The 72,089-nt window shown below is 34.7% G+C and overlaps 3 protein-coding genes, 1 long non-coding RNA gene and 1 pseudogene across 4 annotated transcripts in view; 1 reads left to right on the top strand and 4 right to left on the bottom strand.

Annotated features, from left to right (window-relative positions):
* The window catches only part of LOC111406924, a 1,678-nt gene extending 658 nt beyond the window's left edge, over positions 1 to 1,020 (bottom strand). The window contains exon 1 of the mRNA XM_023036284.1: positions 934 to 1,020. Coding sequence (XP_022892052.1) covers positions 934 to 1,020 — 87 coding nt within the window. The remainder of the gene's footprint in view (positions 1 to 933) is intronic.
* A 136-nt stretch (positions 1,021 to 1,156) lies between these two features.
* LOC111400051 (high-affinity nitrate transporter 2.1-like) lies at positions 1,157 to 3,849 on the top strand. The gene is made up of 3 exons (XM_023027512.1): positions 1,157 to 2,039; positions 2,229 to 2,344; positions 3,037 to 3,849. The coding sequence occupies exons 1-3, from the start codon at positions 1,230 to 1,232 to the stop codon at positions 3,701 to 3,703; spliced, it is 1,593 nt and encodes a 530-aa protein (XP_022883280.1). The 5' UTR covers positions 1,157 to 1,229; the 3' UTR covers positions 3,704 to 3,849.
* Positions 3,850 to 38,184: 34,335 nt separating this feature from the next.
* On the bottom strand, positions 38,185 to 41,325 carry LOC111400043. The gene is made up of 7 exons (XR_002703826.1): positions 40,561 to 41,325; positions 40,338 to 40,486; positions 40,127 to 40,249; positions 39,147 to 40,032; positions 38,980 to 39,070; positions 38,425 to 38,888; positions 38,185 to 38,338 (listed from the first exon to the last, which is right to left on the bottom strand). It is a non-coding gene; the product is annotated as an uncharacterized LOC111400043 (long non-coding RNA).
* A 486-nt stretch (positions 41,326 to 41,811) lies between these two features.
* Positions 41,812 to 49,003, bottom strand: LOC111400032 (annotated as a pseudogene).
* Positions 49,004 to 55,899: 6,896 nt separating this feature from the next.
* Positions 55,900 to 62,793, bottom strand: LOC111406913 (zinc finger MYM-type protein 1-like). The gene is made up of 4 exons (XM_023036276.1): positions 60,772 to 62,793; positions 56,795 to 56,884; positions 56,272 to 56,465; positions 55,900 to 56,188 (listed from the first exon to the last, which is right to left on the bottom strand). Exons 1-4 carry the CDS (start codon positions 62,791 to 62,793, stop codon positions 55,900 to 55,902), a joined length of 2,595 nt encoding a protein of 864 aa, XP_022892044.1.
* Positions 62,794 to 72,089: the final 9,296 nt, after the last annotated feature.

Genomic DNA, 72,089 nt, shown 5'->3' with positions numbered 1-72,089 from the left:
TAGATCGATCACGATAGCTAGTATTCCAACAGTGCATGTTTTTTGGTCCTCTCATACGTACGTGCCTGACAAGGTTAGCTCCCAAGAGATTTCTGAATCGACAAGAGAGAATGAATATTGGAAGTTCACCACATTGCTGTCGTGCCCAAAATATTGAATATCAACCAAATTATCTTACAATATCCTGGTATTAGCCTTAGTACGACTTAAAAAGATGAACAACCCAATTCTTGAAACATAAAGCCCTAGATGGTCATGAGTTGACATCAATGAGCCAAACCTACTTCTCCTGGGATATAAGCTCTCGGGATACCAAATTTAAGCCCTCATAGGAAATGGCAAAGGGGCGAAGCGTTCATGAGTTGACAGCAACATGACAAACCTAATTCTCTTGGGATATAAACTCTTGGAATACCATATCTACGTCCTCATAGGGATGGGAACAGGGTGAGGCGGGGGAATTTCCCATCCCATTACCCGTTTAAGGTAGGTCAAGGATGTTGCCCTGTTTAAGTACCCATTTATTTTAGTTTTTTATAATTCATTTTATTGTCCCCATTAATTAAAATGAGACGAAAATATAGTTATTAAAATTTTTTAATTAATTAATTAATTTTTAAAAGTTAAATTATTCTAATATATTTGGTAAATTAATGCTTTTATTGTTTAACATATTTTTTAGATAATTTTAGTTGCCATATTCTATTAGAATTAATGAATTTTCGTGAAATTTTTTATTTAAAATATTAAATTCTTAAATAATAATAATAATAAATAAACGGGACGGAGCGGGGTCCATATTTCCCATACCCAATTATGCGGAAAATCTCCACCACATTTTGGAGTGGGGTCCGCGAATACTGGATTTGACATAATATTTGGCCATCCTGTGCGCTCAAGGGCGGTAGGTAAATCCAGCAATTAACAAGATACTGGATCCCTTTGAATGGCAATGAATCCTCTGGGATATACGATAAGGCTACCACTATTCATAGTCAGATGCGGCGAAATGGATTCCATTGATTAAAAAATGTGCAAAATGCAATAATGCAACCGTTGGGAAACTCAAGTAGCTCATCAAAAGCTAAGTAGAAAATGAAAATGTCAACTCCATAACACTATATAAACAACACCTGTCTAAACCTTCTCCAGACAAGGAAAAAATATATACTTACATCATAATTCCTCTTCAAATTCTCTATTATTCCAAGAATATTCAAGGGTAGAAAATGGCTGATATTGAGGGCTCCCCAGGAAGCTCCATGCACGGAGTCACGGGCCGAGAACCTGTTCTCGCCTTCTCCGTGGCTTCGCCAATAGTCCCAACTGATACCTCGGCGAAATTTGACCTACCTGTGGATTCAGAACATAAAGCCAAGAAATTTAAGCTCTTTTCCTTTGCCAATCCTCACATGAGAACATTCCATCTTTCCTGGATTTCGTTTTTCACTTGTTTTGTGTCCACTTTTGCGGCTGCCCCGCTTGTTCCGATTATCCGGGACAATCTGAATCTCAAGAAAATTGATATCGGAAATGCCGGGGTGGCTTCTGTTTCAGGAAGTATATTTTCCAGGCTTGTAATGGGGGCTGTTTGTGATATGCTCGGGCCACGATACGGCTGCGCGTTTGTCATCATGCTCTCGGCTCCGACGGTTTTCTGCATGTCTTTTGTGTCTGATGCCGCCGGATATATCGCTGTCAGGTTTATGATTGGATTTTCCCTGGCGACGTTTGTCTCGTGCCAGTACTGGATGAGCACAATGTTTAATACTAAGATTATTGGGCTTGTCAATGGAACAGCAGCTGGATGGGGGAACATGGGTGGCGGGGCCACCCAGCTTCTCATGCCGCTGCTATACGAGATAATTCGTAAGGCTGGAGCAACTCCGTTCACGGCCTGGAGGATTGCGTTCTTCATTCCTGGATGGCTTCATGTAATTATGGGTATTTTGGTTTTGACTCTTGGCCAAGATTTGCCTGATGGAAATCTTGGTGCTCTACAGAAAAAGGGCGATGTTGCGAAAGATAAATTCAGTAAGGTCAGTGATAATAGTCCTCCCTCTTTCCCTGTATCACTTCTTTTTAACCTGAGATAATAGTTTGGTACACAATACTAATACGAACAAATTAAAGATCTCTTTCTCTTATTACAATTTATTTAATAATTTATATTACTATCGCATCACTGGATTTGACTAATTGGAAATATGTCTATCTTGAATATTCAGATACTATGGTATGCTGTCACAAATTACAGAACATGGATCTTCGTCCTTCTCTATGGATATTCTATGGGAGTTGAATTATCAACCGATAATGTGATTGCGGAATATTTTTATGACAGGTAAATTCATTTCCCTTTTTACCATACAACAAACCTTTTAAGGTGACATTATATGATGTGTAATATGCAAAAAAAAAAAAAAAGAAAAGAAAAAAAAAGCACAATTAGTCAAACTAAACTGGTAGCTGGATGCCTCATCCCAATAAAATAATTAACAAAAATATCAATCATTTGTTAATTTTTTTAGTGAAGTGGTTAATTGAAGAACACTGGCTAGTAATTAATTGCCTTAAAAATTAAGGATTTTGTTGCATGTGCATTTTTTTTATGTACAAGTAGAAAAATCCATAAATTAAATCCCAAGTCAAGTGCCAACATCTTCTTAAAACTATTGTTTCTCTAAATTCATTTTCAATTGTACATTTTTCCGCAATTAAAAAATTTCAGAACGTGGACATATAATTTTTTTCTTATTTTTTAACCACACGACTAATTAAAATCACTTTTCACATAATCTATTTTCAGAAAATCTACCTCAAACATGCTCCAAATATACAATTTGAACTTTTTCTGTTGAATGTTTCTTCACATTTTGGTGAACTTTTCCAATTTTACGGAATAATAAAAAAAACTCTGTAACAAAGCGTTTTAATAGTTCTGAAAGAACTTGTCCTCTAGCCTTTTTGATGTTTTGGTGCATCGTAGCAACCAGTAGAACATAATATTAACACTGATTTCCGCATGGTGTACAGATTTGATCTAAAGCTTCATACTGCTGGAATCATAGCAGCCACTTTTGGTATGGCTAATCTCTTAGCTCGACCATTTGGTGGATTTGCTTCAGATTTTTCTGCAAAAAAATTCGGGATGAGAGGAAGACTATGGACACTTTGGATCCTACAAACCCTAGGAGGAGTTTTCTGCATTCTTCTAGGCCGCGCTAATTCGCTTCCCCTTGCCGTCACCAACATGATTATCTTTTCTGTCGGAGCACAAGCCGCCTGCGGTGCAACTTTTGGCATTATTCCTTTCGTTTCTCGACGATCACTCGGCATAATCTCTGGCCTTACAGGTGCCGGAGGGAACTTCGGCTCCGGTTTAACTCAACTGATTTTCTTCACCAGTTCGACATACTCCACTGCAACTGGGTTAACTTACATGGGAATCATGATTTGTGCCTGTACTCTTCCTGTGACCTTGGTGCATTTCCCGCAGTGGGGGAGTATGTTTCTACCACCGACGAAAGATGTTGTCAAGGGGACCGAAGAACATTACTACGCAGCCGAGTGGAACGAAGACGAAAAGAAAAAGGGAATGCACCAGAACAGCCTCAAATTTGCAGAAAACAGCAAGTCGGAAAGAGGCCGGCGTGTCGCCTCTGCCCCAACTCCGCCTAATACAACGCCAAACTATGTTTAAATCAGTTTCTAAGTTGAACATCCCATTCAACTTTTTATTGTGTTCTTTAATTTTAATCAAATGATCCTGATATCAATGTACCAAGTATAAGCAATACTGTAACACTTAAAGGAAATATTAGTTTTCTGAAGAACTCTCTGTTGTTAGATTGTTGAATATGCAAAAAAAAAATAATAATAATAAAAAAAAAATTGAGACTTCTACTTCTTCAATTAGGTTAAATATTGCTAGATAGTGTTGTGACCAATTTTCAAACTTAGTACTCGTTTGATTTAGATTAAAAAAAAAAATCAAGTTGATGGAATATGTGGTTAATTAAAAAGATGTGGATCCACGAAATATGTGGTTAAAATTTAATTATTAACCTAGCTTAGCTTAAATTTTAATCAATTTTTCGCTTAACCAAACGCGAACTTAATTTGATTTCTACGCCATTTTAAGTTTGAAAGTTGTAAAAGATTCTATAATGTCTCTCTCATATTTTCTTAGTTGTCTGTTTAATTGATATTTATTATTACTTAATTGACTTTCTTATTTCTATGGTTAAGCTTGACGCGTACTTTTGAACCTTTTCGTAAACCTCATAATATGAGATTTTTGAATTTTTCATAGTTGTTCTATAGTTTAGAATTCTGAATGTGATGAAATTTAAAGGAAAGGATATTATAGAACCCCAAATTATAATGTCCTAAGAATATTTGTGTTTCAATTGATGTGTAAGAAATTCAAATTAATTGGACTTTCAATATTGACTCATTAAACCCATGTTTGGTTCTCATTATTTTCAAAAAATATTTTTCTCTATCTTATTTTTAATCACACATTCTTCAATAAAATAATATTACATGTAAATTTAAAATTTTTTCTTATTTTTTGATCCCATTTTTTATCAAAATACTATTCCAAAATACATTTTAGGCAAAAAAAAGTGAGGCTCAAAAGAATATTTTAATATCTTATTGATTTATTTCTTCTCTTTTAAAAGTACCTTCTCTATTTTATTAGATCATGTTTACTGTTTTTGGTCTTAAAAGTAACCAAATAACATATAATACTTAAAAATAAAGAAAGAACACCAAAATTTTTCGTCCTGACGGTCAGATGTTCAGTCAAATGGTTTATTCACCATGTTGAGCACTAAATTTACTAGTACAATCAAAATGTTCAAGATTACATACCAATACATAAAGCATCTGTTGACACACTAAAAATGTAGCCCAAATCGAGTAGCCCAAGGAATGAAACCCAATTGGAGAATTTCCAAATCAAATAACCCAAAAAATGAAGCTCAACTGGACAATTCAGGATAAAAGTCCAGATAGGGTTATTAATGAATGCAGTGGAAGCCCACGAATACGGTAACATTATCGCCCAAACTTGCAAGACGCCCAAGATCTGAGCGAATGAAGTGCCTTACAGTCGCCCAGAGCTTTGACCCTGTTCTTACCCAAACCTTCGAATCACCCAGGATATTAGCAAACATAAGATGTTATGGTTATCCAGAAGTGCAGTTATTGAGTAACCTTATCACGTTCCACGATTCAAGGAGTTCAGTTGAAGACGGTTGAACGACAAAGAGTAGTGGTAGCAGTTAGAGACGGTAGTTCCACGACAAGTTAGCCACCATAAAGAAAGTGGATAGTTATAAAACAATCAAATAGTTTCTAAGCGGTTGATCACGAAGAAATCATCAAGGGAATATAAAAGGAAGAGAAAACATAGAGCAAAGGACCCCGAATCAAACACTCTCAAACAGAGAATATGTAATTTCAATTTCTTAGTTTTAAACTTAAACATTTCTTTTCAGTACTCGTGTGCTTGCGCCGCTTAGAGGCATTCTGTTTAATTTCAATTGTAAAGTTATCGCCAATAAAACACCCATTTTTAGGACTTTGTCTCAAGAGGTTTGTTCCTTACACAATCGTCTGATTTTCTTTTTAATTGTTAGCGACTACCCGCGCGAAACAATTTGGCACGCCCAGTGGGACCTTGGTGTTTGGTGTTGAAGATACAAAAGGTGAAATAATATGCCTCAGAAATCTGATAAGGAAGCAAGTCAGGGAAGAGTCCAGTCTGTGATCGAGTGATATGAGGAGTAGCATAGCTCTCCACGAACAGAGGGACAGAGTCAGAGTAGTCATAGTCATTACGAACCAATGACAAAGTTGAGTCCTCAAACCATGTGTGCATTACTTGGAGAACTCACACAGGATGTCGTTGAACAGGTAAATCTGCGAAATATTCATAATATGGAAAGATTTACCTAGAATGGGAATGCACATTATGACAACATGACCAAACAACTGAACACTCTGAATGAAATAATGAATAAGTTAGTAGGCCAAACTTGTCAGCCAGTTGTGCCTCTTGCAAATCATTTTCAAGTTAGGACAATTGTGGGACATAATCCCCCAGTCTAAGTCCAAATCAAGGGATAAAATCACCTTTCGTCCCTCTACTTCAAACCAGGGGATGGTGTAATGCCAAATCAGAATAGTGGCAATAGTACATCTAACTTGGGGGGTAACCTAAACGTAAGAGACAATGTTCTAAATAATGGACAGAATGCCCCACGTGTTAATGATGGAATAAATATTCAGGCTAGTGGTAACAATGGCCCAAATCATGGCAACTTTGTTGCCAACCAAGGACCAAATATCACGCCTCAAGCAAATCAACCGGTCAACCAACCTGTAGGAATTCCATATGACCCCAATGTCATGTTGAGGAATCAAATTATGGAAATAGTACAGGATCAGATGGCTTTTGGGGTACGTCCTATCATTAGGCCGACTTATACAAAGCAATAGCCCGATTGGGTAGACCAAGCATATCCATGGCCTAGAGGGTATAAAGTGTCAGAATTCTCACTATTTACCGGTTTAGGAGAGGTGTCTACTGTAGAACACATAGGGCGATTCACACTGCAAAGTGGTGACGTGACTGATTACCATAAAATGAGGTTGTTCCCTAGTTCATTAACAGGAGTAGCTTTTTCCTGGTTCATCAATTTGTCAGCGAACTCTGTTCAAACATGGCAACAATTGGAGCAATTGTTCAACGCTCAGTTTTATAAGACTGAGTCCGAAATTACGTTGGCCGATTTGGCGAATTTACGTCAAATGCCAAACGAATGGGCAGAAGGTTTCTTTCAAAGGTTTAAAACAGCAAGAAGTAAACGTTTTGTACCTTTGCTCCAAAAGGAGTTTGTCAAAATCGCTCAAGGTTGTCTAAGCTTTGATTTGAAAAAAAAGTTCCAAAACAAGGAATTTTCTGATCTTTTCCAATTGAGCGCGAACGTGATTAGGTATGAACGATTAATAAGAGAAGAAGAGCAAATGAAAAATTCTAGCAAGGGAACTTATTATAGATATCCGAATTTTGATGTTCATACCATTAATGACGAGTATTACGATCAAACCAAAATGTGTTTGGCTGAATTAATCAAAGGAGACGCGTATACTTGTCCTATAATAGCTAAGCCTAGACCATCGGGTAAGGATGAGCCTATAAAAAATGAAAACGAAAAGGGTAAAACATTCTCGTTCGATGTAACCAAAGCTGACCTTATATTGATAAACTATATAAGGATAAGCAAATAAAGTTGAGCGATAAACATAAATTGCCAAGCCCTGAATAGGTTAAGGATAAAAAATATTGTAAGTAGCATAATACATGGTCACATTTGACTAATAACTGTTTGGTTTTTCGCCATGTGTTACAGGATGACATTGAATCAGGACGAATTACGTTTGAGGATAAGAGGAAGATGGCAGTAGATGAAAACCCTTTTCCACAACCACTTGGGGTGAACATGGTGACGACTGGTTTCAAAAACAAGTTGTTAAAATTCAAGTTAGTTATATATGACGGGGAAGAGGACCCTGGACCACATCCCAGTGTCTTTGAACATATCAAAGGGAAAGAGCCTGAAAAGGATGAAGATGTCCTATGTGCAAGATATAAAAGAGAAGTGAGTGGGAATATAGAGAAACCAGGGATATAGCAGCATCACCATTGCCCTAGTTTTTTCCCAAACGCTCAGCCTAGTAGAGGGCGAGGTACATCGTTCTATAGGGGACCGCCTTTTGAGAGGCAGTTCAGGCCAGTGAATAATAGGAGAACATTCAGACCGCAGCCTCGCCAACCAAATGTGTGCCATTCGTTCCAGTATAATGCAGGAAGGGCGATACCCTTCAACGAGATGACTATAACCCAACAAAGGCGTTTTCAATGGAACTATGGACGAATGATGGGGCAACAACAGGGAATGCCACGTCCTAAGGTGCCTAAGCTACTCGAGGTGGCCAATCAAAATATTCTCGAAGACAGTGAGGAGACTGGTACAGGTGAATCAATGAAAGAATTGCCAGAAAGTTCTTCTGGGAGATCGAAGTTTGAGCGAGATAGAAGAGATGGAGAAGATCCAAATCAGTCTCTTACTATTAAGTTCGGTACGTTACCTCATGTCATGGCTAATAACTATTTGCTAGCCAATGAGTTCAAGAACAAAGAGAAAGAAGAAGAAGAGAGGGAGGATAACGAAGAAGAAGCATGTGTGCTGGAATATGAAGAAAGCCAAACTTCTAGAGGGGCCTACGATGATGAAGGAGATGATGGTATAACGGATATCGAAGGGGAAATTGATTTGGAAGCAGAAAAAAGAAAAAGAGGAGTATCATACAATACTCTGTTGAAGCAACTACATCGAGAGGGAGTTTGTGAAGTGGATTTGTTGGGGGAACCATTTGGGCATTCTTTTGATTATTACGTGTTGTACGGGACGCCCAAAAGGAAAAAGAGAGTTCCTCGCTCTGAAAAGTATGGATCACCTCCAAGGATAATGCCTCCTCCCACAGGTTGGGTAACTGAAGAAAAAGCATTAGAAAACAATAAAAAAGAAATTCAGGAAATGGAAGCTCAGTGCGACATGCTGCACGTTGTTTTATCACAAAAGGATAACTCAACAGAGGACAAGCAGGAAGTGGAAATAGATGCTATCGAAAAGGTTGTTTTTAAGTGACCAGCCATGAAGTTAACTAAACACTTGAGGCCATTATACGTTAAAACTCTAGTTAACGGCATACCTGTGGCAAAAGTGCTTGTCGATAATGGAGCAGCTATAAACACCATTCCATCTAGGATGATGAGGAAATTTGTAAAGATAGAAAGTGATATGATCCCAACAAAAGTCGTCCTTACGAGTTTCAATGGAGGAGCAACTTCAGCTAAAACAGTTATGCCATTAGACATAACTATAAGGACAACTACTAGGACCATAGTCTTCTTTGTAATAGATGGTCCTACTAGTTACAATGTGTTATTAGGAAGGGATTGGATATACGGAAGTCGCTGTATACCCTCATCGCTCCATCAATGCCTGATTTTTTGGAATGACAAAGGCAAAGTAAAAGTGGTACAGGCCGATCATAGACCTTTTGTTGCAGAAGCAAATTCAATAGAAATGTTCATGTATAAAGGAAATTATGGACCTATCAGAGTAGTCCAAAATGGAGAAGAAACTCAAACTGTCGCGCAAAGTGAAGAGTCATTTTCGGTGGATGCACTCACTGAAACGTTTAGTCAGATGAGGCCAAACATAGTGGCCCTAGAAGAGCCAATAATTGGCAAAAGAGTAATCAAGGAGTTTTAAAAGAGTTGTAAGCAACCAAGACAAATGGCTGATATTCAGGCCTTCAAAACCAACTTAATGGTTTTCAATAAAGAATGCAAGGACAAGACGAAAGAAGAAGTAGCCTTGAAAGCATTGAGAGACAAATTGTCAGTGTTCGAGAAGTTAACAAGGTAGATTGTTTAGAAGAAGAAGTGCCTATAAGGAAATTGGACGATGAAGTAATGGGGATCACCAAGCCTGGATACGCTCAAGCACAAGACCCTCTGATTAAAGTGAATATTGGCAATGAAGAAGAAGATCGCCCAACCTTCGTTAGCCAGATGCTCGATCAAAAGGTTAGTGATAAATTAATCGCTTTATTAAAAGAATATAAAGATTGTTTTGTTTGGGAATATGAACATATGCCTGGTTTAGATAGAGGTTTGGTAGAACATAGATTACCAACCAAGCCAAACTTTAAACCTCATAAACAACCTCCTAGACGTTTTGCTCCTAATGTACTCCTTGAAATTAAGAAAGAAATAGAGCGATTATTAAAAGCATGCTTTATTAGAACAACCAGACATGTCGAATGGTTGTCCAATATCGTGCTAGTGCTAAAAAAGAATGATAAATTAAGGGTGTGCATAGACTTTAGGAATTTAACATAGCCACACCCAAAGATGAATATCCAATGCCTACGGTAGATTCTTTTGTAGACTCGACTGCCGGACACGTAATATATTCCTTCATGGATGGGTATTCAGGATAAAATCAAATTTATATAGCTGAGGAAGATATACACAAAACTACCTTTAGGTGCCCTGGATCTCTAGGATGTTTTGAATGGGTAGTTATGCTCTTCGACCTAAAAAATGCAGGAGCAACTTATCAAAGGGTAATGAACTTGATTTTTCATGATATGATAGACAAGTTTGTTGAGGTGTATGTAGATGATATAGTGGTCAAATCCATTAAAGAAGAGGACCATTTTGAACAATTGAGATGTTCATTTGAGCGAATGAGGCAATATAAACTAAAATTAAATCCCTTGAAATGTGCATTTGGCGTTAACGCAGGAAACTTCCTTGGTTTCTTAGTACACAAAAGAAGGATTGAACTTGATAAAAATAAAGCGAAGGCTATTTTAGAAGCTAAATCACCTAACAATAAAAAAGAATTGCAAAGGTTTCTAGGCCAAGTAAACTTTTTAAGACGCTTTATTTCTAACTGTGTAGGGCGAAATAAAGCTTTTTGGCCGCTTTTAAAGTTGAAAAATCAAGACGAATTCGTCTGAAAAGAAGAGTATCAAAAGGCTTTTGAAAGCCTAAAGACATATTTATCAAATCCGCTAGTGTTGGTGTCACCAATCTAAGGACGACCAATGAAAGTGTATGTATCGGCTGAACAAGAATCAATAGCTGGAATGGTCGCGCAAGAAGACCAATTTGGTGAAGAAAGGGCAATTTATTACTTGAGTAGATGGTTAACAAAATGTGAATATAATTACTCTACTATTGAAAAATTATGTCTTGCATTGTATTTCACGTGTACGAAATTAAGGGCTTATTTTTTTTTCCCGTAACCGTTTATTTGATTTCTAGAGTAAATTTGGTTAAGTATATGTTCTCTCACCCTATTTTACACCAAAAGGGAGGCCTTTGGACGTTAGTATTATCAGAATTCGAAATACAATACATACCCCAAAAGGCAATCAAAAATCAGGCTTTGGCAAACTTTCTGGCCGATCATCCATGCCTTAACATGCCTGAAGAAATTGAATTAGAAATCAATTCATTCGAATTAAAACCTTGAATTTTGCATTTCGATGGGTCAAAACCTCTAAAGGTGCAGGAGTAGGAGTAACATTAATAAATCCTTTAGGATTTTGTTACAAGTTCGCATTCACTTTGAATAGGATGTGCACCAACAATCAAGCCGAATATGAAGCCTTAATCGTGGGCATAGAATTAATGATAGATATGGAAGTAAAGAATGTGATCGTTAGAGACAATTCTCAATTGGTAATTCACCAATTGAATGGTGATTTTAAGTGTCAAAGTGATTCCATTATAAGTCAATATGAAATCGCCCAAGAGTTGTTGGAAGAATTCAACCAAGTAGAGTTTCATTGTGTTAATAGGATATATAATGATGTAGCAAATGAGTTGGCCTAGATGGTCTCAGGGTATTCAAAGGCTTTAAATTGGAAAGCTACTTATGAATATGGAGTAATATTGCCCGTAGTCCAAAAAAAGGCGAAAACTATTGAAATTCATTGTATACAATATGGAGATACAATAGATTGGAGGGCAAAGATTAAAAGGTTCCTTAAATAACCAAATAAAGGAGATAATAGAAAAATGAAGTTGCGTTTACTAAACTATACACTGATAGATGAGGAGTTGTTTAAGAAACGCTCTGATAGTATATTGCTAAAATGTGTAAGTTTGCAAGAAACCAGAACAATCATGGCTGAGGTGCACGAAGGGATATGTGGAGCTCATCAAGTTGGCCAAATGATGAGATGGTTAATTATTAGGAATGGATATTTTTGGCTCAAGATGGGAGAACCATGCGTTCAGTATGCAAATAGTTGTCTAGAATACCAAAAGCATGGTCCAATACAAAGGGCGCCAGCACGAGAGATGGCACCTATTATCAAACCTTGACCGTTTAAGGGTTGGGTGATAGACCTAATATGGAAGATTTATCCCCCATCGTCCAAGCAACATACCTTTGTTATAGTTGCAACTGATTTTTTCACTAAATGGGTAGAAGCGATACCTTTAAAGGAGATCACCCAAAAGAGTGTCATAGAATTTATCCGCGATCATATTATTTATAGATTTGGAATTCCACAAACTTTGATGGTATATCACGAAACTTCTTTAAATGGAGATCAAGTAAATAAATTCTTAAGCGAGTTTGGAGTTAAATTAGTAAACTCCACACCATATTACGCTCAATCCAACGGATAAGCAGAATCTTCTAATAAGATTCTAAAAAAATTATAAGGAAAATGATATATGAAAATGCCAGAAATTGGCACGAATGTCCAAACAAGGCCTTATGGGCTTATAGGACGTCGCCTTGGTCAAATACCAAAATTACTCCTTTCTAACTTACTTATGGACAAGAGGCCATTTTGCCTATGAAAATTAACGTGCAATCGATCAGAGTGTGTTTGCAACATAAGTTAAGTGATGATGAGTATACCGAATCACTAGTTCAGAACTTATTGGAGTTGGACGAATTAGAGTTGAACGTCCTAGATAGATTGCAAGTTCAAAAACAAATGATGGCTAAGTTTTATAATAAAAAAGTTATAGCCAAGTCATTTAGCCTGGGCGAATTGGTTTGAAAAACAATACTCCCTTTGGATAGCAAAGATCCAAAATATGGCAAGTGGTCACCCAATTGGGAAGGGTCATATAAAGTAAATAGTGTGTTTCCTAATGGAGGCTATCATTTGGAAGATTTAGATGGCACCAAGCACATGAGGTTCATTAATGGCAAATATTTAAAAAAAATATGTTCATTCCTTATGGAAAAGTGAACAAATAAAAGTATAATCAAATCGAGTTGAATGATTGTATACAAAAAGGGCCAGAACGAAATACGTTCAAATAAATTCCTTTATTATCAAATATTCATTACAAATTGCGAGATACAAAATACTAAATGCTCTATAAGCTACAATTGAGAGCAAACTAATCTCTCGGTCGATCACCAAATAAGAGGGTGATCTGGCCTTGATTGCCATCCTGATCGCACTACTACAAAGGCAAGCAGAGAGGCCGAGAAGCACTCTCAGCAAGCAGAAGGGAAGAGAAGCACCCTCACATCGCCTACCTAAATGTATCGCTACAATAACGAGCAAGGAGACTGAGAAACACTCTCAGCAAGCAAGGTGGCTTGACATGCATCTTCAAAAACTGCCTTCCATCATTGAACTCCTTGTAAAGAACGTGGAGATGATGGGAAGAACTTCGCTGGCCAAAAAATATTTCCTATATCTCCCATACCAAAGGTGACATCAAAACAAGTAACAAAATGGGCGGATCAAATGATCCATCTCTGTGGAAGGTGAAAATTTTGGATCAATCCTTGAAATGCCAAACGATGGCAGCAAATTAGTTTTTTGAAGAAAAGAATGGAAATGAAAATGAAAAGTGTGAAATATACGTGCATTTATAGGGGCGTGAAGGTGAAGAGACAGAATGTGAACAGCCACATTCGTGCCTAGTAATTGGAATCAAGTGGCCCAAAGTTTTGGGAAAAAAGATAGAAATACCAAGAGAAGATGTACATGAATCTTAGTATAAAGCAGTTAAATGCTTGGGGGATTGACGATTAAGGACAAACGTCAATAAATACACAAGAAGACAAATTAGTCGTTCATTAATGACAATGGCTGCTGTTACTTTCAAAATTAGCAATGGCTATCAGTACGAGATTACAAGAGGAAAGTTAATACGAAATTACAAAAAGAAAAGTTAAGGCATTAGATGTCTTAATTACAATTCACCCCAGACCAACGAATTCTTTCCCTAAGTCTCCCCCAATCCTCACTCTGCTGAGAAGAAGTGACATTCAATTTAGCTACAAAATCATCATCAACCTTCAGCTTCTTATACTGCTCGACCAGACTTGGTTCGCTTAATTCCTTGGGAAGCATTACGCTTTTTAGCAACCATTCTCGCCTTGCAGTCATCCATCCTTGCTTAAAGCTCCTTCATCTGTGCAACCAAACTGGTCATCAAAGAGTCTTCAGTCATAACTTCGGAAGAGATTTCTTTCAATTCGTCCTCAGCTTTGTTGATCTCCAAAAGTAAAGACTCTCTTTCAGATGCAGCGCGAAGATATTGAGTACTCTTGACTTTCACTTCAACATTTTTGGCCAGCAAAGAGAGGATGTCAGAGTGGACAACTTTCAACATCGCTTTAAAATCAACAGAAATATTGAGCGACAGAAGTGTCAGTGCTTGTGCCAACTTCGCACTCAAATGCTCAAGCTTATCCTTATGTTTGGCAGCACTAGCCTGACCGATGTCCATGTCCATAAAAGATACATACTCAAATATCGACTGCTTGAGGAACTTCATATCCTCCTCTGAAGAAGCAGAAGGACGACCGATCGAAGTAGGGCGAGACGTCTTGACTTGCCCCCAGGAATTGAACAAGTCTTAGATGGAATGCACAATCTCATCAGCATCCTGCAAAGAAAAATGTCAACATTGAAGGTTTTTACTACAATGAACAAAGTGAAAATAAAAATGAAGCAAAAGGTTACCTCATCAGCAATTTTGGGAGGTGGTATATCACCAGTTGGTTCCACCACCTGTGGCCCCACCACCTGTGGAGACTTTCCCTTGTCTGGGCGAGAAGACTCTGCCACAACGGGCAGACCCATAAGAGCCTCTGCATGATTAAAGAAGCAACAAATCAGAAACCAATGGCACAAGTAAAAGTAAAACATCAAAAAATGTATTACCTTCTGGTTCGACGTTAGGGAGGTCGGCGCCCTGGGAAGAAGGTGGCTCATCCATTGGTTGTGATGAAGGTTCCAAGACTGAAGGTTTCTCTTTAAGCGTAGTCCCTTCATCAGCTGGTTTGGACGAAACAGCTCCAACAGAGGATGATGGAGTAAGAGTTGCCAATACCAAAGTCTTCAAAGGAGAGGCTGAACTTTTCTGAGAAATTCAAGAAGACCATTAGCACATAGAAAGGTATGCTTGTGAGTAAACAGAATTCAATTACCTTTCTCCTGATGATGAGAGGAGTGTCATCATCATCATCCTCCAAAATGGGAGATGATGAAACTGGCCGTTTGCTGCTTGGGGCACTCTTAGCTGCAGTAAGTTTGGTAGGTAGAGAAGTAGAGGGACGAACAGATTGTTTAGTACGAGGAGGGGAGGAAGGATTCCTAATGGACACGGGGGTGACCAAAATAGGAGAAGTGGAAAGAATGTTTGGCTGATCCAGTGAATGGAAAGCACGATTGGCATCAGTGGCAAACAATCTGCGCTTTACTAATGGCTAGAGTTGTTCAAAAAGGGGGTGAAGGCACGGCTAGGACTGAAGGGGGCTAATGAAAAGTTACTCGTCAAAAGAATATTGCGAGTATCTATAGCTTGTGCCTCTGCCTTATTAATGGTGTGAAAGCGGTCTATCAAATTTTTTGAATAACAAGGGGAAACAGGCCAAGTTTGGTCAAAACAAAATTGGCGAGCAAAAAATTGGGGAGCATATATTTCAACCCCAGCTTTGGCATTGGTTCCGGTTAAAATATCATCGAACAACTCCATCCCAGTCAAAAACTGAACCCAAACGAGCAGAGAGGCGCTTGAACTGTCCAGGGTGGATGGAGGTTGCACATAATCTGGAGTTAAATGAGCAGGAAAATGAAAGAAGGAAGGAATTGAATTTAAAGTATAAAAGAATGAAAAAATGTCCCTTCTGGATATATTTACAGGGCTCAATGGGTCAATGGTTAGCCCATAGCAGCTAGCAGAATGAAGGGACATGGATAGAGCACCAAGTGATGTAAAATAGGCTCTCGACCACAGTTGAGTGAACCAAAGAGGCCCACTGCCAGTGGGAGATGAACCATTCTTCAATTGAAATTGAAGAGAAGCCATGCCTCTATAGAGAGCAACCAAAATTGAAATTGAAGAGAAGCCATGCCTCTATAAAGGGCAGCCAAAAAGAAGGAACACAAATTCAAAGGCCTACCACGCGCTATGGGTAAGTAGCTCATGGAAGGTTTCATACTTGGCACGCAAAGAATATATTTACAAAGCCAAATCTGAAGGAAGGCCACACGCTCAGCATGGGAAGGTTCAGCGCTTGAGTGATTATAAGAGGTTTACAGGCTTGAGTAGGACTCAGTGAGTTTCTTGTCAAATTTCGGGGCGACACCAAAAATCAAAATACCAGGGAAAATGGTATCGCCCAAAGGTGGAAGATTTACTAGGGCCCTAACATCCATTAAAGTAATAGACATGGGACCAAGAGTGAAAGCAAAGGTATTATATTCAGAAGACCAAAAACTTAAAGCAATAGGAAAAAGCACTGGGTCAAAAATCGGGGGTTGAAGAGAGATTTCTAATAAATCAGAAATCCTAGCACGATCAAAAATTGCCTTGGTAGGACCATGGCTCACAAGGCGAGCATGCCATCTACGGAAAACAACATCAAATTTAGGCCAAGTGCGAATACCTTTTTCGCAAATTGGCATCATCGGCAAAGAGTTCAGGAATGGAGCGACTACCCGCGCGAAACAACATCAAACCATTAAACCCTCAAAATTACAAGTATCTCTTTGAAACCCTCATCTTACCAAATTACACCAAGTAACCAAAGTAGGTACTCACTGAGAACAATATCTAAACCCTCAAACTCTCCATTTACGATAGTCCCACAAAAATAAAAATCATAGATCAGAGAAATTGCGAAGAAAAAGACGAACGGAAAGAAACAACACAAAAAACGCTAGAAGATATCTCTCAAAATCATATTTATCTGAAATAGGTCAATAACCTTGCATCAACTGCAACCATTCTGCCTCTTGTCAACATCTCAGAATTTCAAAACGTTATAACTAAAGTGACAAGTGTAATTTCTACACTTATTCGAGGCCCTAAGAGATGATATTTTACTGTTTATTTGGATAAAATACTACTTAACTTGTGTTATATTATATTTTGTACGTAAAACTCCATGTTTGATTAAGAATTTGAGAAAAGAATGTAAAAATAGTGAAAAATGACGAAATTCAGAATTTGGAAACTAATATGAAAACAATCTATGAATAAGACATGCGAAAATTGAACATCAAAGATACTAAGGATTTAATTAGATAGAATTGGAAGATAAGGGAATGAGATTAAAAGAGAAAATGGGTGAAATAAAGTAAATCCAAAGTTTGGGAACTAAAGTGCAAATACTTAAACGAGGAATGGGTGAAATAAAGTAAATTCAAAGTTTGGGAACTAAAGTGCAAATACTTAAAAGTTGTGTCGAACCTCACGATGAAGATTTCAGAGTGTTAAGGGTCAATTGGATGAGGAAAAACATAAAAGAGATAAAATGTAATCAAAATATTATTACATATCAACATTCAAGCGAAAAAAGTTATTCTTTGAATTTACAGTCTCAATTTGATAGCCATTTTTGGCATAGCAAACTTTCGAACTGAAAAAATAATATTTGAATATGTTGTATTCTTAGGTTAATTTTTTATTTTTCATGTGAAGTTTAGCCCCCATTTTGTAGAGTTGAAAATGGGTGGAATAATATTTTTTTTGAAAAATGAGTAGTTGAAAAAGAATGAAATTTTTTTGATTTACATGTAATATTATTTTATGAAAGATTATGTAATTAAAAATAGGAGAGAGAAAAATATAATGTAATATAATAGAAATTAATGAGGGCCAAATGGGAGCTTAATATATGTTGAGCACGTGAATTAAGTAAGCATTGTATATGAATAAGTTGATTTCATAATTGGGTAGGTTGAAATAGTAGACCATAGATGCTAAATCCAAAATCACTATATTTTACATTTTTAAACCAAATTTATAATAATTTCAAGGGATTTCACTATTGCAAGAAGATGTTGAGATAAATAGGGATTTCACTGTTGTAAGAAGATGTTGAGATAAATAAGGATCACATGTATAAAACTAAAATCTTGTGTAGATTGTCTAATGTCAACAGAATGAAAAAGGGCGAAAGTCTTAAGCTAAAGGTGGGTTTACTTCGATATGTGTTTAATGAGGGACCCTCAAGGCATATTAAAAAATATATATATTTGGAAATTTCTCTTCGTGACCTTTATGACTTGAGTTATTAAGCTCGTAAGGGTGCTAAAATCTGTTGTCCTAAAGTTAACTGACTTGGAAGTTATCGGCCTAAAGTTTGCTAAAGTGATCAAGTAGAAAGCTTAAGGAAAGAATGCTACAAGTAAAGAAAAATAAAAGTGTTGAAATAAAAATTAAGAAAAAAAATAGAGAAAGCAAAAAAACATGTGGATAAGTTCCAAACACTTGTTTAATGAATTTTGACTTTTGATAAGGGATTATTAGTCTAATTGAGTTGTGGACATTAAAGTAATGAAACTTATAGGATAATCTTTGTTTATTAACATATTGACTTGCAATTTGTGAGATTTACGTAAATTAGAGATGTGCGGATAGTATAACAATTCAACCTTAAATCACACACTTGAAAATAGTGAAAAGAATAAATTATGGGTGTGTGAATCTTACGAGTGATGAAAGAATATATTTGACCATTGAAAGTCGAGAATTGAAATTATTTATGCATTCATGATGCTATGCTTAGTTCTTCACACATGCGTTAATTTTACATTGAAAAAATATTTTTTAACTTTTGTTCTTTAAATAAAATACTATCCAACTTGTGTTATATTGCATTTTGTAGGTAAAACTTAATGTTTAATGAAGAATTTGAGAAAAAATAATGCAAAAGTAATGAAAAATGACGAAATCCAAAATATGGGGATTAAATTGCAAACAATCCATAGATGAAATAGGCAAATAAATGAAAATTGGATATGCTAAGAATTTAATTGGATACGATTGGAAGATAAGGAAACAAGATTATAAGAGAAAATGGTTGAAATGAAGCAAATTCAAAGCTCGGGGACTAAAGTGCAAATACTTAAAAGTTATCTCAAACCTCACAACGAAGATTTGAAAGTGGTAGAGGTTAATTGCATAGGAAACAAGTTAAGGGGATTAAATATAGTCAAAGTATTATTAGATATCAACTTTTAAACAAAAAAATTATGCTTCAGATTGAAAGCCATTTTTTGGTATAGCAAACCTTCAAATTGGAAAAATGATATTTCTGGAAGAAATGTAGCCCTTTGAATTAATTTTCCAATGCACTTTGAATCACTTCAATTAGATATTGAAAAAAAAAAAAAGATATGAAAGTTGTCGTGTGAATTTTTTTTTTTTTTACCTATGCAGCAGCATATGTTTAATTAGATGAAGCAGCATCTATGTCTCTAGAGCTCCAGGGTCCAACTATAATAATGTCTTCTATGCGGCTGCTTCCATTTGTATTACGCAAGCACATAGTACTTTTTCGAAGCGAGATTTTATTTTCTTTACCAATTGAAACTCTATTTTGGTAACAACTTTTTGGGTATCTTTTAAATACCATACCATCGAAAACGTAAGAAGACCTCCCTAGTCCTAAAAATTTCTATATTTCATCTATTTTTGGAGGCGGAGAACGAGGCTAAATCATCAATAATCAAGGAAATTGTGCAAGATTCTTAAAGATTATGCATCCAAAATCAAGATTTCATTCAAAAATGTGAATTTCTTCCATATTCTTTGATCCGAATGATGTCTTTTCATTATTTATTGTATAATTTAATAATTACGATGGTAGACTAGGTTTTTCAATTGTATTGGATAAATGTTTGAATCCTATTTTCATTTATTTCAATTCAATTTATGACTTTCGTGTTATTATTTGATTGATTTTAGATTCTCATTTGACTATTTATTGCTTGATCACCAATTAAATAGTTAGTTGTAGTATAAGAATACTTACAATGAGTCTAGAACATTATAAAATCAACACGTGTAGTTAGAATTAAGAATAATGTCTTTGACACATGCAGTCTTATTGATAATCTAAACTAAGTGCATGACTTTCATATGAATTTGGACTAGCAATAGGATGGCCTCGTGTTAGTCATAAATTGATGTATCTTGGAAAATAACATATTAGTTTTATCGGTTGTAAAAAATGCATGAATTAAATAAAATGATTATTGAGAATTGAAATAGATGAAAATAGGGGGATACATGAATCAAATACTAGCATTCATATTTATTGCTTTTTTTAGATTAGAATAAATAATAAATATATCACAACTCCTTTGATATCACCACACTTTGAATTTAATTGGAGCCATTGAATTACAAATTAAACGTTATTCCTCATGAAAACAATATTCTTAACTCACAAATCTTATTACTTGTACAACGATCAGTGGCGGATCCAGGTGGTGGCCAGCTAGGGCGGCTGGATCCGCTCGGATAATTTTTTTTTTTTTTTTTGTTTACAATAAATTAAATTTTTACCTTATATCTTTGGTAATTGATTTTATTTTCAAACATCTCCTGTAGCTTCTTGGTGAGAGCCGGCCACAACATACTTCAAGTCTCAGGTTTAAATCATTGTCAATGCATTTGTTATATATTATTTTTATTCTATAATTTTTACCAAAATTCAATAAGGAGAGGAACAATGAGGATTTGAACCTATGATATCAAGCAAGGGTTGTGGTAAACTTAATCATTATGATACCTCTTGAATTGTGTTACTAAATTTAATAAAACGATATTTGTTAGATTTTGACTGCTTTAATGCAAACAATTTTAAAGATTCAAATTCACACACTTCCTTTGAATTATACAAAATTTGCCAACAATGTTATTTGACGAGTTTTATTTATTCTTATAACAGAATTATATATGTTCAGTTTAAACAAAATAATTGTTATATTTATACTTTATGCCTTGTTCGATTCCCCTTTTTCTTAAAAATACATTTTTTCTTTCTTATTTTCATCCATACGTTCTTCAATAAAATAATATTACACATAAATTTAAAATTTTTCTTTATTTTTAGTCACACGTTCTCTATCAAATCACCATTCCAAAATGATTTTTTGTAAAAAAATGAATATCAAAATGACTTTTAATATTTTATTGCAACCAATGGTAAATGGTCAACGATCGCCCGTACTGACTCAAACTCCTGAATTCACCCCTAACAATGATTCCGTACACTTGCAAGTTTCACGTGAACATAAAGTCGGATAACGCGAAGTTTCAAGTAAGAGACAATCGGGTCAGTCCAAATTTATTAAATCATTGAGCCCAAGTTTGGTCTGAATAATTTGTAGGCCCAATAAATGTTAAGCATTCATTATCAGCCAACGATTTCCGCATTGTTTGATACTTATTGATCAGACCCAAGTGGACTTTGATGTTTACTCATTTTTTGTTTCATTTAATCTCCCTGCAAAATGTTACCCAGTAAAAACAGAAAGCATTGTTGAGTGTATTAAAAAATTTACTCTAAATTTATGCATAAATACACTTTATGAATAGAGAGCTCGTTCTGAGAAATGTATGCAAAACTTAAAAAGAAGTTTTTTGAAATAAATTTTTTTTGCTATAGTGTTAAATAAAATGCTTAACACCTTTTAGAGGCCCAATGATGGAACCCAACAATTGAGCCCAAGTTTGTGACCCGGTTTTTGCCCCCACTTGTTGCAAAGTCGTGTCCTTCAAATGCCTTTCCAGTTTGTTTTTTAATTGGATGGACGAGATGGTGCCAGGTGGAGCTGGCTGAACCTTTGGATGCAAATGTCGTTTCACTATACTTGACCCTAGACTTTTCACTCACCATTCATTGTTCGAGAGGCTTCTAGGGTTTAGGTTTTCATTTTGCTCTCTGTAATTCTATCTCGAAAAACCTCTAAGTTTTTGTTTAATCTATGATTCTGTAGATGTTCTTGGTGAGATTTGATTTGTGTACTTGGTGTTGAGGTTGTATCTGTTCTTGGTTGAACAGTGAGGGTAGATTACTTGGTGTAATCTGTTTGTTCGAATCTGTAAGGGAAAATATAGGGTTTGAGGGCTGATCTTTTTTAGATATGTAGTTTGTAAACCTTGTATTGATACTATATTGCTGGTTTCTAGTGGATTAGAGCGTTAATCACTTTGGTGGAAACTCAACGTGGTGACGTAGCCCTTTTGGGTGAACATCTGGTCCTTCAGGCGAAAAATTTTCGTGTTTCTTTCATATTTCTGTACTTTTTTTGGATTATTGAGACTGTTAATACCAACACTATAGTCTAATAAAATTTGAAAGGTTTACAGAAAACCACAAGTAACTTGTATCTAATTAAAAAATCTGAAACGTCACACGAAAATATTAAATTTGATCTCGTTTGATATCGAAACCTATGGGAAAAAGTTTAAATCGCTACTAAATTTTATTTTTACATATATAATTACAATATGGACGCTTGTTAATTATATCTTTATATTATAGTGGCTGAGGTATTATGTCATGGAAAATTTGAGTGGATTTGAATTCTTTGACAGTGTTATGCAAAAGCGAGATTAGCAAAATAAAGGGCTATGCTACTTGTACGCGTTTGGTGTACATAATTGTCGGCATGGAGTTTGACACTCTATTGTTTTCAAATGTTTTCAAAAATGGAGTTGGCAGGAAAGTGTGTTGTTTTCAAAAATTGTCCAATATGATGTCACCACGTGACACAATGTAAAACTTAATGTCAAACTCAATGTACTTGTAGTATAATTCAATTTATTATGCGTGGATCCCCCTCCATGTGAAGGTGGTGTAAAGAATCATGTACACCAAAAGTATATAAGTAAACTAATTCTAAAATAAAAACAAGAACACGGACTTACGTGGGAATCCAAGACGGGAAAAAATATGGACGGAGGAGAAGAAAAATCACTATATTAAAGATGACTACAAGAGATGAATATTTTAACAGCTACTCCAAATTATATATTGAAACTAACTAAACAAAAATTCAATTGGAATTCTATAAATAGAAATTACTAACATTCGAGCCCAATTTTGCCTTCTAGGGCTCGATCCCTTCGCTACCACTACAGACTCTAAAAAATTCTCATAGTTATGGTTTCACCACTTATGTCGTGAACTTTTCGTGCCAAGTCAAACAAAATTTGGGTCACCATACTATAACAGTTAGTGTAATAATTAGCCACATATTATTCATTTCAAGAAATGCAAATAGATTTTAATACCACATTTCCTCTTTAATCCTTTAATATATAGTGTAGTTTTATATATCGGTCTTTTTCTTTATGTTTACACCCAGAAACACAAGAAGATAAAGATTTTTAAATTTCTCTTTTTTTTATGCAAACTAGTTAGAGGTGCACGTTATTTTGAAATACTTTATAAATGTTATAAAAGTAATATTTTATATCAATCTGTTGGGAAGATATGATGAGTTTCAAACGAATTAAAGAAAATAAAATTTAGGATAAAAATTTGAAAAAAGAAAATTTTACTCTCAAAATTCAACTTCTATGATTCAAATTTTTTTTTGTTATGATGAAATACTACAAATGAGCAACATTTTCATATTGCATTTGGTACATAAGAATTAATTGTTAATATATTAATTTAAACACTCATTAGAATTCCTAAATACATCGAAATAAATTTATCTATAATAATTTTAAATTCATGTAGATTAAGATTCATCAAATCAATATTTATTGAGTCTAAAATAATGTGAATGTTAATTAATTGAGAATTAATAACACGATCAAGAATTTTGTAGTATTTATTACATATTGAAAAATGAAAAGTAAGGTACTATTGAAATAATTGAATTGTAACAGGGTTAGAGTCGTCCAAAAATAATTCTCACTTGATGTAATATTTAATAGAGGTATAGATATAAAATCAATAGTTTAATATCATGGATCTGAATCTCATGATCTTCAAAAGACTTAGGATTCATTTATAAGTATGGCTGGACAAAACTCGTGAATCGAACTAAACCGAATCAAGCAGTTCTTTTTAAGTTAAATATTCAAATGGATATCTGAATCGAGAACTGACGGGTTCGGATTCGGTTCTCAGTTCTAGATCAAGAACCGAATCTCCCTAATTTTTTTAATTAATTTATTTTTCTAAATAAATTTGCTAACTATTTTAGCCCAAATTCAAAAATATGATTTTCCTATTTTTAATTTTCAGTTCAAAACCAACTTAATCAAGCTGGCCTATATTTTATCCAAATCTATTACTCTACCGTAGTACGATTTTCTACCGTTTTGCAAAATTGAATTGAGGCTCGAAAATGCCTCTCTTAATTATTTTGAGTTCACTATTTTTCTCTTTATGTGATTTTAACAATCAAATCTATGAAAAACTAAGCAAAGAGAGATATAAAAAAAATAAGATTGGACTACATTATTGTGTAAGAGCTAAGATTGACATATCATTCGTTGAATTAATGTAACCTTGTAAATATTAACAAATTTAATTATAATATGAAACTTAGGAACCAAATCCAAATAATTCCATAATTAAATTTAGATTTGACGATTCCACTTACTAAATATCCAAAAATTTTGGATTCGATTCGATTCTCGTTAGAACTGAATCGAATTGAATTGAATTGGACCATGTCCAACCCTATTTACAAATACCGAACTTGATCATATGAATAATCAATCCTGAAACAACACAGGTAGGTCATGTTCTTGTTATACTTTTATTGTTCATTGACTTGTTGGAAGGGACTAGAAATGGATAGCAGAAGAAAAGGAGAATAAAAAATGTGACAGAGAATTTTATTTTCTATAAATAAAGCAAGTACGTACACACGATATAGAACTAGACAACTCAAAAATTTTACGGCGCACTTTCCTTTTCTATCATGTCTATTCTATAGTGCAAAACATGTTCTTAGATCATATGAACATTCAATCTTAAATACAACTCTTAATTGACACCAAGTTAACCAAAATTGTTTGTTGACTCATTGAAAGAGACTAGAATATTATATTCGTTTTGGGCTTTTGGCAATTTCCGAAGTTAGACGAGTTGACTTATTTAAATTATTTAAGTTCATTGATATATATCAACAATAAAATATAATAATAATTAGGTTACTTAGCTTGTTAATATCCTGAGTTATAGGAGATGAGACATAAGCTGGTCCAGTTATAGCCTAGCACACATGTATTGATTAGAACAGCCGGAAAAAAGAAATAATAATAAAAATATCGGATCTCAAAGAAAGTGCTGAGTTTGAATCTATTTTAGGGTTTGGATGAGGACAACTCTTTGGATCTATTTTTGGGTTTATTGTAAGTTTTATTCTCAGTTAATTTCTTCTAATGGTTTTTTGATACGAAATCAAAATGAAATAGATAGGAAATTATCAAAAGAATATAGTTAATGTTTAGTAAACTGAAAAAATAGACTAATTTGAGCTTCGTAATAAGCTCCATGGATGGGCAACGAAGTTATTTCAATTAAGTTATCATCATATATATATTTAATAAAACGTTTTTGCTGAGGTATTTAGGTGACAATGCTGTGTAGCTGACTAAACACGCTACTATCACTTCTACATGCGATGTTTGTTTCACAAATGCTTTAAACTCTTTCATTTTTACCCTTAGTTTATTTACTCGACATGAACGTCAAATTAGGGTTTGGAATATGAGACAAAAATGAAACAATCTCTAGATTTCAGTGCAATGGACATCATAACAGGTTTTCATGGTGAGAGTTCAGTATTGCAAATATAATGGATATATACGTGCCTACTTGGGCAGTGATTTAAATCAAATATTATATAAATTCGATTGGTGATCCAGGCCAAATTAGAAAAGGTCAGTAATTAATTAAAGTGGTATTCTATAAATTTTAAATTCAATATTAGATAAGATCGTGTTAATGTTCTATCACGATACACCTCAAAATTGGCACCAAGTTAGGCAGATTCTTGATGTACTCAATAGTGTTAGTTGACTTGACAAGTTGAAAGTGTATAGAATATTTTGTCCGATTCTTGATATTCATAGGAGTAAGTCAACTCCATGTAGGAAGAAGCCAACACAACTCTTTGGTATGAGAAAAGCGTACCTCCTCTTTCGACAGCAACGATAAAATAAGTCATGTTTTCCATTAATATCTAACATCATTTTAATAAGCTATTGAAAGCAAGTTAGATGGAAAAGAGTAAACAAACACTAAAAACGTTTGGTAAACCCCGTGACCAAATTTGAGACCAAATTTGAATAAGATCCTATCAAAAATTTTAGCTAACTTATAAAAGATTGTTGCATTTTTTTCTATCGCAAGTGTATGATATTATAACAAGTAATATAATTGACATTTGAGTTCGAATTATCGTTTCCACGAAAATTATAATTTAATACTTAATTTACTATTTCTGACTTATTTTTGACGAATGAAAATAAGAATGATTTTTGTGATTATTTATGTAACTATTTCTAACAATTTGAAGGTATCTAAGAGCCCACAAAATTGAATTAGGGTTTCAAATATAGAATGAATATTATTATGGAAAATTGCAGCGAAGGTCCCAAACTTTTCATTTTGTTGCAGAATATACCTTAACCTTTCGAATTTACGACCGCAGTCCCAAACCTTTCATTTTACTTGCAGCCGAAGTCCATTGTATAGATTCCGTTAGTCAACACTGAAATCAGATTTTTGACTTAAATTGACAAATGAAATGAGGGGTAAAATGGTCCATTTATATTCTTATAATTAAATAATTAAATAAAAAGCAAAATAAAAAATAAATTTCATCTTCTCCACAACACCCCACCCCCGCCACCACCTCCACCTTCAAAATCAAAAACTACAGTCATCATTGCCGCACAACCACTGTCATCAGCACCGTCCAACCATCGTCGTCACTGTCGCACAACCAGCAAAAATACCTCAATACAAATTTCATTTTTATCCCAAGAAATATCCTTCAAACCTCTAAAATCCAGGGTTAACTTCCCCAAAATCTTACACTCCAACCATTACAATTTGAGCCTCTGAAATAGATCTAAACATTAAATAGATGTACTTACACTTCATCCAGCAGCAACCCCAAAAACTGAAGCAAAATCTAATAAAAAAATTAAATTAAAAAAATAAAAAGAAGTAAATAATGGATGTCAAACGGATTTGAAAAAGAAAGCCATTTGTACGCAGCTATATAAGACCACACCCAAGGTAAAATCGGATCATTACTAGAAATTGGAGGTAAAGATAAATTTATAGTCCATTTTCAGACTTGGGTTTAAATATTGAGAGAAGCCAATGAACACTTGCTGAAGAAGAATCTCGAAGGTTACCCACTTTTTGAAGTTGGTGGTGGTGGTGATTGATAGAACGTGCCAGAGAATATTAGTCTTTTTTGTGTTTACACTTGTGGCAGAGGGCGAAAGCATGGGAGAGGGATTTTGTGAGATTGGCAGCTACACGAAGGATAGGACGTTCTTAGATGTTGGAGGAGGCAGTGGTGAGGCGGGCGACAATGTGGAGGTGCTGGGATAGTTGGGCAACTTGGGTGGCGAGATTGTTGATTTTGGAGGTGGGGTTGGAGGTGGAGGTATTTTGGAGAAGATGAAGTTTATTTTTTATTTTGCTTTTCATTTAATTATTTTATTATTTGAATATAAATTGACCATTTTACCCTCATTTCATTTGTCAATTTGAGTCAAAAATCTAATTTCAGTATTGACTAATGGAATTCTGGGCGGAATCTTTACAATGGACTCCAACTACAATTAAAGTGAAAGGTTTGGGATTGCAGCCATAAAAATAAAAGGTTAAGATATATCCTGCAACAAAATGAAAGATTTGGTACATTCGATGCAATTTTCCCAATATTATGGCTCATAATTTCATCTATTGATTACAAATATTTTAAAAACCGGACCGAACATTAACCCGAAAAAGGAAAAGGGTCAGGGGTCAAATGGTTGAACCGGGGTTGAACTGAGTGCCAAATTAAATAAATTAATACATACATAAACTATAAAATGTTATTACAACAATAGATTTTTTAACTTTAGTTTATTAATTCAAAGTAAATATAAATTCATGTTTGTGTAGTAAATTTATTATCCTAATTTATTTTATAATTTCAAACTAACAATTAATGTGTATAAAATAATTTGCTTTCCTCAAATTATTTATGAATATAGCCTTTTTGGACTATGATTTATTAATGAACAGTTGCCCATTCTTTATCCCAAATCCAGTGATTTATTAATGAAAATACAAGAAATTCATTTATCGTATTAAGCTATCCCACATTGGAGGAAGTCTAGATCAATGGAAGAGAAATCCCTTATAAAAAGGTACATCACCTGTCTTATGATATTGGGCCTGTCCGTGCATTTGGCTAGCCCACCAATGGAGTACAAAAATTTTGTTAAAACAAAAAAAAAAAAAAAAAGTCAACAATACATTTTTCAATAAAATACATTCTTAAACAATAATTTAGTATCATTTCAATTACGGCCCTGTTTGAGCCCTATTTTTAACTCATTAAAATGAAAAATATAATCGTTATTCATTATATGAAGCAACAATTTTTGAATTTCTATTTCTTGTGTAGGGTTCGTAATGGCTCTATTTTTCATTCTCATTCTACAAGTAATGTGACTCAAACGGGCTCTACATATTGTTCAATAAAAAAATAATATTATACGTAAATTTAAATTTTTTTCTTATTTTTTAACTATACATTCTTCATTAATCTACCATTCTAAATACATTTTCTCAAAATAATGTAACTCAAACACACATTAAATCATCAAATTTTTCAATGTTGTCTAAATCTAAAACTAACATGTCGATTCATAATAGATTCACAAAGTCATTGAATTATTAGTCAAATAATTCAAAGCTTTAAACTCATAAATAAATTCAACACGTGCTTTGAAAGAACTAAAATCATAAATAAAAGATATAAATGGTCTCAAATAGATTTATATCATTCACTCTAATAAAGGATTTAGCTACTCATGATTTAGAAAGAAAAACAATAGATATTTTCATTGAGTGCATCATCGGATTTTATATAACGATGGAGATAATCGGATGAATCTTGCACCAAGATGATTTTCTTGTCCCAATCGATCTTCAAAACCTTGATTTCTTGAATTAATTTTTTTTTCTCCTTTCATTTGTTTTCCTAATTCTCAAGTTGTTTTCATTTTTTTCTCAATGTATGAAACCTTTCTCAAGTGCTTCCCCCAATTCATTTATATTTCCTCTAATGTTATTCTCGGATTTATAGTCTTTCGAGAGTTTAATCAGGTCAAAAGTTTGCGCCCTAGAGGATAGCAGGCAACACCTAGGAACCATGTCATGAGTACTGCACATCCTTTAGAATTTTTATCATAGCTTTCTCTCTCGATATTCAATTGAGTTGATTCCAATTGGATTGTAGAAATAATTCAAATGACTACAATTTACTAGGAATAATTTTTTTCCAATCTAACGTTTACTAGGTCAAAATAGATTTCAATCTAAAAATTTGGAGCATATTTGTGCGATTGAAAATTGATTTGTGAAAATATTTTGATTATATTTCACTCCTTTTTAACTTCTAATTGAATCAAATTTTGACCCCGAGCATTCTCGGATCGTCATCATGAGTCCGACACTTTGAGTATTTACACTTTAGCCCTTAAACTTTAGATCTTGTCCCCTTTTGCCAATATTTGCTTCTTTCTTCCAATTCTAATTCCATTTATCAAGTTTCACCTAATAAACGATATATACAATAAATTAGGCTATAATTATTCAAAACAACTATTCAATGTCTATATTTGTATGTCCAACTCAAATGTGCATTAAAACAAGTTGATTTCAAATTTATATTTTTTCTATGGCATCATCCTCACCCTTGTAAGTTCACAGCAAGTTATTCTTTAATGGACCGTTTATATCCGTTTTACTGTTAAAAGGACATGAAATCATCATGAACTTTACTGTTTGATGAGTAACATGGGAAAATAGATAATTTCTATGGGGGAAAAAATGACAAAAGAATATCTAGTACTTGGTGATGGATAAATTTGTGAAGATATCTTGAAAATGTTATTTAACAAAAATTACTCATCAAAACTTCAACTTTCTAACTTAATGTAAGTAGTGTGTTAAGGATCAGAGTCGATATATGGGGCAGAAATTAGATTTTGGTCCCATTCAACAATAATAAATTAACAGAATTGGACTGTTAGAATATGACCCAAAAATGAGACAAACAATTTTGGTTTGAAAGTAGGGCTGGACAAGTTGGTTTTTAAGTTCAATTGGGTTGGATTGAAAAATTATACTTGAGATTGGGTTGGGTTTCGGTTATGATTTAAAATCCAACCCAACCCAATGAATTAAGAAAATTAATATCTAAGATTAAAAAAAAAAAAAAAAAAAACACACACACACACAATAGTAAAGATATGAGAAGGATTTAAAATTTATAAATGTCAATTTTCTTTACATAAATTGATTCTCATGAATACCATTTACAAATGAAATGTTATTTGACAATAAAGTAAAAATTAAGAACATGATAATGAAACGAATAAATCCCAAAAAATTGTAAAAACAAAATACTTCATAAATTTTAAACTTATTTATACATTATTTTTTTTTTAAAAAAAATCCTTATATAAGTATTTGAAAAAATGGAGATTTTCAAGTAATTTCAAATTTTAAAAATTTATCCAAATTCAACAAAAAAAATAATCAGATCCAACTTTAATTAAGCCGAAGCCCAAACTGACCAACCATCGGGTTGAGTTGGGTTGGGTTGATTTTAGATCAAATCGACCATGTTGGGTTAGGTTTGGATTGGAAAAAAAATCGACCCAACCCACCCCTATTTGGAAGCCCAGTTTGAAGAGGGATCAAATTTCACAAGGATTAGGAGTTTGATTTGAAGAAAGACTTTGGAATGAATAAAAACACATTTGGAAGTGTTTGGGACAGAGATAGGGTGCTTGAGTGCTACATCGCTGGCCAACGAAAGGAGAAATTGTGGCTGGGCGCCATAGTTCTGCAAGAATTGGATTTTTATCGTGGTTATTGTATTCTACTTCATTTAGAATTCCAAAATTGGACTCCTATATATACTCCACATGGTTAAGGCTCTTCATAAGACTTGAGTAACATAGCAAAACATTGTACCGCATTAAGAGAACACAAAGTGAGAGGATCTAGTTTATAGAGAGAGAGAGAGACTCGTATATTTTGAGATAAGTTGAGAGTCTTGTGAAATTCTTTTATACTTCTTTGTTATTGATTAAAGTGAATTCTCCGCCTCTGCACGTGAATTTTTCGAATTTGGATTTTTACATTAAATCTTATATTTTTGTGTGATTCTTTTTCATCTTATCATATTTTTTGTCTTTAATGTTCATAACAAGTGGTATAAGTTCGATCACGGGGTTATTGTAAATTAGCTTTTTTTACAACAAGTGGTATCAGAGCCAAAAACTGAAATTCTTGGGGGAGACAGTTTGGTCTTGTACTAAAACAAGGTTTGATTGTCTCAGAATTGCAACACCAAATTTTCTTTGTAGCAGATTAAGATGTGAGCAGTGCTCATCCAATTGGACATGGATGATACTTTGTTGGGGCTTAATAGAATGCCCGCAACTTTGATATGAAGGAGAAGCAGCACAAGGATTAGATGGCCTATCATAGATATCTTCATCTTTAAAATCAAATTCTTCAGGACGTGGTAAAGGAGAAAATTGTCGCTCCATTATAGCTGAAATTAGAGAAATTGTGCATGAATAGGAGTCTAACCAGCAAATTATATCTAAAGCAGTGCTTATATTCTCATCGCATGACAGAAGGTGGATACTTGGAAGATCATCTATCTACATTTAAGGATTTTGTTGCTGATTTAGAGACCATAAAAGTCAAGTATGATGAAGAGGACTTAGGGTTGATTTTGCTATGTTCATTCCCCGCTTCATATATGACATTCAGGGACACCATCTTATATGGTTGAGATAATTTTACCATTGACAAATTTTTATGATGTTCTTTATTCTAAAGAGAAGATGAAGCAGCTAGTCATTGGATCGAAGACCTATTGTTTTCGTGAGAAAGATTTAATTGGTCATGGAAGAGACAGGTATAAGGCTAATGATGGTGATATAATATGTTATTTCTGCAAGGATAAGGGGCACAAGAAGAAGGACTACCCAAAGCAGCAGGACAGGAATAAAGTTGTTGTTACAGATCAGAAGGGACAACCTAGTAATTCCGATGTAACTAGTCTTGTAGAAGAACACTATAGTATTGAAATCTTTTGATTTCTGATGGTGACTCCAAACATGGCTAGGATTAGATTCTCGATATAGCGTGCACTTTTCATATGTGTTCTAACAGGGATTGGTTTTCAACATATGAAATTGTTACAATGGGTTCCATGGTGATGAGAAATAATTTGTCTTGTAAAATAGTTGGTATTAGTAAGATCATAATCAAGATATTTGATGGGAAGGTCATGATACTAGGTGAAGTGAGACACATTCTTACTTTGAACAAAAATATTATCTTCTTTAGTGCGCTTATTCAAAAGAGTACAGGTACTCCTATGGAGGTGAAATTCTAAAAGTTAGCAAGGGTTCTAGAGTTGTGCTGAAGGGAAGTTTTGATTATATGTTTTTGGAAGGTTCGATAATCAATTTGGATGTAGCTGCAGCTTTTGGTTCAACAAGCAATAACTCAATTAGAGTTGGTTGCGATTGTGTTGCTCATGGTGATTCGAACAATAATATTGAAGAACCCGCCACTAGCTCGGGCCGTGTGGCTCGTGGTGATTCAAGCAGGTTTGGCAACATAGGTGAAGTTGGAAGTGAACAGAATGATTCAAGTAGGTTTGGTGCCCAAGGTAGTTCTGCTTATAAACAGGGCTTGAATTTTGTTCATAGTTACTGAGCATGCCCGAAGAGGCATAGTGGGAGAGGTAGAGTTTGTAACACTCTATTTGTAGCTACTTATTGAAGAATGAAGATTAATTCCTTACTAAGAAATTTGTGTCAAATTGAAAATTGTTAAAAAGAATATGACCCAAATTTCCTTTTTGGATTATGTTTGGGTTGTTTGATTGATAAAGGAGATATAAACAATTTTGGTTTGGAAGTCCGGTTTGAAGAGGGATAAATTTCATCAAGAATTAGGAGTTTGATTGGAAGAAGGATTTTAGAATGGATAAAAATGCATTTGAAGGTGTTTGGGACAAAGATGGAGCTCCTAGGCATCAAACCGCGGTGCCTAGGTGCTGGCCAACAAAAGGAGGAACAGCCCAGCCCCATGGCGCCTAGGCGCCATCGTTCGGCCATAATTGGACTTTTATTGCAATTCTTGTATTCTACTTCATTCAAAACTTGAAAATTGGACTCCTACATATACTCCACATGGTTTAGGCTCTTCATAAGACTTGAGTAACATATCAAAACATTGTATAGCATTGAGAAAGCATCAAAGTAAACGAATCTTGTTTAAACAATGAGACTCGCATATTTTGAGATAGGTTGAGAGTCTTACTAGATCTTTCCATACTTCTTTGCTATTCATTTTAGTGAATTCTCCATCTCTACTCATGGATATCTTAGATTTGGATTTTTTTCGTTAAATCTTGTGCTCTTGTATGATTCTGTTTTATCTTGTCATATTTATTTTCTTTAGTATTCATAACAAGTAGTATAAGTTTTATCACCGGACTATTGCAAATTGGTTTATTTTACAACATGGACCATCCATCAAAAGGTCCATAATTCAGTTAAAATAGATGAGTAACAATTAAAATATGTAATTGAAATTAATATTTGACAATCATTAAATAGAAAAATTAACTTCCAATGTTTTTAGCTGAGGTTTATTCATCTGAAATCCGAGTGAACCATAACTGGTTTGGCTGATTCATTTTCAATTTTCCATTTATTCAAATAAAAATGACCACTCTAATTCAACCCTTTGTCATTCTTCACCCTTTTTGATCATATTTTGGAGAATTTTCAAAATACTGAAATTTGAAGTTAGTGCCTCGACCAAAGTAAATTACTGATTAATTATTTAATGACTTCTAACTGGGAACTGACACGTCACAAGCCAAAGTAAATGGCAAGTATGACGAGTTTTAATTCTATGAACAATGATATCTAACATCAACAATGTTTAACATCAATTTATAAAATTATATATCCAATTAAAAGATATAAAGCTGATTTAACAGAACCTTATGAAGAATTCGTGGAGAGATTCATGAACCAGTAGCTGTCTACCCCTTACTCAGCTCCCACTATAACTCCAATCCAACTCGAGTTTACTGTAGATTAAAAATGGCAACTATGTCCTCGTCTAAATAGAATGTATTCGATAAGTTAATCTGAACGAGATCTCAAGCATATTTAAATATCACGAGATATATACAATATTCGTCATATATCGTGATCGTTTATGCACCCTCTTGTACAGAACTTGCCATACCCGACCAATGTATTTATCCAAGGCTCATTAGCAGACACACAACATTAACTTATTGCATTTACAAAGATTCAAGCACAAAATATCGAGGACTTCCATATTCATCTCCAAGTGCCCACTCAACCTTAAATTTCCAAGTAGAAGACGTATTCGATAAGTTAATCTGAACGAGATCTCAAGCATATTTAAATATCACGAGATATATACAATATTCGTCATATATCGTGATCGTTTATGCACCCTCTTGTACAGAACTTGCCATACCCGACCAATGTATTTATCCAAGGCTCATTAGCAGACACACAACATTAACTTATTGCATTTACAAAGATTCAAGCACAAAATATCGAGGACTTCCATATTCATCTCCAAGTGCCCACTCAACCTTAAATTTCCAAGTAGAAAAAAAAAAAAAAAAAAAAACCGAAAAGGCTTCCAGACTTCCAGTCGAAATTCCGCTGTTAATTAAACGAACTGCTAAAACAGGACAGTAATTCAGTATGCATATCTAGTCTAGACAATAAACTAAATGACATTTGTTCAAACATGAAGAGAGTCTAAATTACGGGGTACTTTTAAAATTAACCTGGTCAAATCATCCAAATTTCACATTGATTTCTCAACAAAGGTATATTATGAAAATGGCCTATCCAATGTTAAAAAACAAAAATACCCTTAAATACATTATACAATTACAAAAGTTGATTTTTTTAAAAGACATGAATACCCTTTCACTTAACAAATAAAAATCAAACACTTCCTACATTTCTTATCTATATACTCCAACACAGATAAATAAAACACTCTCACCCTTCATCTGCTTCAACTGCAGAAACTTAAAAATTTATCGAAATCGAAAGTCAAAAAATTTGTGGACATCAATCTCGTCGGTTCGGTAAGTTTATATAAGCAAATTTAATCTTGTTTTTGTTAAATTATTGTATGTTTAAATCGATAACTTGTATTTCGACATTTAATGATTAGTAGGGAAAAAAATGTAATAGATCTGTAATTTTTTAAGTATTTGACCGGAAAAAATTCATCTGCATATTATTATGTCGGCGCCGGTGAATCGAATGTTTGATCGGCTGTTAAAAAGCTGGTCAAACAGCCGGCCAAACAGTCGAAAAACAGTCGTCTGTTTGACCGACTATTTGTCGACTGTTTGAACAGCCGGCCAGCTGTTTGCCAACTGTTTTCTTTTTTTCCCCGTTTTTGGATTATTTTTATTGCTGTTAATATTTTTCTTGTAATTAAAAATTCTGTTTCGACATGCAAATATGGTCGTAGTCCCAGTTTGTTACTTTGGTGATTTTGAATTGGACGAAAAAGATCAATGGGTATGGAAATAGACAAGTGATAAATGTGGTGGTATCGCAATTTCCATATCATCAGGTACATCGTATGCAGAACTCCATAATGATTTACAGAATAAGTTGAATGTTGATCCTTCTCAGTACAACATGGAATTAAAATTTAAATTCAGCGAGCATGCATCAGTTCCGATTCCACCTATAATGATTTCTTCTGTTGATGAAGTGAATTATCTGATTGAACTAAACAATAAGTAAGGAAAGATGTCATCGATGATGTACAAGTAGATTCGGGAGGTGGGGATCATAATGCTAATAATTTTTGGGATACGGTGGAGATAGCTCGTAAAGATTATGTGGTTATTCCAGAGATAGTTGCACACAGAATCCAATCCGCTGCTCGTGACAACGAGAATGAAAATGCAAATACTTTTACAAACGAGGACTTGATTGGTTTATCCCGGCAGAGACATGAGTGGGGTGGCACCTCGGGGGCTAGATCGAGTGGACCGTCCTCTAACTCCTCACGTGTGGTTCTTGATAATAAGGATTTGTATGTCGAGCAACTGTTTGAAACAAAGAAAGATTTGCAAGAAACCGTGCACCAACTGCACTGAAATACAACTTCGAGTTTAGAGTGAAAAAATCGAATAGGTCATTATTGACGCTATCATGCGTAAATAATAGTTGCAGTTGGCGTTTGCGAGCAACGAAGATGGGCACGAATGAGTGCTTCATAATTTGTAAAAATACACGAGAACATACTTGTGAAATGAGAGTTTGTCGCAATGATCACAGGCAAGCCCGAGTTTGGTTTATTGGTCGACAAATAATGCACAAGTATCAGGATCCACGGACAATCTACAGACCATCGGACATTATTACCGATGTTCATCGAGAGTACGGAGTAGTCATGAGCTACCAGAAGGCCTGAAAGGCCAAAAAATATGCATTGCAGGATTTAATGGGCTCGACAGAGGAAAGCTATGCTAAATTGACCAGGTATTGTCATAACATAGAGAAAACTAATCCCCGCTCGACATTTTTTATTGAGACGGAGGCCGATAACTGCTTCAAATTCTTCTTTATGGCTCTTGAACAATGCATTCGGAGATTTCGAAATGCTATGCGACCCCTAATTCTAGTCGACGGTACAACTCTGAAATCCAAATACCAAGGCCAGTTGATTATTGCTACATGTCAAGATGCCAACATTCAAATTTATCCTTTTGCATTCGGCATAGTTGATAACGAGAATGATCTGTCAATGCGTTGGTTATTTACAAAGCTAAGAGAAGTAATCGGAGAAGTCGAGGACCTTGAATTTGTCACCGATCGGGGACAGTCTATAATAAATGGTATTGCTGAAGTTTTTCCCGATGCACATCATGGGTATTGCATATACCATATACAAAGCAACTTGAAGACCATGTATCGGGGCAAAGGCGTCGTTTCATTATTTATGAGAGCGGCCGAAGCTTACAGTATTGAAAAATGTAATAGGTACATGGTTGAAATATGAAGCAAATCATTCACGGTATGGGACTATCTAACGAAAATGGGGATTGAACATTGGGCGCATTCATATTTTTCAAGACGTCGATACAACATGATGACGTCAAACAACGCGGAGTCTCTCAATCATTATTTAAGAGGGACCGAGAGTTACCCATTCTCGCACTGATTGAGAATATCCGTACGAAGCTGCAGCAGTAATTTCACAATCGACGTGCGGAATCACATAATTGCACAAGTGTGTTAGCCCCAGCACAAGAGGTAAAGCTCTCCAAAGCTGCAGAGGCTGCGAGAAAGTTAAATGTCGAACCACTAGACGAGTCGTGCTTCTCTGTGGAATGTGCATGTCATACGGCATAATGGTATATTTAAGTGATGAAACATGCATTTGTAAACAATTTCAATTAAAGAGTTTTCCATGTGAGCATGCAGTTGCGGTGGCTATGTATCCAAGATTTGCAACGAGAACATTGTGCTCTCCTTATTACACTGCTGAAAATTGGAGAGCTGCGTATGTTGAAATCATATTTTCCCTTCCAAACAAAGCTGGGTAGGAAGTTCCCGATCATATTCGCCCATTCAATACATTGTCGCCACCTCTCATTGAACCACGTGGTCCTGGACGTCCAAATACTTCTAAAATACCATCTACTGGAGAGTTTTCCCGACCGCGTAGGTGTAGCAGGTGCAAATCAGTAAGACGTACTCGTCAATTTTGTACAAGTCAGGTTCCCCTAAATGACAGTTAGGGCATTGTGTATTTCTACTGAAATGAAAAGTATTTACATTGAAATAAATAATATTTATATTGAAATGAATAGAATTTACATTGAAATAAACAATATTTACATGAATAATCACAAAAAATAATTACAAATATTGAAGTACAAAAAATATTTACAAATAATTTATGGATCATAATTAAATTTGTATAAATCACACGCTAACTTATTTCGCCAATTCTGTATTCATGACTGGTTGATTCCATCAACCTTATGTGCTATACTCAAAAATTCTATATATTTGATTGCGAAAATCCCACAGTCACCCCTGCAAATGAACAAATATGTGTTAGTTCGATTCCAATTACGTACGAACTGATTACTAAATCAAAAAAAAAAATTACAAAGACTTACGATATACAATGTCTCATCGTTGTCGTGTCCCGCACGATGGCTAGTCTGTCATCCACAGTCAAGCTCGCATGTCTAGCCATCATAGGAACGATCACAGTTATCGACTCTACGATCTGCTCAAGCTGTCCCTTTGTCAGACATGAATGATCGGGATCGTACACATATCGTCAAATCAGGGAACACGATCTCCAGTTCAATGCAGTGCTGATTCGCGATAATTGGAATGTACAAATGCGTACAACCTTCCCATGGCTTTCCCCCAACACTCGGTGACAGCTCGATGACCCACTCGAACATATAAGCGGGAAGCACGTATTCGTTACCTAGAAGTTGGAGGGACTGATACTCAATGGTAACGGCACGGAAGAACTCGGTGTTCAGTATAATGCGACCAGGCTTGTAGAATGATTGTGGATATCTCTCAACTCGCGATCGCGCAACAAGTCCATGACCATGTCGATGTGCTACATCAAGGAAAACAAAGACATAAATACTTATTTCATTTATCAAATTAAACATAACGTATATGAAAAGTAATAATAACACTTCACTTACATCGTCGACGAGATAAGCCCCCTGAGTGGTGATATCATGAAACCATTTGTATGCGTCCAATATCGTCCTTCCGGCTATCATGTGCGTGGCTCTGAAAATAAAATAGAAAAAACATTAAACGAAGCATACACGAGTAATTCTAGTCTACTAAATCATACAATACTTACCCGGGCAATATTCTTCGCCACTCAGCCTCAAATGCTTTCCACTTCGCATGGTCGACCTCCCGGAACAGATTGAAGTACGTCCCATCGACGAACCTCCTCCTCTTAGCCTCAGCCGTGAAGGGAGAGACGACGTACTGTGACGACACTCTCGACCTCTTGTCGACCACCGTCTCCGGCATGTCAACAGCATACTTTTTTACCTTATACACTGCCACCTCCTCCACCCTAGGGCTCGCCACCTCCTCCATCCCTTCATCTGCCATGGTCTCCGACGGGATGGTCTCCGACGGGGCCACTCCCTCATCTGCCACCCAACATCTGCATCCGTCTCCGTCCCCGACGGAGCCACTCCTACATCTGCCACTGTCTCCGTCCTCGACGGGAACACTCCCTCATCTGCCTCCGTCTCCCTCCCCGACGGGCCCCCCTCCTCGGTCACTACTCCCGTCACATCGTGCTCCATGGATAAAATAAATAATTTCCATGCATCATCATCATGTATGTATGACTGCCGGAGACCCCCATCTCTATCACCCCCATCCCTCTCACCCCCTCGATCACCCCCTCGATCACCGTCTCCGTCAACCCATCGCCTACCGACTATATCACCCTAAAGTGCTGCAATCTCATTCGACAAACCTTCGACCCTTCCTACCAACTGTTGTCCCAGATCATCAACCCTCTCTATCATCTCTCGACGCAGCCCGTCGACCTACCCCTCTATAAATCTGCTCAGACGGGCGTACAGATCATCAAAATAGTGCCCCTGACTACTTGCGGGAAATCCACATGAAAGGTCTCTGGACGGGGGAGGCGGAGGAGATGCCCTCGACAGAGGTGGTGATGCCCTCGACGGAGGTGATCGTCGATCAACTGGATCACGGTCCTACACAAGCAACAACATTACAAATTATTAACTTCATCCGTAAATGCTAACTCATACAAAACGGTAATCAATAGATTTTATTTAATTCGCTCACCCAATCTCGGTCGTGGATCGGATCGGACATATGGTCGTATTCGGTGTGCGAAACGCCTAATTCACGCACAAGACCCTGAGCCTCCTCCTCCATCGACGACGTCAACTCAGTTATGACTTCAAGCTGGCATATTAACATTTGAACTAGTTAACGATCATGCAATCAGATGTTAAATCACGCACAATATAAATTACAAATGCATAATACTCACCTGAAGGTCGTTCAGGATAGCCGATAACTGTTTCCAGTAGGACATTCCTCCGATCGAGATGCTCTCCAATGGTGCATCTGAGGGCAGCATGTCTCCTCTCGCCTCGCAAATCGAGCACCCAATATGGAGACAGCCTCATACGTCCAGATCTGCAACACATCCAGCTATTATATATAAATTCAACATGAAAATAATTTTAACATTCATTATGTTAAACATTTACCTGCATCACCAGGGGCAATCCATAGGTGTCGTACTTACGCATGGCTCCCTTCGGCTTCGAGTGCGATCTGGTGAAGGCGTGTACAGTGTCCTCAAAACATCTCCGATCCCACGGATAGTCGTTGAAACGATCGATGTCGTCAACGATCTCCAGATGGAAGAGGTCGATCGCAGTCTTCTTATGGTGACATTGCACCACGCTCTCAAGGATGTAGATCAGACCTAACTTCAGACTGTCTAACATCTGATCACATCTCCTGATTGCGTCCAACAGTTGTGTAAGGAGCACAGTACCCTGTCCCTCGAAGTAAGCGTCATGAAGCATATTTCTTCTCTGAGTCCCATCACCAGCTGCTTCATCGCCAGTAATCTTTAATCCCGTGATCAGAGCAAACTCGAACATCGAAAAACTGGCGATTTTACCCCCGATTGCGAAGTGGAGGGCATCGCTATCGACTGGACTCAGCAATCGACATAGAAGTGCATCAATAATCTGACCCGAGTACTACAGATCTCTCAACAAGTACAAGGGTCACAGGAAGGACTGGCGCAGCATATCAACATGTTGATCATCAGACAGCTCTAACACAGCTGTGAAACAATCAAAGCTACTATTCCACGTAACTTTGCCTGACATCTATCTCAACTCTGCGTCAAGATGATAATCCATCCTGTACAAATTCAAAATGTTATAACATTGTACAAGTCATAATAGTAATAAAAGAAAATTTAGCGAACGAAATTGTAACTACAATACGCAAAACGCAGATTCATAATAATTAAAATCATCAATAATGTGAATTTTTTTATCATATTATCAATAATGTCAATTTTTCTCAATTATCACAATTTTTTTAATCAATTCAAGCTCAAAAAATATTTAAATTCGATGAATGAAGATAATATTATTTATCAAAAATTAATAATAAAAATAAAAATAAATATTAAATTTCAAATTAAATTTCCAACAATCATTTCAAATTACAATTAAAAATTTTTCAACAATTATTTCAAATTATTATTTACCAAAAATGAAAAAATAAAAATAAATATTAAAATAAATATTAAATGTAAAAATTTTATTTAAATTTAATCGTAACAATTTTATTTAAATTCGACAAACTAAATAACTTATTATTTATTAAAACCAAATAAAAAAAAATCAAAATTAAATTATTAAATTATTTGTGAAAAAAAAATGGGCCAAAGAAAAAACAAAAAAAAATTAACAGTCGACCCAAACCTTTGGACGACTGCTTAACAATCGGCCCACACCGACTGCACAGTCGGCCCAATACCGTTGTTACCCCACTGTTAACAGTCGGGTTCTAGCCAAAATGGCCGGCTGCTCTTCTTCACGCTTTCCCACCGAAAAATCACCATTTCCGACGAGAAAAGTTTCTAAATTCAAGCAACCAATATTTTTTTACACTGTATAAACCCTATTTTACTAATATAAACAAAAAAATATTGAAAAAATCTCCAAAATCTAAAAATTAAACCAACCATAACTTACCTTAACAAGACTTCGCCGGCGATAGATCAACCTTTCTCCGATCAGTTTTGTGAAAGTCGGTTTTGTGATTTTCAGTTTTCTGAGAGTCGATTTTGTGAGGGGTATTTTGGGATTTTAAGATTTAAATTAGATATTTTTTTTATTTTTTTTTAATTAAAAAAAGGGGTCAAAGGTTACTTAGGAAATAGCATCGGGTTATCCGGTCATTTCCTATAATTTCCTCCTAAATTACTTGACGAAATGTAAGGCAGGCTGTCAATACCACTCTTGAAACTGGACAGTAATAACGCGAGCTAACGGGGATATTTGGAAAGCTAACTGTATATGTCATCTTCATCAGCTCCACCAGCAGAAGCAGCAAAAGGGTCGGATCCAGAAGTCCTGGCTCCTGATTCTGCAAACCAGAATTCAGTTCCAAATCCACGGGACTGCTGCAAGGTTTGAGCAAATGCCTGGTATTTTCATATGTCAGCATCACTCACACTTCTACGAGCAAACTTCATGGACTCAAAATGTGCAGGCTTTATCTCAGACACTTCATCATCGATGTCCTCATCCATGGAATCTGGATTATCCGTTCTCTTCCTCTCCCTTTCAATATCCTGAAATAAGGACAAATGTTACCAATGACCTCAAGCACCCACAATATTAAAAGAGACTAGTTATACATTAAATCCATACAAGCAAACGAACAATCAACAATATCAGAAATGGTGGTAAAAATTATAGTAAAATAAATAACATGAACTGGAGTTGCCAAGCCGAAAATAAATCCAAGGCCTTGTGCGACCTCAACCAGAGCTAAATCTATTGTACTTGTTTCAGAATAGGTCAGAACTATGTTAAATATTTTCGGTTTAAGATTTTGACGACAGCTCAACTTGCTTGAAAGATAGTACCTTTGACATGCAAAAGTCAGAAATTCTAGAAAAACATTAAGTTTAGAGTCAGTAAAAAGGTAAAGAAATTAACATTACTCTCCAGTTATTAACCAAACTAGCAACAGAAGATGAGGAGCCAACACAGTAACACTGAACTTCCAAACGAACTTCCAGCTTCTTACAAGAATCTAACGCACTAACACATGAAATAAGGGGATGACAAGAAAATGGCATTTTAATTCATGTACAAAGTATTCTGACAACAAAGCCGTGTTACTGAGAGAGTTTACTGAAGGGTGAAAAAGGTACAGGAAACAGAAACATCACATTAACATGATTTAGAAACTCAGGGATTAAGTCTGCAAGCACATAAAAATAAATTATAGTAGGAGAGAGTCATACTTTCTCAATATTCTCTCTTATTGCATATTTGCAAGCCCGTTGGCATATCTCTGTGATATCAGCCCCACTAAATCCTTGAGTATATTTGGCGAGAGCTCTCAGATCAATGTCTTTCGAAAGTGGTGATTTTCGGAGGCAAGCCTTAAAAATTTGAAGGCGTGATTCTTCATCTGGCTGAGGGATATAAATTAATTGATCAAGAACGCAGAAGTGCAGGGTCAATTATGTCAGGTCTATTAGTAGCCCCAATTATGAAAACAGTTTTTTTCGTATTCATTCCATCCATTTCAGTCAGAATTTGATTGAGAACCCGATCAGCAGCTCCACCAGCATCTCCAACGCTACTTCCCCTCTGTGATAATACCAAGATGGGTAGCCTGTTAGCTGTCAATTGCATGTGAGTAGTACAAAGAAAGCTCATTGAAGGCTCTTCCCATTAATATTTGATACCATATCAGGCCAACCAGCATTTGGCTAGAAAATTTAAAGACGATTTTTGCCATTTTTGCCTTTACATTATACTGATTCAGTTTAGTCTAATTTATGTTTTTAAATATGTTCAAATTAACTCTCTGGTATGCAAATATATATATTCTGCTATTTCACATAATTATCTCATGCCAAAACCAACAAAGCTTGTTTAAAAACAACCTGAGTAGCAATAGAGTCGAGCTCATCAAAAAAGAGGATACAAGGTGCAGATTGTCTAGCTTTATCAAAAATTTCGCGGACATTGGCTTCACTCTCTCCAAACCACATTGTGAGTAGTTCAGGTCCTTTAACACTAATGAAATTGGCTTGGCACTCATTTGCAATTGCCTTTGCCAGTAGAGTTTTCCCACATCCAGGAGGGCCATAAAAAAGAACACCTTTTGAAGGTGACATACCAAACTTCTCGAACTTCTCTGGATGTTCCACTGGATATTGAACAGTCTATAAACAAGAAGTTAGAAATAATGAGCATTGAGGTACATTCCAGAGTATAGGGAACACAAAAGCTCAAACAAAATACATCTACTTCAATTACCTCCTGAAGCTCCCGCTTCACATTTTCAAGACCTCCAATGTCATCCCAGCTGACATTAGGCACCTCAACAACCTGCTTGTCAATATAATAAGCATCAACAAACATAAAGAGGCAAGTATAGCATAACGGTGTATCAAGCAAGATATATAGAAAACAAAATCCACTTACAGTCTCCCGCAAAGCAGATGGGTTGCTTGTTCCAAGAGCAGTCTGGAAGTGCTCATTGGTAACAGCCATGAAGTTTAGCATCTCAGCATCAATAGAGTCATCTTCCAAATCAATGACATCCATTTTTTCTCTGATACACTGGAGTGCAGCTTCAGTGCACAGAGCAGCAAGGTCAGCGCCAACATAGCCATGAGTATCTTTTGCTATTCTTTCCAAATCAACCTGCACCATAGGAATATATTATTATTCAATAATGTTGTCATTCATTCCATGAAATTGAATCAAAAGCAAGATGTAGGCTTACTTCATCAGAAAGCTTCATGTTCTTAGTATGAATACGAAGAACTTCCAAGCGCCCAACTTCATCAGGAACGCCAATATCGATTTCCCTGTCAAAACGACCAAACCTTCTAAGAGCTGGATCAATGCTATTTGGACGATTTGTTGCTCCCATAACAATAACATGGGCTCGTGATTTTAGTCCATCCTTGAGAGTCAAGAGTTGAGAAACAATCCTCCTTTCAACTTCACCGTTTGTCTTCTCTCGCTTGGGCGCAATTGAATCAATTTCATCAATAAATATAATAGATGGAGCATTCTTCTCCGCCTCCTCAAAAGCCTTCCTAAGATTGCTTTCACTCTCTCCAGCCAATTTGGACATAATCTCGGGACCATTTATTAAAAAGAAGAAAGCGCCTGTTTCGTTAGCAACAGCTCTAGCTATTAAGGTCTTTCCAGATCCTGGGGGGCTGTAGAGTAAAATTCCTTTTGGAGGTTTCACACCAATAGATTTGAAAAGCTGTGGATGCCTCAAAGGTAACTCAACCAATTCATGAATCTGAGCCATTTGTTTCCTGACACCACCTACATCGTCATAGCCAACCTCATCCAGCCGATCCTCATCTTCCCTCCTTACAGGCTCCCCTTCACAGAAGATCTCTGTGTCTGGGGCAACAACACAATACTCCCCAGGGATCCGTTTCAATGACCTTAAACTCCAAACTTCTCATGCCTCCTCTCACAAGAAAATGATCTCCTTTCCTCAAAGGACGATACGCCTCCAAAAAGTAAGCTGCAACCAAATTTTCATGATCGAAGTAAATAATATAATTATTTATTGAAACAAGATTTACATTTTAGAAAATGGGTTAAATGATGTCCAGAAAGACTTACTTTACTGTTTACAAACTATAATCAATTATCAAATGCATACAAAAACATATTCATACGCAGATGTGCAAACAAAATCAGACATCAACAATAACAAGTAACATCTAATAACATGAGATGGAAATACGACATGGCCGATTCTAACCTCTTTAAAACCTAGAAAATATGATCTCACCAAGAAATAAATGAAGCTCAAGGAAGAATTATAAAAATGTTTGAACAAAGATGGTTGTTTGCCACAAAAGAACTCTCCGTGTAATATGCCACGTAGGAAGAATGAGCATCAGATATGTCCAATCAACTCACTATGAGTCATTTGCACATGTCCACGCATCAGAGAACCGAAACCACCTAACAAGAGAAGAATTTTTTCAGTAATAATGGATGTTATAATCAAAACCATGGTTTAAAAAGGTGTTTGAGATGCGCGTTTCAATTTGAGGCGTAAGTAATATGTCTCAAGGCGGTTTTGTGAATGCGTACACATCAAATAATGAGATGCATGCCTCACGAGTGTTTTTAGATATACATAAAGTGACGTTTGTAAGTGGGCCCACCATTTCTTTATGATTGTTCGATTTGTTTCTGATGTCCACCGGCAGTATTATACTACTAGTTAAATTAATAAACATGCTACCCAAGACAGACAAAGGCAAAAAGAGGTCAGCAATTCTTCTGCTCTATGCCTCCAGCAAGCACCCACTTTCCAAGACAAAGAAAAATCCAAAAACAGCTTCTCCTACATGAAATCCGGCGGTCTCTACAGTGACACTGGCAGTTCGCAGCAGGTAACTCTCTACTTTTATTTTTTATTTTTTTACAAGGACCGTTCTTTTCATAGGAAACTACATTTTTTTTTTTTTTTTTATTCCGCTATTCTTCTTCTCTTTGCTTTTATTTTAACACTAATAACTACATTTTTTCTGCGACATTGTAGATCAGATATCAACACCAGCAATGTCACAGAACTCCAGCAGCAGATTTTGATGATGACTATAAATAAGATCCCATTACAAATGGACCATTGATTACTTTTTAATTTATTGGTTTATTTTGCTGTTTGTTCTATTAAGAACTTCAAAAATTTTATTTTTTTGTGTCATTTTAAAACTGTATACTTAATTTTAGGTTATGATGAGGCTTAAGCCTTGCCTCACGAAGGAAAAACGCCTCAGTACCTCTTTCTGCATTTTTAAACATTGATCACAACAGCTTAGTCAAAAATTTGAGGGATCAACATTTTCAACACGTAAGATGTTACCAAAGAAAAACAGCAACATTCCATGTGGTAGACAACAATATTTATCCTAATGGGTTATCAGCTGTGTTTTTACTTGGAGTTCGCTCTTGTCAACCAGAGGTGAAAAGTTAAATAATTTCACGCAAGCTATCCAGCTCAATTAAAGCACATTGATAGTTAAATGGATCAATCAGCTCTCAAAAAATTTAGCCAAAACGAATCATCACATTTAACATGCTTATACCAAAGCAGCAAGCAATAAAACAAATTACTCCTGTTTAAAGACTTACGTTTGAGGAAAGCATCAAAAAGATCCCCGGTGAGGCCTTCTATCGAATCATCCAAAGGCAAAATGCGAACACGGTTTCCATATTTAACATCAGGACATTGGTGCACAGATACAACATCCCCAAGACGAACCCTCAAATTTGTTCTGACAACCTTGTTCATCCTGATCTTTGGCTCCTCACAGTTCTCATCAGCAAGTGCAATGCAAACCGTATCCTTCCTTTTCTTCCCCTGGAAATGTATGACAGCATATCTAAGAATTTGACTTCAAGAAAACGAGATTTATAACAAATGGGTCAGTAAACCTGAGCATATCATGTAATGTCATATGTTGCCAAAATCACTGTTTCGAATTTTATTTTAAAACAGTATCCCCTGAAATGCACGAAAGACATTATATGCTTACAACATATAAGAGGGTCTATTTGATTATAATTTTAAAAAACAAAATAAAAGGCGAGAAAAAGACTGATTCCATAGCCTAAATAATGAAAATAGGTTATTTTTCAGACAAATGACACTATATCGATCACCAACTGAAAGTAATTCACCAAGCATCCAACTCTAAACTCGGTGTGGACATACTCTACAAAGCAAAGCAATCCGGGACTTCAATGATTTTCATCTTCTATTGCTGTTTCTATAGGAAACGAGACAAACTGAAAGCTTTTCCCAATAAAGCGATGCCTCAGCAAACATAATCATTGTTAGAATTACCTTGTGGTTTTTTTTGCAACATGAAACTGGAAATTTGGTGCCAGGATCAAATCATTTAGATCAAGTCAAAATTAAATTGAGTGTTAAAAATATTCTGATTTGGATATAAATACGGCATGAAATCCCCTTCGAGTTTAATCTTCACCCAAAATAAGCCCAGGCCTACCCAGTTGGCTTGATTATTTTCAACTGATTATAGATATAGATTTACTGATTTTGAGACCTGAAGCATTCTCTCATACTACCAAAATAATATTCAATAAATGCTTATCTTCCCATTTTGTGTATTATTGGACATTAATATTTATATGTCTATTTTGTACTGTGTTTTCTAAAATAAAATACTTTTTAATCTCCGAGAGAACAGATAACCAGTAGTATAACGATTTTCTTAAAACCCTTAAAACAAACTCAATACCAAATAAACTAACAAAATATTCTAACAAATAAATACAATACTGAAGAAATATAAAACCTTAATCAAGACAGTGTCCCCGTGGAAAAGCTGGAGTTTTTCCATGGTGGTAGGGTGAAGAGAAACGACGGAATTATCATCGTCGACCGCATCGTCAACGACCAGCCGATTTGCCGCCTTCTTTCTCTCGAGAATCGCCGTCGAATAGTCCTTTTTCCCAGCTTTCCTGTTAACAGAAAATTGCATAAAGATCGTCAACCTCCGGCGATGCTTTAAAAATTGAAAAAATAAAAACAAATCACAACGAAGAAGAGTTCGAGTTAACCGAGTCAGAAACTTACAAATCGGACGACTCATCCTGGTTACTCATCTTGATCTGAGAAACTGGGATTGCAGATCCAAAATGAATATCACCGAGGAACACTGAACAGTTGCAGAATGGAGAGCAATTGTGTTACACACAAATTACACTACCCAATAATCACCGAGCTTATGAATGTGTCTTCCCATTGTCCAGATTTAGCCACTAAACTTATTAAAATATTGCATTTTCCTCACCACCCAAAATCCATTTCACAAGTCTTAACAAAATTGTAATATAGCAGACGTAATGAATTATGTGACGCTCAAATTCCATTCGTAAATTGTCACATAAGAAAAGCGTTCACTATTCTTAAAAAAAAAAAGTACTTATAAAGATGTTTTTGATGATCAAATTTTGGTCAATAAACTTATAAAATTGGCGTCGAATTGTTCTAAAAATTTAGGAATGCTGCTCCAAGTATTATGTGAATACATAAAAATTTAATTTTATAACATCTTACGAGGAATGTTTCGAGACATTTTGAAATATACTTGAGTTTTGTTGCAATTTTTTTCATATTTGGCCCCCATTAATATTGAGCCATTTTCTGATTTCCATTCTTCTTAAAATTCAGGGTCTATTCTCTTTCACGTTTTCGGCTTGTTTTCTGTTTTCGATTTTCCAAAATGATGGAAACGTGTTCTTTTTCACGTTTTCGAAAATGAAGTTTTGAAAAAAAAAATTGCACTAAAAACTGAAAACGTCAAAATTGACGTTTTGAGTGTTTTATGTAGAAAACATGGGTTTGATGGAAAACACGTGAAACAACCCAAATTAAACCAACTCTTACCTCTCTCTCTCTCTCTCACTCTTACTGTCGTCCCTCTCTTTCCCGCAACTCTTCTCGCCTCTCTAGCACTAGGGTTTTCTGTGCGCCTCCGCTAGCCTTGGTGAACTCTTCAACTCCGAGAAGTTCCCTTTCTCCTTGATTCGCCTCCTCATATCGGTCGGTATATTGCCTGAAGAGAGGTAAATTCTTGTTAAAATGTCGTCAATTTCATTCGTATTTCTTCCATTTTTCAACTAATTAGTAAATTTCGGTTTTGTGTTTTCCTAAGTTGCTTCTGCTTTTTGGGCTTCATGTTTTATGGTTTTGAACTGATGCTATTTTCCATCAGATCTGGATCAATGGATTCATTATTTGTTTTATTCTCAGAAAATACAACTTAAGAATTTTCTTATTTCAAGGAGAGTGTTGTTTTAGTAGAAACATGGAGCGCCTTCACATTTATGTTGCCGCCATCAATTATTCGCTGCGTTCTAATTAAAGAGTTTTACAAATGTGCTATAACACCAAAATGGAAAAAGTTCCACATATTTGAAGTATTGATCCAGTTTTATTATGTCAATATGAGAATTATAATATTGTTGATATTTATCTTATTCAGTGTCAATTATGATGGTATCGACAAAACTGTATTTTCTAGTGATACTACAAATATTGATTTTGTGGCATAAAAGCCAAATTGAAATAATACATTAGATGGTGTTGAAAATGCTACATTTTAATGATGGAGAGATGTGATCACGATGATGAGTTATAGTTTTCATATGTGCGATTTACACGAGTTTTATACATATTGACAATCAACGATTATATAGATCTGTCAACTTGAAGGGACAATATCTTTATGTAATGTGATATGGAGATCAAACACAATTTGATAGGGAATTGTTACTTGGAAATTTATTTTGCTTGGCTGATGTTGAAATTTATTTTACTCGGCTGATAGATGGTAAACAATTATATACTTTAAGAAAATGTGTATTAACATGATTTGAAGGTTGGAATTTCTGTCATTGGCCTACTTCTCTTCAATTCTATGACGAATTTTATTTTCAATATGTATGGTTGATAAAAAATTCGTGGATTCCACGAAAATTGCTTCTCAGCTTGTCTTCAATAGCTGAAGTTCAATGGATTCCTTCACGAGGGTGAAAATTGTTTCGTAGATTCCTATCTGAAATTTTTTCTTTCCTTCAATTGAGATTTCTGGTGGGAACTAGAAATTTAATAAAAGCATCTAGTTGACCTTTAAGAGCATAACAAAATCATTTGATATTATATTACACCACTTGTCTTATGATTCCATTAATTAAATTATCTTAATATACCAACTTGATTAGGTTAAGGTCTACCTTCAACCAACTTTCCCTATAATTAGAGATGTTCATATGACTAATTCTCATCAATCTTACCCTCTCTGTTGAAGTGCCTTGATGATGCAGCCTCCAATTGCATCTTATACGGAGTGACTGAACATTTCTCGTAGCAAGGGATTAGATCTAAAAATGTTTACTTGGGTATCCATGTATGCTATTCTAGTAGGAGCATCAGTACCCCCGAACAAATTTATCTTCCAATATAGGTACTGCATACTGTCCAATCAGGCCTTGGACAAATTGGGAACAAGAATTCATACTCATCAAGCAATTGAATAAGCTAATTGATAAGTTAAATTATTTGGCTGAAAAGGACGAAATAGAAATTATGATACAGGTAACAATTATATGCCGCTAGTTTTGTGAAGGATAATTTAACAAATTTAGCAACTTGTTTGCAATAGTTTGTGGAAAAGTATGAGTATTTTAGTAAAGTTTGAGCCTTATGAGTATTTTTGTAATGTTTGTGCCTTCCAATTATGATAGTTTTTATGATAAAATTTCTCCAGAAATTACCATCTCAACTTTTCCTTCACCAATGATGCTCAAGTTTCATGATCAACTTGGAAGACATTCTAATCTTTTACACAATATGCAATGCATCAATGAAGTAACTTCTTATTACTTTTCCAACTTGGTATCTGCTGATAGTAACTACATTGCAAAGATTCCTGAATTTGTAAGTTAAAATGATGTTTGGCTATGTGTTGATCCTTATAATTATGGGTACATGTGTTGGGTATACTTTTGAGCATTTGGTGGTATGTGACTATAATTAAAAACATTAATATGTCCTCAAATCGCCTACCGAAGGTCTTATATATTTGATAATAATTTGATGTATATGAATATAGCGTCAACATGGGTGGTCATAGAGTTCGAAATAAGGAACCAATGTCATGGTCGGACGAGAACGAACACGTTTTTATTGAAATTCTTTACGAGAAAGTGAAATCAAATGCATTGCAATGTTCTACATTCACAAGAGACGAATGGGGCAGGATCAATAAAATCATGATAGCTTCAACAAAAATGGATTACGGCCTAGATAGATTAAAAGGAAAGTGGAACCGCTTGCGTAAGATTCATCGCATGTTCTCTGAATTTTTGGGACATACGAGTGTTACATGGGATCCAAATACCAACAAAATTAATGCTACAGAGGAAGTTTGGCAACACTTTTATACAGTACATATATTTATGAAAGAATGTGTTCGTCCTTATTTTTTATCTTATCAATTTTATATTGTTTTCTTCAACACGCTAACAATGTGGTTTCTTTTTTCAATGTTAGATTAACAAGTCGGATTACAAGTTGTTCAAGAGAGAAGGATGTAAGCACTACCACACTCTTAGGTAGATATTCAGCTGGACTACAGCTACTGGAGGATTAGGCAGTGCCTCCACCCAGCGTCCAAACACATCAGAGGAAGAAAGGTAGCTAGAAGATGATTTTTTTAATAGAGGAGTACATATGATTGCGGAAAATGATGATGAAGTCGATGTGGTTTCAAATACTTGTCCACGTAACGAAATTGGTATATCGGGTGAGTGATGACGTAAGGAACCTAAGGTCAGTAAAAGTGATAAACTCGAGGCCTATATGGCACAGTGGTCATCTACAGTTAGTTTGAGGATTGAAGAAACTGAACGTAAAACACTTTACCTAAAAGAGAAGCTTGCAAAGATCAAACGAAAAGGTAGTTGTCAATCAGATAATGAAGTTATTAGTCCAGATCCTTCTTCAAATGTTACTTGCTTGGACATTTTAAACAATATGGAAGGGGTATCCAATGAGGTTTACATGAAAGCAATAAAGGCTTTCAAGGATCCCGATTTCAAGGTGTCATTTGTGAAGATGTCAGAAGCAAAGAGATGACCTATCTTGGAACTACTTTGATGTGACTGTTGTTTTAATATGTGATTGTTGTTATGTTGAAGTACCATGTCAAACTCGAGGCTTGAAGTCCTTTTTTCCCCCATTTTGTGGTGATGTTATACTGTTTTCATTTACAAACATTGTGTTGTTGTTGGTTGGAGAACCGATGTTGATTTGTCTTCACTTTTTTAATGCTTGATTGCTTGTTTTATCGAATTAATGGTGGTTGATATAACTTATGATAATTAATTTGGTTATATTTTGTTCGCAGTATGGCTAGTGAATCAAATGTGGATGATAATGTGCATGCCGATGGGTCCAATGAGGAAGAATCGAGTGATGATGGGTTGTTATATATGGATGATGCTGACGCAAATTTTAGAGAATTAATGGTGCTTAATTACTTTGTTGCCAACAAAGGAAGTATCATTAGCAGGACACCTTGTAGAACATCATTGCTTACAAGAAAAAAGTACATCCTAGAAATTTTGAATGGACATCCGGACGTATACTATCGTAATTTTCGTATGCAGAAACATTTTTTCATGAATTTATGTGACATTCTGAAAGAGAAAGGGTTACTGAAAGATGGGAAAAAAGTGAGCGTCGAGGAGGGTGTGGCTATGTTTATGATGATTGTAGGGCACACTACACGATACAGTGTTATTGGTGATAGGTTCCAGCATTCCAACAACACGATACACAAATGGTTTAAACGAGTTGTTAGGGTTGTTATCTCATTTGGCACTGAGATAATCCGTCCGACAAATCAAAATATTGTGCAGGAGCGAATTTTGCGCAAATATCCTTTTTTAAGGGATTGCATAGGCACAATAGATAGAACACATGTTGCAGCTTGGGCTCCTGCATCGAGATAAACATCTTTTAGAGGAAGGAAAACAAATGTAACACAAAATGTGATTTTGATATGAAATTCACATTTGTGTATTGTGGTTGGGAATGTATTGCTAATGATTTGCGAGTATTCGTTGATGCAGTCACAAGAAGTTCGAACAACTTTCCAATGCCACGAGGAGGTACATTCGTAAACGTCAAATAATTATTGCGAATATATTTATAGTGTCACAATGTATAAGCCTATTATTTTTTTTACAGATCAATTTTACCTTGTTGATTCTGGATATCCAAACATGCCAGGATTTCTTGCCCACTATCGAGGTCATAAATATCATCTGTGTGACTATGTTGGACGGGGAAGGCTACGTGGGAAAGAAGGATTGTTCAATTATAGACACTCTTCATGTCGTAACATTATTGAACGTTGCATTGGAATTTTAAAGGCAAGATTTCCTATTTTGAAGTTGATTACCAATTATCCACTTATAGGCAAAGACAAATCCCTACTACATGTTGCGCAATAAACAACTTTATACGTCAGGAGCACACTTTAGATAAGTTATTCGTAGAGTATGATGAGGAGAATATGGTGTTTCAAGACATGCCGGAGTCAAGTCAAGATCAAGAAGTAATACATTTTGATACCAGTCAAACAGCTCAAATGGGACAAGTCAGGGATCAAATTGCTACACAAATGTGGAATGATTACTCAAGACGTCGTACATGATAATTTGGATCTTTCGTTCAATCCAGTAGTGTTCTCAGCGTGTCCCTTCAGTAGATGTTCCCACTGCCGTCGTCCAAGTATGTACTGTATAACACAATTGACATTAGTATCAAATAAATCAACACAGAATTTCTGACGTTACCGTAATAATGTTTAGCATTCAAACTAGTAAGAATAAGTAAAATTTGTTACCCTGGTTCTTTTGTTGCTATGAAATCTCTAATTGTTCTGTACTTTTTCATGTTGTAGTCTTTTAAGGGACGACTTGTTCGATGATGAAGACTGTGTGCACTTCTTCTTCCTTTCCCTTTCTCTTTTCAACTTTTGAGTATGTTCGATTTGTTAAGACGTTGACGTCTCCTATTCATGATCAGTAGGATTTGAACTTGCATGGGGAGAGACATATTGCTGCATGGAACCCATAATGGCTTCCATGTTCGATTCCCAGTTAGATAATCTGTTCTGCATATTCTCAGTATGTTCGTCAATGTATGATCTCACAAAACATGAACTGGAATTCACATAACACCGCATTTGCTCTTGTTGCTGTTGAAATAATTCTTCTTGTCTTTACAGAACTGCCTGATAATGGGCTTCTTATGTTTGCGATTCGTGGGCCATATGACTCTGAAACAAACCAGATAGAGAATTATCTATGTACGAACAATAATTTGGTCTGTTCTTCGAACAGCAGCTTTTGGTTGTTAAGGATCGCGTGGTTTAGGGCTCTTGATTCTTCAACAAAGTCTGCCTTCAAGTTGCCACATAGATCGGACACATCTGATATTGTATGCTGGTCTTCAGTTACATATCTTGAGGTACCAGAAGTAAAACTAGGCCCAATTCCAATTGAAGTTCTCGGTGTACCACAACTTGTCGCTTGCTGCGCACGAATATGATCCGGTAATGGTTGTGCTATATTATCCAATTCTCCGTTGATAATGGCATCTAGTATACTATGTTCATTGTCAGCTGGCGGTGACAAATTTGAGTACCACGATATTTCTAATTCTTCTTCGGTAGGTTGCAACACTGCAAAGACTTAGATTTGTAATCATCGTAAACAAGTTCGTCTCAGCAAACTTTTCAATGTCAAATTTTACCAATTTAATGTGAACGTCATTGCACGTTGAAATTAAAAAGTCATACCTCTTTCGTATCTAGAAATTATTTAACAATCGCTTCCTTCAGTATTGTATTAGGCCTCCACTTGTACATTAGTGGAATCTGTGCCGTTTTGTACCTACGGCGTTCAAACTTTTGCTCGATCTGTGGAAATACTTCATATATCCAATACTGCAACAGAATTACAGGTAAATGTCGATGTATATATATATTTTTTTTTTACAAAGAAATTAAATGAAATACAAGAACACTTAGAATATGAACAACATACCTGAAATGCAAGTGGATAGCCTTGTACTGTATACTTACATTCTGTTTGTCGATTCTGTTGCATCCTTATCACTCGTTCCAACTGTAACTCTTTCAACGAAATGAAAAGAACGAAATATGCGGTACGACCTCATGGATACGTAAGGAACGCATTAAAATGTTCAACCATGCCCAACGTTCTATAATCAATTTGTCTTGAAGTCAGTTTCAACATACACTCCACCAACATAACTAGTCCCAACTTAAATTTATCTTCCTCCTCTTCCCACATATGGAAAGCTTCAAAAAGCATTCTATTGCTAACTCTTTTGACCCCATTGAAGTATTGATCTCTAAGACGATCGTTACTATAGTCAATTTCAATGGATGGTTCATGACAAGGTAGTACAGTAATTAGGCAAAATTCTTGCACGCTGAACCTGACAATATGGTCATCTAACCGTACCAAAGTTCATTATTTTTTCCACAATGTACAATTCTCATTATAAATTTGTGTACCAACTTACTACTAAATTGTTCTTGTTGTGCCCTGAACATATCTCCGTAAACAAATTCACAAAAATTACTACACAGTAAAGAACATTGTTGATTGATATCTATGAATTCTACAAAATCTTTAATGTATTCGCGATTTAGATACTGGACGATGGTTGCAGAAAACCATTGATCTGGAGAGGGAACGTATTCTAAAAAAATCTGCATAAATTACACAATAATGAATAAATACAAACGAATATATTATTTTATTTATGAAAATCCAATATAGAAAATGAACGTAAAAAAAGTGTACAATTGATCGTAAGTTATATTGTTAGACAAATCTATTTTTGTTTACGACACACACGGAGAGTGTCGCTGTCTCCGTGACACACACGGAGACGCAGCGACACTTCGGTAGCGACTTCTATCGAAAAAATTATGCCCCCGTGTCGCGAACAAATTTTTTTTTCGACAGCTTACTACTAAGTAGCACAAATGTTGAATAGAAATTTTGATGTGCTTACTTTTTTCAATTAAATAGGCACCTTTTTGAGTAAGTGTGTGAGAAGCTTTCCAAGTAAATGTGTTGCCAATGAGAATGTAGTTACAAAGTATGGAGAGTGAATGGACGTGAACTGTGTGGATGAGAGAGTGAATGTGAGAATAATGAGTGATTGTGAGAAGGACCCTCTACTTAAAAGTGTGCATGCATGTGACAAGTTCTTGCAAATTGTGTAGAGAGGATTGGATGTCAGTAACAAATTTGTTGTGTTATGAATAATTGAGTGAATGGATTGGATGGATTTTGTATGGGAATATATTCTCGTGCTTTTGCGTTGTGAACTTTTTTTACACATTCAGATATATATTGATGGTTTTTTTACGCATTAATATTGTGACTTGTTGTCTTGCAATAATTGAAACGTTTCGACAAACTTTAATTTTCTTTAATTTATTAAAGCTAACTGAGTTAATCAAAATAATATGTATAGAGAGTTGTAATTGCATTACAATGATCCAAAGAACTACCACGTTTTGACCGTGTTTATGGTGTGTCACCATGTATGCATTGACATTTCATGGTGTTCTTAAATAAAATATTATAAAAAAAATTCAAAATTTCAAAGTAAATGCATTTTTCAATTTTATATTTTGGAAAACAGTTTCTCGAAATGACAAAGAGAGCGTGTTTTTAACAATTTCAAAACATACACTCAAAACACAAAACTCAAAATGAATTCAAAATTCAAAACTACAAAATTGAAATACAAAGAGAACAGACCTTCATTTTTCAAAACTCATTTTCAACCACACATTTTTCAATAAAATAATATTACATGCAAATTCAAAACTTTTATTTAATTTTTAACCATACATTCTACATCAATCTACTATTAAAAAATGCGTTATTTCTCCCAAACTAGGGATCAAACAAGGGTTGAATTTAATCGGAAAAATATTGTTTTTTTGAAAAATGAACGGTTGTAAAAGAATGAAAAAATTTCGATTTACATGTAATATTATTTTATTAAAAATTGTGTGGTTGAAAATAGGAGATAAAAAAATTTAATTTAATTTAATTTGATGAGATTTAATAGGGGCCAAACGGGAGCTTGGCCTCTGATTGGTTCCAACTAAAATTTGATTTTAATTTTAAATCGAAATCAACGATTAATTTTAATCATGTATTTCGTAGAGTCCACAACTTTTCAACTACACATTTTCTCAATTTTTATCAAAATTTACTAAAAATCTAATTTTAGCCCTTGTTTGAGCTCTATTCTTCCAAAAATTAATTCTTTCAAAATTTATTTTCAACCATACATTTTTCAATAAAATAATATTACATGTAAATTCAAAAATTTTCCTTAATTTATAATCATATATTCTCCATCAATTATTATTTAAAAATACATTCTTTCTTTCAAAGTTATGCTCAAACAAGGGCTTAATCTATGCCCTTGTTTGAGCCCATTTTGGAGGGAAAATACATTTTTGAATAATGTATTGATGAAAAAATGGCTAAAATAAGGAAAAATCTAAAATTTACTTGTATAATATTTTATTAAAAATGTGTGGTTGAAATGATGCTAAAATACTGTTTAAAAATGTATTATTTTCCAAAGAATGAAGCTCAAACGAAGGATACGTCAAATTAGTGATGACAATTTACCCCGCCCCGCCCCGCCTCGGTGCCGCCCCGCCCCGAATGGGGCAAAAAAACCTACTCCACTGCCCTGTGATGATTTTTTTTTTAATAAAAGATAAGGTTCAACTTGCTTCAAATAGAAGGATGACCTATTTTTTAGTATTCTCAATTCTACAAGTCTTATCAAACTTGACCAATTTATATATGCCATTATACTACTTTGTCAAATTGGTATTATATTGATAAAAGCAAATATAAAAAGATATAACATGTTCAACTGAACAAATTTCAAAATCTATATATTGTCATAAATTAAAGTGTGTGAGGTTACAACTTTTGTGACAATATCAAAGGAAAAAAATACAAAAAAACCTTATTCATCCTAATAATCAATGTTGTGTAACAATAGCGATCATTATATTTAAGATTTGTAGCGTTTATTTTGGATATTAACTTTGTCAGTTTGAATGTTATCCGTATTTTATTGAACTCGGAATTCAAAAAATAAAAAATAAAATAAAAATTAAACTGGGCAAGAAACCGCCCCGCATCACTACGTCAAATAGGACGCCCCGCTCCGCCCCGTCCCGTTGCCATCACTACGTCAAATAGGGGCTTGATCCATATTCGAAATTAGGTATCTTAAGAGAAAACCAAGGATATGAGCGAGAAGTTGCGAAATTTCAATTTTAAATAGAGACGTGTTCATCAATATTAAAACCTAAACATTTTGATGCTTGAGCTCCGTGAGCCAATTTTTATCACCTTATACATATACCAGTTGAATTAACTTGGACATTCTACAATTTGCCAGATAAATACTAATCAATATTTACAACTACTAATTAAAACAGAATGATGACGAGGGATAACATAAAATGATTAGAAAATACTGACGATTCTGATATTTAATTTTAACAAAAATCTGTATGACTTACACCCAAAAAATTCATAATCTACACTGACAACAAACCGACATATATCTCTTGTAGCCGGCATTCTGTGCAGCAAAAAACGTACGCCAAAAGTCATCCAAAAAAATCCACCATAGATATGCGTATAAATGAAAACATTTGTAGCTACTATATATATATATAAAGGTCCACCAAAATTCTATCATCAATCAAAAAAATGGACCAAACACCTCCAATTCATCACAATTTTGTCCTTGATAATTAAAAATAAAAAAATAAAATCTATTGAATCTCATTTTTGTGTCTTTCCCTTTTATTTACCCACATATTTAGGAGTTTCGATTGGAGGAGCATTCACAATCAGGCCAAAGGAGAGCCATTTATCGGATTGAGTATGTTTCTTAGCAAGCCAAGTAAGGCTCACTGAATAGCATCCGTCCAAAAAATATTAAATTTTGTTGCATACAAGTGATCGTACAAGAAATAGCATTTCTAAATTTTCAAAACATGCTGACATTGATTTTACAAGTTTGATGACCAAAATTCGATCATCTTAAAATATAGTGAACAATCAAATACGTCTTTCAAAATATAGTGAGTGATCAAGGACACATCTCTTACATGACAATTTGCATAACTGTGTTTGGACATTGTTAACCTCAAAAAATGTATCTCCAGATGGTCAACAGATCCTGAAACCTCTCACGTCCAAACAAACTGTATACCTGCCCTCTAGGACAAACCGTTAGACACACGTGACCTTCTTCTATGGAGGTGGAGCCGGTTGCGCGTACTTCAACGATCAAATCAGTTGAGGAAGAGGTGTATTAAGTGTGGAAGGGCCCTTAACATGAATCCCAATATAAAATAAAGGGGGTCGGTTTCATGGAGTAAAGAATGCAAAGAACAAAGTTATAGGCCCAGTTTAAGTCTCATTATTTCCTCATTAAAATAAAAAATATGATCGTTATCCATCACATCAAATAATCATATTTGACTTTTTATCTCTTATGTGGGGCTCATAACGACTATATTTTTTATTTTCATTTTTACAATAATGTGGTTCAAACGGGGGCATTGTATCAAAATGTAAACTTGCATTACATTTGAAATGACACCAAGTGTGAGCTTTTATAGTAGAGGAGGGTGAGTAAGAGTCATTGGATGAAAAGACAAGTGGCCTCATCTTGGCGGCTAGGGCCTCTTGTCATAAGTATCAATCAGTCAGGCTTAGACTTAAGTGCACTTAATGTTATGACCATTAGCAGTCCTAGGCCTGACATGTAAGACTAGACTCAGTGGCGGACGCAGAAATTTTGATTTAGTGGGGCACTGTCGAACTTAGCAAAAAGGTGATGAAAAAATTTAAATATTTGATATCTTATTACAATTGTTCTCTACGAGTTCTCATATTTTGATAACGTTCCATAATTACGTCATTTTTAATATTGTCAAATACATCATTCTCAATATATGCAATCAAACTATCATTCAACCATTGATCCCCGATTCGATTACGTAGACGATTTTTGACAATTGACATGGCAGAAAATGCTCTCTCAACTGTAGCAGTAGCCATGGGAAGAATTAAGGCTAATGTCACAAGCTTGTAGACCAATGGATAAACTTCATGTTTATTTTTCGCACCCAACTTCTGTGCAAGATCACCAAGGCCTTGTAATTCTTTAAAATCTTCGTCAGTGCGCATGTCAAAAATATATGTATCTAGTTGATCTTCGAGTTCCAAAATAGCTGTCGCATCAAAATCTCCGGGATAATACTGACATAGTCGAATCACTTTGTTCTTGTCAAAAGCAGCAAATGAATTATTTGGACATAAACACGCAACACAAAGGAGCAAGTCACTGTTTAGCTCAGAAAAACGATCATTCAGCTCTTGAAGTTGCATGTCAATGATGGCATAAAACATTTCCACACGAAAATGATGCAAATTTGTCACCGTATCACGTCGTGAACGACCTAGAGTTATGAACATATCATCCATATTGGGAACATTTATCTCATGAGCTTCACAAAATGAACAAACCATTCCAAAAAAAGAATCCCATCCATCATCTCTCATGGTTTGGAGCTGTGCTTTACATAATTGCACCAATCTCATAGCATTAATAATATCTTGATCTTTTCTTTGTAATGCTTTCGACAATTCATTTGAAATTCTCAAGATCTTTCTCATGAGATGTAGATTAAAAACAAATTCAAATTTTAACATCAATTCCAATAAAATACACGCATCACCTCTTGTTCTAGAACTTGTAGTGTCAGTAGCAATCATCTCAACAACATCAACTATGGTTGAAAACATGAGAATCAGGTTAATTAAGCAACTGTAGTGAGATCCCCAACGTGTATCACCAGAACGCTTAAGAGTAGTTTCTTGATTGAGACCCCGTCCACTTGATATTTCACCAACATTAAGTGATTCAAGAATATTCAGTCTTTGTTTCTCTCGAATAAGATCATTTCGTTTAGCTGATCCACCTACAACATTAACCAATCTGTGTACTGACGTAAAAAAAGTTTCAATCTTTGGATGTTTCTGTGCCACAACTACAAGAGCAAGTTGAAGTTGATGAGCAAAGTAGTGAATGTAGTAAGCACTTGAATTTTCTTTCAAAATAAGTGTTTTGAGACCATTATACTCACCTCTCATATTGCTAGCTCCATCGTATCCCTGACCTCTCAAATTAGATATACTTAAACTATGTGTGGAAAATAATTGATCAATACCAGCCTTAAGTGAGACAGCTGTGGTACTCGAAACATGTATAACACCGATAAAATGTTCCAATACACGCCCATTCTTCACATACCGAATGACAACTGACATTTGCTCCTTAACCGAAATGTCTCGAGATTCATCAACTAAAATAGAAAACAAGCCATTACCCATATCTTTAATAATCACGTTTAGAATTTCAGAAGTAATAGCACTCACAATATCTTTTTGAACTCTAGGTGATGTTAATTTGAGATTTTCAGGTGCATTCGTCAAAGCAACAGCATTAATCTCTGTATTGTGATCACACAACCAATGTAATAGTTCAAGAAAGTTCCCTTGATTGTTTGAATCGTCAGATTCATCATGTCCACGAAAGGCCAACCCTTGTCGTAGAAGAAATCGAACACAATCAATTGAAGCATTCAAGCGAATTCGATACTCTGTTCGAGTTTGAAGCGATTGCTTAAACAGACAAGATTGAATGCTTTGTTCTTGATTCTTAAATGATTCATACTGGACCCGAGCATGATTGTGTGCACTATTTGATGCCCCAACATGTTTTCTGATAATCTCTTTCCTTTTCCAATTTGAGAATCCACCATTAACAAATGAACCACCACTTGAGCTGAAAAGATAACAGTAAAAGCAAAATACAGCATCTTTTTCTATACTGTATTCCAACCAACTAGGATGCTCATTATACCATGAAACACAAAATCGCCTATCTTTGTTAGCCATCCTTGTGGGTGGAAATTCATGATTGCGAGGTTGACAAGGACCCCGTTGCACATATGTTCTTCAATCACATCTCGGACATTAATATCATAATTTTGTATTGGAACTCTCAATCCAGGATCTGAAGGAAGCTGTGCAATATCAAATTCATGGGTTTCATCCCCAACATCCTCGACATTGTTTGAATCGGGACATCTCCAAGATTAATTCCATCAATTTCATTAAATTTATCCCCAGCATTCATTTCATCCATTTTGTCTTGAACATTCCTTTTATTAACATTTTGCTCATCACCAGAAAATGCAAATTTACGTTTGAAATACTTCTCCATAACTGATAGAAACAATCAACAAAAACAATCAATACATTGGAATAAAAAAACAAGAATGAAATTAAATCCAATGATCATAACTTAGGTGATAAAGTTCACAAAATTAAATTCTCCAAAAATACAAGATTAAAAATAATGTCTGAAGCTGCACATTTTCACAATTCAACAAATTTCCATTTATATTGCTAAAATAAACAATAAGCAATAAATAGAAAAATCCCTAAAATGCCTAGTTCAACAAAAATTTCAGAAATCACAAAAGTAACACAAATTAAAAATCATATATTAAGATTTAGCCTAATTAATTGGAGACGGGAGATGTAAAATCAAAACACAAACTCATGCATGCACTAAATAGTAACTGGTCCTTAAAAAATAATACCTATTTAGAGTCGACGGACGGTAGACAGTAGTGGCAATGGTCCAATGGAGATACACAGATGGTGGCTGAAATTAAATGGCAGCACTTCACACTTCACAGCCGCTGAACCGCTTCAATCGCTGGCCAATACTCAAGACTCAATAGGTGGATTACCAGGTTAGGGAAGGAAATTTAGTCAACAAGAAGAAATTTTTTTCCAAATTCCAAGCCGGCAACGTTGAACTGTTGAATGATGGATTAAATCAGTAAGGGACGGACTACGCAGTCATGGCACCAACTGTATGAATAATGGACGGATGAATGGTTTCCCAAATCCCAAATCCCACTTTTCATCCCACTGTTTGGTTTTGTAAAGAATTAATTGGCTTTTTTATTGTTTTGTCCTTTAGTCTTCCACAGTTTTATGTTTTAAAAAAAATGTAATATTAAAAAAAAAAAAAAAAACTAGTGGGTCACGTGACCCACTAGGTCCAACAGTGGGTCCGCCACTGACTAGACTTGACTTGCTGATTGAGTTGAGCTTCCCATGCAGTGAGTTGGCACATCACCCACTTGTTACAAGATCTTGTATGAAGATCTTCCCTAAGATGCTTCTATCTTCTTCGCCTCATTCATGGGGCTCGGCTCTGGGGGTTCGACCATGGGGGCATGGCCAAAACGCTAAGTGCGTAAAATGATGTGGAGTGTGGACCTAAGTTCTCTTACAATGCAGCTATCATTTGGTAATGTTTAGAGCCTCATTGGAAGAGGCGTAACAATAGTCCCTCAAGTTCATGTATGAATATTTATATAACGCGTAAACTAGAAATAATGTACGAATACCATATAATGCTTAGAGTCTTATTGGAAGAGGTGTAACAGACGTCACTTGTACATTTCGTTTGTCATACCTCCTATTCCGTTAGAGTTGTGAAATGGGTGTCATATCAGTGGGTAATATCCAATATTTTAATAAGTTTAGTGGTCAAAAATCGACATCGGGACAATTAACTCTATGAATCACATTTTTTTTATTACAGTTTTGCATTTTAACATTTTTGTTGATTACAAATATCATTTAATTATATTTTAATTTGATTTAAGTCCTCAATTTTTTATAACGTTTATATTTTTAACTCTATAAATTATTTAGCACATATAATCCTTGGCATTTACATATTTGTGCTTTGAATTGATGGACACATCTTAAGAACTTTTTCGACATAAGCTTTTATGGGAGATAAGATATATTATTTGATAAAGGTTGAGAATAATAATGCTTCACAAAAGTTTGGGACATAAAAATTACAATGAGTAAAGTTTAAAGATCTTAATCGCATTAAAATACAGTATAACTAATAAAAATTATAGTGTGATTATAGTTACACGAACAAATATTAAAAGAATACTAAGGATGCATTTGATTACAAGTATGAAATTTGTATGGAAAGAAAATAAATTCTAAATAATTCAATTGTCTAAAATTTATTTGCATGAAAATTGTCAATTAAATGTATTTGATTGATTTAATTTTCAACATAGAAAATATTATACTTGTACGATTTTTATTGTTGGGTAGATGAAAAACAAGTGAATATATGAGAGAGAGAAAGAGAGAGTGAATTCCCAGGAAAATAAAATCTCACCCCCTAAAAAAAAATTTTCCTTGATTTTGAGAAAAAATATAATCACGTGATCAGAAATAGGAAAATATTTTTCATGGAAAAAAATGAAAATCAAGCAATAAAAAAGTAGAAATTTGTATATAAAAAAAAATTCATGAAAAAATATTGATAATTAAACGCTCCCTAAATGAATTATACCTCCTCGGTCCAGTCCCAACCTTCTACACTGCCTGTCCAAGCACCGTTCACTTAACTATTTTCTCGTGCAATTGACATATCTTCTGTTGCCTTTAAATGCACCCTTTGTGACAATTCTATTGTGCCATAATTTTATTATGAACTTAAGTTTTGTGACAATTCTATCGTGCCATAATTTTATTATGAACTTAAGTAACAATCAACAAGAATTAAAAATTTAAGAAATTGATTTTTGTACAAAATTTTCATAATTTCTACAATGAAATAATTAAAGAAGACGAGAAATGTTGCTGCTTCTTTTCCTCTCCATGCAGGCCTCCTTTCTTCATCGTTCTCTAGAGGTTGCTTTGAAGATTTAGATTTCTTCTTTCAATTAAACAGAATTCAGTAAAGGCAATTCTCGCGCGCTAGCGAATTGGGTTATTTTTAATTTTCGTTGTTCATTTACTTTCACTATGCCGTTGATGATTTTTTTGTTAAAATATAATAATGAACATTTCACTGGTATCGCCAAAGAAATTTCTTGTTTGTGCCCCATTATTTGTGAACAATGTATTATGAAATAGTGATTGATGTTGAAATATGTGGTTAAAAAAGAATAACTTTTTTTTATATACATGTAATATTATTTTAATGAAAAATATGTTGTTGAAAATAAGTACTGTAAAAAAAATAAAATGATAGAATGATAGACAAGCAAAGCCATAAAAAGATTTCAAATACATCAAGCTTGGTGTAATAATTCCTTTTGTGAAATGATTTCGCGTACATTTTCTCCATGTTCGAGGTGGCAATGGTGGGAGTGGTGGCTACGATAGGAGTGGGGTTGAGGGGTTGGGAAAAGAGGGTAAGTTCTTATTTTCCTCTATTTTCAATTTATTTAGTTGTTTTGTTTTATTTCTATTTATTTTAACTAAAACTAGCTTCGGTTCGATGAAGATTTAAATTAAATTTTTAGTAAATTTTGATAAAAATTAATGAAATGTGTGATTGAAAAGTTGAGTTTTATAAAATATGTGATTATTTTAATTGTTAATTTTAGCTTTTATATAAATTTGGATTTTAATTTCTATCAAATCGTGGCCTTATAGTTATAGTACTTTTTTTTTAATTGTTATATTGACTTTTTAACCATTAAATGGACAAATTACGAGGGAAATGGCTAATTTTAATTTAAATTCATGGGTTAAGGAAAATGCTACCAAAAGAAAAATAGAGTGAAGGATTTGTCACAAATCAATAGGTTGAGGAGCAATTTATGCGAATTTGACGATATTATTTATAAGGAACGCGGTTTGATCTGGACGATATTTGATCTATTTTCAAATAAATATTCTAAAGTTTCAAACCAAATGATTTTTTTGTGATTTAATTGGTTTCAAACCACAATTTTAACAACATAATAATAATATATTTCAAACAAGTGAGAAAATAAATATATTGGCCTATAATTTCACTATAACACTTAGATTGAAACCTTCTGAATATAAACGTTACAATATTAATATCTTTGTCTCAATGCACACTTAAAACCATTAAATTAATGCAAGTTCGACTACAAACATTAAGCTTACAATTTCATTCCTTTAATAAAAAAGTATTATCATAAACAACTCATTATTTCTAAATAGTCATGAAGCCAACTACCAAGTAAAATTATTAAACTATGAATTGATCTAATAAATAATATATTTGTTGTAAATGGAAAGTCTATTAAAGTTTATTGGTGAATGACATTTGTACCCCTGCAGTCCTATAAATTATTACTATTGTATTCCTGATTCTTACCTATAAATATAGGGCTTTAGTTTTCAATAATACACACAAAAAATTTATTGAGTTTTCTCTATTCTCTTTGAGTTTTTTCTATCTTCTTTTCCTCTCATTTTATAACACGTTATCAGCACGAAACTCTTAGAATGTAGTAATTTTTTTTAATAATCATCTATTACGTATATCAAAATTAATTTTATAATACGTGAATTTTACATATACATATGTTAAATCTGCAATACGTGATCTCATCTTTCTCGATCATTATGTTTTCTTTGTACCTCTATTTGAATTAATTAATATTTTTTTCCTTTACATCAATCCACGTGTATTTTTATGAAGATATTTATTTATGTTAAATCAATTGATATGCATTAATTCATGTTCATATACCCTCCTTATATTTAGATTAGTCATTTACGTTCTACACATGCTTATAATTTTTTTTGGTTTAATTGGTCAATGTTCTTTGTAAGCAAGCTTCAATTTCAGATCTCTATTTTGGCTGATTCCATATATATATAATATACAATTAACAAATAATTGTACCCAACTCATCTTTTCTCTCAAATCCACTGGTTTCTACAAATTTCATGCCTTAATTAGTTAATACTAATTCAATTCTTTTAATTACACATAATTAGAATTTCGTGCTATAATATGTGAATATGTTTCTACATGTCACCAATTTTTTTTGTATTTCACTCGACTCACGTTATTAATTCAAAATAATATTTTACATGTGTTTGTATAATAATTAATGTTGAGCAATTTGATGTATTATCATTTTTTATGTTTAATTATGAAACATTACATTAAATTTATTTTTAATTGTTGTTGCTCCTGAAATAGCACAACATTATAATTAATATTCCAGAAAAATATTAATCATAGATCTATTCGTTGTTGCTCCAGAAGTAGTACAACATTATAAGAATATTATTTGCTTCTGAAGAGCATAAATTATAACTCTCAATATTCCAGAAGAATATTGACATATTGCACTTGAATAAATAATAGCAAAATATAATGTGCTCCAAAAGTAGCACATGTTTCGAAGAACATATTATTTCAAATTAGTGTTTATCCCTAGAGGAAAACACGTAACTTAAAGTCATGTTGATATTGACTATTTGATTAACATGTGATGATTAATCATATTCTTTGAAATTAATTATATTTTTTTTATTGTGTAGTTAAACAAATAGCAAATATTACGAAACTTGAGTTTGCTGCACTTGACATATCTGGTAAAAATTATCTGTCATGGATACTGGATGCTGATATCCATCTCGTCTCAAAGGGTCTGTGAGAGACAATAAAAGAAGGAAACAATGAATCCATGCAGGATCGTGCAAAAGCACTCATTTTCCTCTATCACCATCTTCACAATGGATTAAAAATTGAATATCTTACTGAAAAAGATCTACAAGTTTTTTTGAAAAAGTTAACGGAAAGATTTGATTATCAGAGGACTATAGTCCTCCCCAAAGCCCGTTATGAGTGGATGCACCTTCGTTTGCAAGACTTTAAAACGGTTAGTGAGTACAATTCTGAATTGTTCAGAATATGTTCAAAGTTGACTTTGTGTGGAGAAAAAATCACCGATAAAGATATGTTGGAAAAAATTTTCTCCACATTTCATGCCTCGAATATGCTCCTGCAGTAGCAATATCATGAGCGTGGCTTCAAAAAGTACTCGAAACTTATATCTTGCCTACTAGTTGTTGAACAAACTAATGAATTGTTGATGAAAAATCATGGATTACGTCCAACTGGTTCTGTACCATTGCCTGAAGCAAATGGTACTACATTGTCTAAAGCAAATACAATATCAAGACACGGACATGGACATGGATACGGACACGAACACGGACGTGTACGTGGAATAAATCATGGAAGAAATAATGAACAAAGTTATCAACAATAAGACAATAAATTCAAAAGGTACAAAGCAAACAAGAGTGACAAATCTAAAAAGAAGTACGAAGAAAGTTGCTTCAAATGTGGAATAAAAGGGCATTGGGCATGTACGTGTCGTACCTCAAAACATCTTGTGGATCTCTACCAGAGATCAATCAAGGGAAAAGAAAAATTGGAGACTAATTTTGCTGATTATGATGGTCCAATTGATGTGACTCATTTGAATGTCTCCGATTTCTTTACTGATCCAGATGGAAATATTGACCGTTTGGTTAGGGGTGGTGTGATAGAAGATATAAATTAATTTACTAGTATTTCTTTCATTTTAAAAATTCAGTCTGAAATATGTTTTTACTTTTCCGCACAAAAAAATAAAAATAAAACTCTATTATGCACCGTTTATTTCATGATATTAAGTAATGTTTAATTCTTTAAATCTAAATTCAATTTTTTTTTAAAAATTTTGTTTATTCTGCTATATTTATAGATTCATGATGGATAGTCAAGACAGCTGCTTAATTGATAGTGCAACTACACATACTATTCTTCAAGACAAAAAAATACTTTTTTAACTTAATATTAGTTGAAAATAATGTTAACACGATATCGGGTAAGTCGAATATCGTTGAAAACTCCGGAAGAACTTGTATTATTTTACCAAATAATACAAAATTATATATTGACGATGCACTTTATTCTAGCAATTCCAGAAGAAATTTGCTTAATTTTAAAAATATTCGCTGCAATGAATATCACATTGAGACGATGCAAGAAAATAATGTTGAATATCTTTACATCACTTCTTTTGTATCTGGCAAGAAGCAGATAAAAGAAAATTTTCATGTACTCCCGTCTGGCATGTATTTTACATTTATAAAAATGGTCGAATCAAATAATGTTACGAACTAGAAGTTCGTTGATTCAAAAAGTTTTATACTTTGGCATGATCGACTTGGACATCCAGGAGCCATAATGATGCGTCGAATAATAAATAACTCACATGAACATCCTTTAAAGAACCAGAAGATTCTTTTCTCTAATAATTATCCATGTGTAGCTTGTTCGTAAGGCAAGTTAGTCATTAGACCTTCAATTACTAAGGTCAATATTGAATCTCCAACTTTCTTAAAAAGAATACATGGAAATATATGTGGGTCAATACACCCACCACGTGGACCATTTCGTTACTTTATGGTATTAATTGATTCTTCTACAAGATGGTCACATGTTTGCCTACTTTCAACTAGGAATGTAGCATTTGCTAGACTACTTGCTCAAATCATAAAATTGCGAGCACAATTCCCCGATTACTCAATTAAGACTATTCGTCTTGATAATGCTTGTGAATTTAGATCACAAGCATTTAATAATTATTGTATGTCAATTGAGATTGAAATTGAACATTCAGTTGCACATGTTCATACACAAAATGATTTAGCGAAATCGTTTATTAAACGTCTACAACTTATTGCTAGACCATTACTCGTGAAAACAAAACTCCCAACTTTTGTTTGGGTCATGTCATATTACATGCTGCATCATTGATTCGTATAAGACCAACTGCTTATCATCAATATTCACCTTTGCAACTTGCATTTGATCATGAACCTGATATTTCTCACCTACGGGTTTTTGGTTGTGCTGTCCAAGTTCCTATTTCACCCCCACAACGTACTAAAATGGGTCCCCAACGAAGACTTGGAATTTATGTGGATTTTGATTCACCATCTATTATTAGATATCTTGAACCTTTAACGGGTGACTTATTTACTGCACGTTTTGTAGATTATCATTTTGATGAAATAACTTTCTCAATTTTGGGAGGAGAAAAACTACATCCTGAAAAATAAGATAAAATTTCTTGGAATGAGACAACTCTATCTCACTTTGATCCCCGCAGCAATCAATGTGAACAAGAGGTTGAAAAAATCATTCATTTGTAAAAAGTTGCAATTCAACTACTTGATGTATTTGTTGACACGAGAAAAGTGACAAAGTCATATATTCCAGCAGAAAATATTCCAACAAAAATTAATGTCCCTGCAGGACAATCTGCTGTGGCAAATGAATCTCAAATATGTCAGAAGCGTGGTCGACCAGTTGGTTCAAAAGACTCCGTATCTCGAAAAAGAAGTGTATAGGATAAAAACTAACCAAAAACTTCAGAAGAAATCACATTAGAAAAGATTGATCAATCAAATATTGAATGTACGGTTCCTGAAGAATCAGAGGTGTCCGAAAATAATGAGATCTCAATAAATTATATGATATCTCATAAATTATGGGAACGGAATAATATTGTTATAAACAATATTTTCGCCTTTAACATGGCTCTTGATATTATGCAAAATGAGGATCCTGAACCACAGTCTGTTAATGATTGTCGAAATAGAAATGATTGGCCAAAATGGAAAAGAAGCCATATAGGCAGAATTGAATTCTTTGGAGAAACGAAAAGTGTTTGGACTAATAGTTCGAACGCCCGAAAATGTAATCCCTATTGGATACAAATGAGTTTTTGTACGAAAGAGAAATGAGAATAATGAAATTACAATATACAAAGCCCGACTAGTGGCTCAAGGTTTCTCCCAAAGACCGGGAATTGATTATGAGGAAACATATTCTCCCGTAATTGATACCATCACTTTTAGGTTCTTAATTAGTTTGATCGTGTCACAAGGGCTCGATATGCGCCTTATGGATGTAGTAACTGCCTACCTATATGGTTCACTTGCCAGTGGCATATATATGAAAGTCCCCGAAGGATTTAAGGTGCCAGGAATAAATGATACATATCCAAGAACTATGTTTTCAATTAAATTGCAAAAATCATTATATGGATTGAAACAATTCAGACGCATGTGGTATAATCGCCTTAACGAATATTTGTTAAAAGAGGGTTATAAAAATGACGATATCTGTCCATATGTTTTCATAAAGAAAACAAATATTGGATTTACAATTGTAGCAGTTTATGTTGATGATTTAAATTTAATTGGAACTCCTGAAGAGCTCAACAAAACTACAAATTATTTGAGAAATGAATTTGAGATGAAAGATTTGGAGAAAACCAAAATTTGTCTTGGAT

This window comes from Olea europaea, chromosome 1 (genome assembly GCF_002742605.1).
Source record: "Olea europaea var. sylvestris chromosome 1, O_europaea_v1, whole genome shotgun sequence".
NCBI classification, from domain to species: Eukaryota; Viridiplantae; Streptophyta; class Magnoliopsida; order Lamiales; family Oleaceae; genus Olea; species Olea europaea.
This window is presented reverse-complemented; position numbering and strand designations above follow the sequence as displayed.

Coding starts and splice junctions, on each gene's coding strand:
- LOC111400051 (XM_023027512.1), top strand. CDS start 1,230: ATGGCTGATATTGAGGGCTCCCCAGGAAGCTCCATGCACGGAGTCACG. Junction 2,040..2,228: donor CGAAAGATAAATTCAGTAAG/GTCAGTGATAAT, acceptor TTGAATATTCAG/ATACTATGGTATGCTGTCAC. Junction 2,345..3,036: donor GCGGAATATTTTTATGACAG/GTAAATTCATTT, acceptor CATGGTGTACAG/ATTTGATCTAAAGCTTCATA.
- LOC111406913 (XM_023036276.1), bottom strand. CDS start 62,793: ATGGCTAACAAAGATAGGCGATTTTGTGTTTCATGGTATAATGAGCAT. Junction 56,466..56,794: donor TCACACACTTACTCAAAAAG/GTGCCTATTTAA, acceptor TAATTTATGCAG/ATTTTTTTAGAATACGTTCC. Junction 56,189..56,271: donor CAAGAACAATTTAGTAGTAA/GTTGGTACACAA, acceptor CCATATTGTCAG/GTTCAGCGTGCAAGAATTTT.